The sequence below is a fragment of the Triticum urartu genome, chromosome 7 (genome assembly GCF_003073215.2).
Source record: "Triticum urartu cultivar G1812 chromosome 7, Tu2.1, whole genome shotgun sequence".
Taxonomy (NCBI): Eukaryota; Viridiplantae; Streptophyta; class Magnoliopsida; order Poales; family Poaceae; genus Triticum; species Triticum urartu.
Window position 1 is genome coordinate 308246267 of NC_053028.1, and position 72089 is coordinate 308318355.

The window sequence follows — 72089 nt, forward strand, 5'->3', positions numbered from 1 at the left end:
TGGAGCCCTCCCCACCAAAAGCTTCAGCAGACAGCGAAGCTACTGATCCAGACACTTCTGTTCCTGAGTCTGCTGCAGGTCCTCAATTTGATTACCATGTTGAGCACATGCCTCATGTCCAGAAGCCAGTCCCAAGGCTGCCAAGGTTCCCAGGTCTTGCATCAGCACCTGGCTCCTTTGACATCAATAGCTTCAAGGCAGACAATACGTTCTTCAACAGCTCCAAGAACCCCTATTCAAGGGAAAGGATTTCATCAGATAGGTTCTGGAGCTATCCTCAGCGCAGCTACTATTCAAGCATCCTATACAACCAAGGTCGCATCTTCCCGCACAAGCGCCTTGATGTTGAAGCCATTGCTGGTCTGCCCTGCTTAGAGGAAGCGCTGGATTGCTTCAAGCAAGTGGGTCTGCTGCAGTCTATAACTGATGAAGAGCACTGGAATGAAGAGCTTCTGTTGCAATTCTATGCCACCCTACACATCAAAGGATACAACAGAGATCCGAAGACTTGGGCCCTGGAGTGGATGACCGGCAATGTCCATCATGAAGCCAATGCATTCGATATCATTGAGCTCACCGACCTGCCCACTCCTGGTGAACTCTTCGAGGAAGGCTGTCCACTACACACTGAAGCTCTTGAGAGCATATTCCAGAGGCCTGAACCAAATATGAGTCAGATGCTCTCCATGATGAAGCCATTGCCCCACGATGCTCCTTATCCAATAGAGTTCTTCGTTGAAGACTTTGAGTACCTGCCCAGAACCATCTATCACATTATCCGGCGGACTCTCTGGCCTATTAAAGGGCACTCTCCAAATGCCAAGATCGAGGGTGCAATGAAGACTCTGATATTTTGTATCCTTCATGGCAAATGCTTCAACGCACAGGATTTCTTCATACGCCAACTCGCTGCATCAGGCTCAGATATGTTTGGTTTAAAGTTCTATGCTCCTTGGGTAATGAGACTGATCAAGCTTCACTCTGCGATCTCATATCAGCCCTCAGCCCGCAACCATCGGATCTTCTTGCCAGATGTGGATACCTCTGCTGAAGCTATATATCCTGAGCCTGCCAAGCAACCTTTGAGTCTTCAGAATGCAGAACACCAGAGCTTCACTCAAAACGATGAAGGTGTTGAAGCCATCTCCAGGGTGTATCCTTTGGCTGGCACTACACGTGCGCCACACCCTGCTTCAACTGAAGCCACTGATAGTACAACTGCTTCCAGACCCAAGAAGCGCGCTCGTGTTCTCAATAACCGAGAGCTTCTTGTGGCCCTTCATCAAAAACAAGATAGGCATCACGACTGGCTAAAGCATCAGATGAAAAGCCTCTTGGTGGATGTTAATCGTCTTCGAAATCTTGCCACCAAGAATGCTTTCATCACTCATGAAACCTGTCGTCGTACATGGAAAGGGCTATCAATGATGTGTACTGAAGCTGAACTTGAAGAGGATGGCTTCACTGAGCGATTCAAGTTTGACACCACACCTCCTAGAAGGGCTGTGATGCGCAACACACCATCACTTGAAGACTCTGAGTTTTCTTCATCTGCTGCCACAGTCACTGCCAGAATCATTGATGAAGAAGACGATGCTACATCACCGCCACCTACTTCAGCACCTCCAAGCTCCTCTGCACCGCCAAACACCTCCAACGACCCTGCTGCTCCTGGGAACGAGTAGACACTCTATGTCTTCAAACCTTTTTGGTCCTTGCTGACAAAAGGGGGAGAAGCATATGGGTTGATAGTCTTCAAGCGGGTCCATATGGGCGGGTGCCTTATGTTTTGCTATATTTTGCTTCGTACTTACAACTCTCGTTTTTGCTTCATTTGGTTCTTTGAGTTGTAACACTAAAACTCGATGGTCGTCTGCTACTTGTTTGCCACCCTGTTTGCGAAGATAAATTCCGCATGTGCGAAGATAAATTCTGCACTTATCTCATTCTGCAGACGTCCATTTTCCATTATGCATGTCATTATCTTCATATACTTTCACATGCATAGTGGATTGTCATCATAAGCTGAATTAGATCTCCACAAGTACAACCTGCCATGTGCATTTGCATTCCAAAAGCAAATTAACTTATATGCACATCTTCAGGGGGAGCCCTTGAAACTTATGAAGACAATTCCTTATCCTTTACAATTTCACAGACTATATTCCCCGTTGAAAACTTCAACTAGTTTGTCATCAATCACCAAAAAGGGGGAGATTGTAAGTGCATCTAGTGCCACCCCTAGTTGGTTTTGGAGTATTGACGACAAACCTAGTTGAGGGACTAATGTGTTTGTGAGAATTGCAGGATAACATAGGTAGAAGTCCCTCATTGATTCGGTGTTACTACCAGAGATGACCCCTAAAAATGTATGAAGACATTGAAGCCAAAGGTGGTATATGAAGATATTCACATTGAAGACTATGACAAAAGAAGACACGTTATGAAGCCTATGGAGCTCGAAGACTTAGATCTTTCGTAGTTCTTTTTCTTTTGTGTTGAGTCATAGGAACCACCGTACTGTTAAGTGGGGTCCAGGAGAACCAGTCAGAATGACTGAAGTGATGCCTAAACCAAAAACCTATGCTTTGAGTGAAGACAAGAGAGCGAATCTTGTCCAGAGCCGGACAAGTCAGCTTTGCTTGTAGCCCAAGTAAAGTTGCCATGAGAGTTTGAAATCTGACCGTTGAGACACGTGTCAGTTCCTTAGTGACCCAGGGTCATTTCGGACAAATCAGGTCGGGTTGCCAAGTGGCTATAAATAGCCCACCCCCTACAACCATAAACGGTTGGCTGCTCAGATTTCAGTGCACGGCTTTTGTCGTTTGAGAGCAACCCACCTCGAAGCCTTTGAGAGAAAATTCCTAGCGAGGAGAAAATCCCTAACCACCCAGAGCCAGAGAACATTGGGCATCACTTAAGTCTTCTTGTCTGTGTGATCTGAAGACTTATTACACTTGAGGACTGTGAATCCTCCAGACGGTTAGGCGTCGCGTTCAGAGCATCCAAGAGACATTGTGGATTGCCAGTGAACGAAGTCTGTGAAGGTTTGGGAGTCTACCTTGAAGACTTACCAGAGTGATTGGGCGAGGACTATGTGACCTTAGCTCAAGGAGAATATGGTGATGACTTGGTGTCCTGAGCTGCGTGTTCAGGACTGGGTGTCCGGGACTGTGTGTCCTAAGGTTTAAATACCTAGCCGCTCCAACTAGACGTACAGTTGTCACAGCAACTGGAACTGGTCCAACACATCATTGTCTTCAACGAGTCACCGGTTTCATCTTCACTTCCTTTTTCTTACTGGTACTCATTGTGAAGCCATTGCATGCTTGCTCTATCTTTTGTCTTCACAACGTGAATGTATGATCTGTTTGGCTTCATAACTTCTTCCTACCTGATCCTTATTACACTGCAGCTGTTTGTCTTTGTGCTTTCACTCTATTGAATACTTGACCATGGCTTGCCTAGTGTAATCTAACTTCCGCTGCATAGTAATAGGCAAAATCTTCGCTGTTTGTCTTCATAACTCCCACGTTTTGAAGACTTTCATAAAAATCGCCTATTCACCCCCCCTCTAGTCGATATAATGCACTTTTAGGTGATTCTCATGAAGATTCTAACGGAGGTTCAAGTTTGTCACTCTTCACTCGTTTTCTTCTTCGGTGGGTCCTATTCAAGCTTTGTCGATCATATCCTTTTCCTCGTTTCTAATACCTTCTCATGCTTGTGCACCTCATAATAATTCACTTCTCGCTATTCATTTGTTACGGCGTGCTCAAGCTATCTCAAAAGGCTCGTCTTGTCATTCAAGATCCGTTCAACCTATTTCGAGGTTGTTATCTCATTCTAGCCATTTAATTCAACCAGTGCAATCCTCTCTTTTAAATCATTTCAATGGTGTTTCTTTTGCGTGGGCCCGAACCCACAGGTCTTTTCCCAGGATCTTACCTGACTCTTCTAATTTTTCCGGAGTTATTCTCAAATTCTTTTCTAAAGTTTGACGTAAGAATGATTTATCATTAGTCAAATGTCTTTCTCCAAGATCGGTTAAATTCTTTCATCGTTGGTTCAACCTTTCCATTTTCATCCCGAAGTATCTTAACTATTTGGTGGTGTTTCTCATCGTCATTCTCAGATATTGAAGACCGAAGAAGAGTTTCTCTTTAATCTTGCTCCATTCTCTTCAAGATTCATAGTGCTAGCTTGTTGCCATCCTCTCATAATTATTTTCGATGGTGAGAATCCTTTTCACCCATTAGGAGATATTCAAGGGTATTTTCAGTTCGATTATCCGGAGCCCATCATTTCAGAAGACTTGTTCATTCTCAGCTTTCAGCTCTCGTTCCCCAAATCTAACTGGTGCATCATTCAATATTCTTTAATCAACGCGTGATCTCTTCGTTCTCATGTATCTAAATCCTAGCAAGTATTTTCGTTCATTTGCTAATTCCTCCCGGTGTTTCTTTATCTTCTCTTTGTTCATTTTTAATTCTTACGGTGGTTCGTTCAAGATTTCTCTTCCTTATCAATTCATTCGTGGTTTCAATTCTACCGGTGGTTCGTTGAAGGCCTTCCTCAAGTTTGCGCTATATCTATATTAATCCTTTTTACGAGAATAAGTAGTATGCCAATTCCATTGCTTGTCATCAATTTAAATTGGTGAAGGATAAGCATAATGTAATTCTTATTCTTGTTTCATCCATATGTTAATCTTTTCTTCCGGAGTTTGTTCGTGATGATTAAATTCTTGGTTTCAAGTGCTCGTATTTCTTTCCCAGAGTTCCAAGCTCTAATTATCATGGAGATCCATCTAAATCATTACAAGGTGTCACCTTGTGTTTCCGACTTCCCTTTATTTTCGTTATTCTTTTTTTGTCTACCGGAGTTCTTCATGAAGGTTCTACATGTTGGTTCATCAAGGATTTATATCCCTTCTCCAAGTGTTCATTGAGATTCTTTTCTAAGGAGCTCAAGCATTCTTCATCTTGCTATCCGGAGTGCAATTCTTTCTATCATATCATTGGAGGTGGTATTATGTCATTTTTGATAATTTGAGTTCATGTCTCATGATTCACATGTTGTCAAGAATGAGTTATTTAAATCCATCAATCTCGTCATTGGAGTTATCTTGGCTTATGTTCCACCTAAAGCTTTCCCTAAGGATTGTTGCTATTTATGGAGCCCATATAGGACCCAAGTTCTTCTTTCATCCTTCCGGTGAAATAAGCTTTCTCGTCTCCTTGTTCATACCAATCCAATTCTTTTTCCCGTGAGTGGCAGGTTGTCACCTCATAATTTTGAGATGTATTACATAAGACCATATCAAGCTTATTCTTTTTGTTGTTGGTTTTTCCAACAACTCCGTTCGACCCTTCTCCTAAGGATGCCTTCTCAAGCTCTTTTGTGGCATAAGATGGCATTTTCGTCTCCATTCTTTTATTTCAATTATCTATCTTCTATTCTTTTGTTTCGGAGCCATTGTCATGTTGCTCTTTTCTCTCATCATCTTGGATCGTGTTCTTTTAGTGCTTATCCATTCAACCGGAGTGTTCTGTCCTTTTCGTTGAAGTTATTTTCGCCTTATCAAGCCTTGCATCCCTTCTCAACCAGAGTGCTGCTCAAAGTTATTCTTCCTTGTTCCTCTTTGCTAACGGAGTGTTTTCAGCTTCGTCATCTCCGTTGTATTCTTTTCTTGAAATGGTTTAACCTTTGCAAGGTTCTTTGGTTTCACTCGTTTGTCAAAGGAGCAACTTAGTTTTACCGTTTATCTTCTTCCTCTGTTTTTTTCCCTCCGGTGCCATTCTAGATCTCAGGACGAGATCCTCTCGTAATGGTGGAGTGTTGTGACGCCCCGAGACCGTTGCGCCAGGTGTCTTCCAGTTATTCGCTGTTGTTGCCCTGTCATTTTCTTGCATGTCGCATCTTGTCATGTCATCATCCGCATTGCATCTGCATGTTTTCAAAACTTGAATTCGTCCGAGTTCCCCCAGTTCCATCCGTTGTCCGTTCTGAGCCCAGACACACTCGCACGCGCCCGCGGCACGTCCAAATATTATTTTATAAGTGACCGGAAAATGTTCTCGGAATGGGTTGAAAGTTGGTGTGCGGTCTTATTATACTATAGATAGACCGCCTGTCAAATTTCATCGCATTCGGAGTTCGTTTGACGCCCCAACGGATAACTATAGCGGCATTATAGCCAGTCTAACATCGGACGTTTTCGGTCTCCGGAAACAGTCGCAGGGCCTCCCTCTCTTCTCTTCTCTTAGCTCGAGACCGTCTACATAGCCCACGACCTACCGCCAGGTCCAACCTAACCTCTCTCGTCAGCCCGCGGCCCTCCTCGCGCGCGCGCCCGAAAGTTGTCCCGGACCCGACCCGGGGAGTTGTCACCGTTGGACTCAGATCATCCCCAAACATCTACAAAACGTCTCCGTTTTCTTATTTGGGCTCCCTAGCCTATTTTTCCCGACCATCCGATTACGATCAGAGGGACCGAGGTAGCCCCTAACCTAATCTGTGACGTATATATAGTCCACCCTTAGTCTTTTGGACAAACCCTAAAATCTAGGGACTTTGTCCCGTTGAGCCGCCGCCACCTACCGCATCTACCTCGGGATCCCCTTCTCCTCATTTTTCCTCCACCCACCAACCAGCTCTCTCCACTGCTACTCATCGATCCAAATTTCCCTTGGCCTCCAACCTGCAGACCTTCTACTCGATCCGGATGGGATCGAGGTTGTGCCCCTCGTCCCCGCGCCCCTGTTTCGCTCGATCCGGATCGGGGGCAGACCAACCCCGAGCACCTCGCGCCGCCCGACCATCTTCTCCCCGTCGTCGCCTCCAGCGACCAGGCATCTGGATCCGCCGCCGCCTACCCCAGGTCACGCCGCCCAAGTAGAGCAACACGACTTCCCTTATCTTCTTTTTCTCCTGTGCCCTCCTTCTGCTCTAAGTGCCGCCGCCATTTTTCTTGCAGGAGCCAAGCCCGAGCCTCCCATCGCCAAAAGCCACCATGGCCAGCCGCCGAAGCCAGACTAGATAGACCATGCCGCAGCTCCTCTGCCTCCTTCCTCTCTCTCTCTTTCTCCTTCTCTGTCGCTTCTCTCTCCCTCCGTCCCGCGGCTCACCTTGCCTGTCTCTCTCTATTTCGGTTTCACAGGAACACCGGCGCCATTGAACAAGCACCATCGGGACTCCGCCATGGCCTCCCCTGCTCACCCCGCCGTCCAGATCAGGACGGGAACCGCTGCCCCGCCGCCCTCTCGTTCGGTTCCAGCTGCCTGACCCTGCCGTCGTCAGAGCTCCGAAGCATGACGCCATGGACCTCCCCGTCGCGCCTCCATGCAATGGTCGCCCCTCTCCTCCTCACAGGTCCTGGACACCTGCGCCCTGTCACCGGCGTCCAGCGCCGTCATGGATTCGCGCCAAGGGAACCTCGCCGTGCCCCTCCGTCGTTTCTTCCTCGCCGCCGCACTTCTGTTCCAGCGTCGCTCCTCTGTTTCCGTTCCAGCAGAGACAAGTGCTCGCCCGCCTTCATTGACGACGCGAGGACTTAGCCCGCGGTAGGCCCAGCCTGTTTCCCCTTTACAGCCGGCCTGCCTTGGCCTCTCCCTCCCGATCTGGGCTTGGCCCATGGGTGAGGCCACCCCAATCGCCTCCTCCTTTTTTTCGTACTGCTGGGCTAGTTCAGTTTCGGCCCAGTGCATGTTTTTTTGGTTCTGCGAATTTAGCTATTTTCCAAGGATTTGCAGATTTACAGAAAACCCCCTAGCCTTCATGCATTTAATATCTCACAAACTAAGCATCACATGTAAAAACTATGTATATGAAACTTGCTTAGTTTTTCATCTAGTTTCATAATATGTATTTTTCATCCATGTTTAAAATGTTTAATATGTTGTTTGTTTAAATCTGCTTTAATAACTTGCTAAAATGGTTTAATTCATAACTAAATAACCGTAGCTCCATTTTAAATAAACTTTATATGTAGTTGGGGTAGAAAAATGCCTAGTTTATCACGGTGTAATCACTTTGCATGTTTAACAACCCTAAAATTGTGTTTAGGGTAGAACAGTACCAAACCTAAAATATGCACATGAGGAGTTTCCGGACTTGTTGTTTTGTTGTTCCGGCCTCATTTAAACTTGACTAGATAGGTAGTTTTACTTTGCTTCACCCTCTTGCCATGTTTTAATAACATTTAATATTGTGGGGTACATAAACGAGATCGAACTAAATAACTTGAATGTGGTGTTTCGTCAATATGCAACGGAGTTGCATATTGAGCTCCACTTAATTTGTAGGGTTGTTTGTGCACTTTGCCATGCATGCCTCATTAAACCAGACATGCATCATACTTGTTCGCGCATCGTGCCATGTTTATGTGAAGTTTGTTTACTATGTTGTTTGCTTCTTTCCGGTGTTGCTTCTTCGGGTTAGTTCAGATAATGTCGCGTTTGTGAGGATCCGTTCGACTACGTCCATTTGTCTTCTTCATGGACTCGTTCTTCTTCCTTGCGGGATCTCAGGCAAGATGACCATACCCTCGAAATCACTTCTATCTTTGCTTGCTAGTTGCTCGCTCTTTTGCTATGCCTATGCTGCGATACCTACCACTTGCTTATCATGCCTCCCATATTGTTGAACCAAGCCTCTAACCACCTTGTCCTAGCAAACCGTTGTTTGGCTATGTTACCGCTTTGCTCAGCCCCTCTTATAGCGTTGTTAGTTGCAGGTGAAGATTGGAGCTTGTTCCATGTTGGAACATGGATATTTTGTTGGGATATCACAATATCTCTTATTTAATTAATGCATCTATATACTTGGTAAAGGGTGGAAGGCTCGGCCTTATGCCTGGTGTTTTGTTCCTGTCTTACCGCCCTAGTTTCTGTCATATCGGTGTTATGTTCCCGGATTTTGCGTTCCTCACGCGGTTGGGTTATAATGGGAACCCCTTGACAGTTCGCCTGATAGAGGCTAAGGTGTCCCGATGTTTCGATGAGATGGTGGCTATCATTTTCTGTGGGAGTCGACCTTGACGATCCGACTACGAACGTGCGAGACGTCGCGCCTTAGCAATCGCTAAACCAACTTCCGAGGGTTATTGACCACGCCGGAGCACGATCAACCTGACCACGAGGGTCTGTTTCCTGCGAGCAAACGAAGAACAAGCAAGAAACTGAGATTGCAATCGGGATATTGCGAATATAAGATGAAAGCCTTATTGATCAAGGTGGGGTTCTGTGACGTCTTGGTCTGGTCGTTGGACACAAACGAAGTACGCGAAGTTGCAGCTATGGCGAACTTTTAATCTAAACAAAACCCAAAGTCTAAACGATGCCCTAAGGGCTGTATATATGGAGGAAGAGGGGGGAATTTCGTGGCCCTTGAGGGTGGGGTCCGAGACCAACCCTAACTCTTGTTTCCCCATACATACGGACTCTAAAAATAGCCTATACTTAAGTATTTCGAAATTACATGGGCCTGGCCCATTAATAAGGTGACGCAGCACCTAGAATAGCCTATGGACGAATATTATGAAGTGGCATCTTGTATATTTCATCCAAGGCTTCATGCACTCCTTATGGCGGCTTCAAAGTTCTGAAATCATCACTTGTAACTCCGTTCTTGATCCCCTTGCGCATGCCATCAACTCCATGCGTGTTCTTGCTCCAATGTTCATCCTTCTCCAAGCTAGGCCCTTCATTTGTAAGCAAAACAAATGTATCCAATTTAGGCAGCATCATAATCTCATGAACATTAGAATCATTACCAAGAAACGAAAGTACCTGGTAATTTAATTGGTGTGCGCGAGCTCTAGTAATTGGTCCAGTATATGTAACAGTAGGGGCCGTGGGTGTAACAATGGTATTGATGTCCTCATCATCGCCTTGAATGAAACTCCTCCAGCAAGGCCCAACATTGGTTTTACCATTTGCCACCTAGCCTTTTTCTTTCCATTGAGTCGGCCGGCTCAAGGGTCATCTTATTTTAACCCCCCCCGGCCAGTGCTTCTCTAAGTGTTGGTCCAAACTGAGCGATGTCCGAGGCTACCAGGGGCAACTCTGGGCTGGCTTACCTGACGTCTTGCTCATCCGGTGTGCCCTGAGAACGAGATATGTGCAGCTCCTATCGGGATTTGTCGGCACATCTCGGTGGCTTTGCTGGTCTTGTTTTACCATTGTCGAAATGTCTTGTAACCGAGATTCCGAGCCTGATCGGTTCTTCCCGCTAGAAGGAATATCCTTCGTTGACCGTGAGAGCTTGTGATGGGCTAAGTTGGGACACCCCTGCAGGGATTTGAACTTTCGAAAGCCGTGCCTGCGGTTATGGGCAGATGGGAATTTGTTAATGTCTGGTTGTAGAAAACCTGAAGTCGATCTTAAATAAATTACATCAACCGCGTGGGTAACCGTGATGGTCTCTTTCCGGTGGTGTCCGGGAAGTGAACACGGTGTTGGAGTAATGTTTGACGTAGGTTGTTTTAGGATCACTTCTTGATCATAGTTGTTCGACCGTGCTTTTGCCTTCTCTTCCCGCTCTCTTTTGCGAATATGTTAGCCACCATATATGCTAGTCGCTTGCTGCAGCTCCACCTCATACCTTTACCTTACCCATAAGCTTAAATAGTCTTGATCGCGAGGGTGTGAGATTGCTGAGTCCCCGTGACTCACAAATACTTCCAAAACCAGCTTGCAGGTGCCGTTGAACCGTGCAGGTGACGCAACCAAGCTCAAGGAGGAGCTCGATGAAGACCGTGTTTGTTATGTTGTTCCGTTTTTCAGTTGATCAGTAGTGGAGCCCAGTTGGGACGATCGGGATCTGTGTAGCATTTGGGGTAGTCTTCTTTTATTTTGGTTCAGTAGTCGGACCTTGATTGTATCTGGTTGATGTAATGCTTTATTCATGTAATTGTGTGAAGTGGCGATTGTAAGCCAACTATGTATCTCTTTCCCTTATGTATTACATGGGTTGTGTGAAGATTACCTCACTTGCGACATTGCTTTCAATGCGGTTATGCCTCTAAGTCGTGCTTTGACACGTAGGAGATATAGCCGCATCGAGGGCGTTACATGCTCTCCCTCTTGCTCGTGTTGCTGCTCTGCTCCGATTTAGCTACACTTCAGTCGATTGAATCGACTTTTGGGCCAGTCAATTTTTAGGGGGTGGGGGGCTCACCAAAGTTAAGGAAGAACCACCCAACAGCGGGGAGGGGGGCTTGCTGGAGAGGTACCCCACTATCTATCTTAGGGTTCAGGGTGGGGGGCGGTGATCGCCAACGGTGGGGGCGCGGTGGTGGGGCGGTGGCGTGGGGATCTCCAGAGAAAAGCTCGGCGTGCGGGGGGGGGGGGGGGGGGGGGGGGGGGGGGGGGGGGGGGGGGGGCTAGAGGGCTGGCCGGGGCGGCGACGGACCGGCAGTGGGGAGTTGTTTTGAGGCGGCGGACCAGCAGTGGGGAGTTGTTTCGGGGAGGCGAGGCAATGCGGGGGCCGGCAATTCAGCTGGTGGTGGCTGGCGGCTCAGGGGGTGCAGGTTGAAGATGAACTGCAGGCCCTCCCCAAACTACATGTCAAGTGTCTCTCTGCTACCATTGCGTTCAGTTTTGACAGTAACATTCAGATTCCATAGTAAATTTCAGTTTCGACAGTTAAGTTCATAGTCAACAGTTTTTACCTCATCTGTTGTAGTTAGGTGGTTTTTGGTGATGTAAATTTTACATCTATTTTAGATCATCTATTGGAGATGCTATCAGAATCCCGTTTGAGATTAACGATGTATGGCTTGTGCTGCTTCAACCTTGATGTCTTACGGCTCACCGGAGCTGCTCCAACGACAGAACGATCCATCACAACAGAGCAGTGCCCTGGACACCGTCTAGAGATTCCTCAGATCTTCCCCCACACCTCCGATAGCCACCTCTGCCTCAACTTCTTCAGCGACCAACCCAATGATGTTGAGGTCGACACGGCTACGACAAAGAGGTTGTACACTTGTTGCATCACTTATTACTCTACATTCATGTTGATCCATTAGGGCTATTTTGGTTCAACAGAAAAATATAGCTGCAGGAAATTTTCCTATGGCACTCTACTATTCAATTATTCCTGCATTTTGTTGAAAGGAATGGAGAAAAACATCCACCTGGACCTACTTTTCAAAATCCTATGCATGAAAACAAGACCAAGTGCATTAGTGGCAAAATAACATTCTAACTATACACGCTTTCATATGGTTTCACTTTATTTTGGCCATGTTTCTTTGCATTCCTCTGCTCTTCCAATTTACCGTGAACCAAACACCCAAGTTGACAGAAATCTTGTGTTTACAAATGCTTGTTTGCCCTGTGCATTCCTATCCTATTCTGGTGTTTTTCCTATCGCTGTGTTTTTAGAATCATGCAAGCCAAATGAGCCCTTACAGAATTACTTCAGTTACATGTAGGTGTCGAAGGAAACTTTGTGTGGTTTGTCCTACTCCTGCCGCGACATCGTCCACCTCACCTGAGCTGCTACATTGACAGAAGCATCCACCAAACCAGACATCACGACTCCTGACCGTCTTTCGCCGCCTCAGATCTCCTTTCCTTCCACCGGCACCCACCGCAACGGCATCACCATCATCGACTCAGCAGATGAACCAGAGGAGTACACGAGTCCACTCACACTCTTTTGTTTCTCCTTATGTTATGCATTGCTTGAAATTACCAGCCACTTTATCGTCCTATTCACTTCTTAGACTCCAAGTCAGGTCCAAATTAATGTTCAAACTTGAGTTTAAATTAGTTGTGGGGCACATATCGAGGCAGCAATGAATAGTATCTATTTCTAATATCTAGTTCACGTAGGGTATGCCTATGTTGTTCATCTTGGGTGGGAAACAAATAGTAAAGCAATCATCATCTGTCTTTTTATTAAATTAAAGCAATCATCAGCCTGCTATCAGTATGTTTGGATCCATCCATTGGTTGTTACCATCACTCTAGATTTCTGCATGCTCTCCTTACATAATCTCACCATATTTTTTTGTATGCATGTCAGATATTGTACACAGTTATGCAAAACATGTAGAGAAAAAGAGAAGAGTTTTGCGCGGCAATACAATGTCATGCAGACATCGCTCCATGGTGGGTTCAATGGCAAACCCTCCCCCATCTCCAGATTGTAATCCAGAGGAAGATATCTGTTCTGAGGTGGATTCAGACGCAGCTAACCACTCCTATTTATCCCCAAGGTGTTTTCTCTACCTTTGGCATGATGATGTTAGTCATATCATGCATATGTTGCCTTGAAGTGCTTACTTTTGACATGATATATGTCATCTGCTTAGTTTAGACATGTTCTGTAATGCCACCTGTTTAGTTTCTATATCATATATGTGAATTATGCAGTCTCATGTCTTTTAGACAACCATAATATATGTGAAATATGCAATGCCATCCTGTTTAACCAGGCATCATATATTTAAATGATATCTTGCTCATCCATTTCTTCATTACATTTCCATTTGTCGACAATGTTTGTACATTAAACTACTCTTCCCGTGAATCAGCCATTTGGGGGGAGATGGAAAAATCTGGAGTGAAAATAAGGCCTTTAGAGCAGACAGTGCTACCTGTCGAAGCAAATCTCTTGTTGGGTCCCGATAGCTCCTCAGAGATGGATTCAGAGACAGATGACCAGTCCTATTCCCCCACCGAGGTGTATGCTCTAACTTGGGATTTAACTTGGCACGGTTATACTCCTCATATCATGCATATGGTGTCTTGCATTTCATAGTTTAGACATCATAAACACAATATTCAACACCATGTTCTTACTTCAGACATCATATCGAATGCCCTTTGTTTAGCATATAAATCACATATGTGAATTAAATCATGCGATCCTGATTACTTAGAAAACATGTATGTGAATTATGTCATGCGATCCTGTTTAGTTATTCATCATATCTTTGAATTATGTTATGCTATGCTATCTAGTTTAGATAGACATCATATATGTGAAATTATGTCATGTTATCCATTTTATTTAAACAATATACATGTCAACTATTTCATGCCCTCTTTTTTCCACACTATCTATTGCATCTGTCTCTCATACAATGTATGTACATTCAACTATGTTTCCTGTTTATCAGCCATTTGAATTGGAGCGGGTGATGCCAGTATCTAGCGGAGTAAAAACACGGTCTTTAAATAAAACAATGCTACCTCATGGTGGAGATAGCACCCCGGTTGTACATGCACGAGAACCAGCCCTACCACACATAACCCAGACTCTCGCATATTGTACCCCTACTGCAATGGTCAGAGAACCAGCTTCACCCAATCTAACCCCAACCCTAGCAGATAGTAACCCAGTTCCTGTTGGCACAACATCATCTCCACCACAGAGCTCCCAAACAAGAGCAGTTAGTCTAGTGCCCAAAGGACAAGTACTACCACGGCGAACCCCAACTCCACCAGTTAGTACGCCTATTCCTGTGGAGGAAGCACAACCAGCCTGTCGTAGTTTAGCATCTGTCGCATTTGATGTTGTTAAATCCTATGTGCGTATCTTCCCATCTTGGAAATATTATACTGAAGATGAAGGAAAATGCTAGTTGCAGGTGTTTGTCCAGGAGTTATGTGTAAGTAATTTTATTCATGGCAATTACTTTGCTTTGTCCCATACATTCTACCCCTATGACGGTTATAATACAACAAATTTTCCCAATTTTCTCTATAGAGAAGGACCGATTTGGAAACTCAGGATGAGGTAACCTGTGCTAATACCTCTGCTATCTTCAAGAATTCTTGGTGGCAGTATCGGAATTACCTGAAGAAGACGTACTTCACTGGCAAAGAAACTCATCAAATTCCCTTACGTTCTCCCGAGACACATTTACTGGACGATGACTGGGAACGCCTTGTTCTATACTGGTCCTGAATCAAGAATGTGGTAAGGTCTATGAGCTCATTTTTAAGTACTGTATTCTTGTGTCTTACTGTACTCTGTTCATGTAGAACAAGTGCTTAAACCTGAAGAACAACTACTATAATTTAAGATTCCATTGCTATCGTGCATATTGCTTTGCTCTTGTATCACTGTATTTACTCATACACACTTATTTTCAAATTGAAGGATCCAATCGAAACTCCAATGGCACAACAGGTATGTTCACGCATGTTTCTTTAACATGTTTGCTCTTATCAATAGCTCTGTTGATTTCAATTTCAGTTGTGCATACAGTTGACTTCTCATATCATGCACATTACTAGCATCACAACAGAGCCAATAGTGTTTTTGTACATGTAGATCCGTGGTACCCATCTGAAATCTTGTTGTGCCGTGTAGTTTCCCACGCTTTGTATTCTTTCACTACTGCTTTGTCTTCAACTGATATGATTTGAACCGTGTCTCTATTTTGATTTGGCAAGACAATGAAGTGACCATAGGACATAGATATATGTTTGTTTGATGCTTTTATTATGTACTAGTACTTGGCAATAGAAGACTTGGTAGTTTAATCTTGTCCACCTTACTAATGAACTGGTTCACTGAAATGAGTTTCATATACTAGTACATGCTAAAAGTGTTATGCTGCTTGTTTCTTCTTTTAGAATGCTGACAGAATATTGGGGAAGAGTGACTTATTAAGCAATGGTAAAGGAAGTAATGCAGATAAGGTTCATGATAGTGGGATATCCTTGTTGGTGTCCAACAAAGCTGATAAAACAACTAAGGAGGACTATCTTGAAGACAGTGAGACAACCCCAAAGTCATGTCTAGGTTTAGTGTTCGAGTTACTGGCCACCACCGCTTGCACAAGCTATTCAAAGTCACTGTCTGAATCAGTTCGTGTAGCGACCAGACCTCAAACGGTCCGATCTCTGTGCTTCAGTGTCATCCCTGGATCAGTATTGCTGACACGCACAGTACTTGAAGGATTTATAACAGAGTAGCAATCACACACTTAGTACATCGAATGTCTCAAAAGAGAACTTATTACAATAAATATGGCTTAAGGCCATCTAATAACGATAACAGCGGAAGGCTTGGAAGATAAGTGAGTCCATCAACTCCAACGGCATCACTGAGTATAGAACCACGACCTAAAAGCCCCTTACTCGTCGTCTGAAAAGTTTGCAACATGAATGTTGCAGCCCAAAAATGGGTCAGCACATGGAATATGCTGGCAAAGTAACACATAGAGAGTAATGAAAGAATAAGGCTATACTACATGCATATTTGGCTGGTGGAAAGCTCTATGGTTACAATTTTGCGTAAATCCAATTTTTCCCTACTACAAAGGAATAAGTTTTATTTAACTATCATGGTAGTTGTTAAACATTGAGAGTGTAAACACCCTCTCAGCCCCAATTAAGCATCATATATATATAACCCAACAATATTAATTAGAGTAACATGATGAGATTCACATGATAATCCAAGTACTAGATACTCAAGATGTCCATAACCGGGGACACGGCTAACCATGATTAGTTTATACACTCTACAGTGGTTTGCGCACTTTTCCCCACAAGACTCGATCTCCTCCGTTGGGGTTCTCATACTACATGATGTTTGAGAAACGGATGACCGAGACATAGTCTTTCAGAAGCGCTAGCACCTTACAAACGGCTAGACCATTATGCCTACTTTCCCCTACATATGCTAGTCTACCACTGTAAGAGTTCGCACGACTTAATCAACTATGATAGAGCCCATAGAAGCTTGTGGCTGCACACAGACGTTTCTAGTATGAATGATCCCATGATCCCTTTGAGCCTGGGTGGCGGTTGTTGACGCTCAAAAGTGGCACGTTTATAAAGAGTGGCTTGAAGCTATTTCAAGAGTAATTCAAACTTACTATTGAAAGTCATTATGATATGGCTCTCTTTCAGAAGATCAAGATGAATATGAAGATGATCTAAAATGGAGTTCGGATGCAAAAGTTATGACAACTTCAGAAATGCCCATGTTGACACCAGATTAAAGAATGGCTTAAAACCCAATTAAGATGTCCTCATATGGAAAAATGATCAGCACAAATTGTCTTCGTCTCGTCAAAATGGTCGATTTTGATATAAAAACCGTCCCAATCCGAGTTCGTATGCAAAAGTTAGAGCTATTGGAGTGCAGCCCTGTCACGAGGCGAGATGTGGCGCGCCCCACCAGTCATAGGTCTGATGGGTAGCGCGAGCGAACAGGTGTTCTGCGTGACCGTTTTGGCCTAGAAGATGGCCTCAAATCGAAAAACGTTCAACATGAATGTTGTTCGTCTCGTCGAAACGGTCAAGATTGCTTTTGGGCTCGTTTCCATCCGAGATCGTTTACCACCACAAAAAGGACCCGCAGGTGCATCTAGTTTAAACCGAACAGTTTTGGAAAGCTCAGACAAAACCAATCCGAATTTGACTAGGGTTTTGGACGTGAATCCAAGCCTTTTCCTTGCACGGGAAGTACAACCGCCTCTTATATACCTAAGGGGTGACGGCCGATTGAACAACACGCAATCGATCAAATAATCTACCACTTTTTATCCTTTATCTTTTCTCCCTAACCCTAGTTCTTCTTCTTCCTCGTTCTTCGTCTGTTCTTCTTGTTGCAGGGCGGCGAACCTCGAGGCCCTAGGGGCGATCAGGTCAACCTACGGCAGCACATAGCTGCTGCGCGCCCTGACAGGGTCCTTCCCGGGCGTGTGGTGTTTCGGGTCCTCAAAAGCACCCGCCGGATTGCTTGCGTACCGCGCTTCCGGACGGGTCTCCTTCGACGTGAGCTGCGGTGCATCACCCCCGGCGTCGAGGGTACACGGTGACGTGTTCGTGTGCGAACACACTTTTTGGCGACTCCACTAGGGAAGAAGCTTTGAACGGTCTCCAGCCCATTATTGCTACGAAGAGATCGTCATCAAGTTGTTGCAATCTACAAAGGTAATATGAATACCCAATTCCCCTTTGTAGATGCAAATAATCCATATGTTGTTGCTGGATCACCTAATGAGCATAATGTATCGGCTAGCCCTAGTTTTATCAATCATGCATCTAATTATGCGCAAGGGCCGATGCAAAGCAATATTCATGCTTCAAATTCTTATGATTTTAGCAACGTACAACATATGTATCCAAACTCTCATGCATCGGCAACCCCACAAATACATATACCGACGAACAACATGATGGGTTTGGTTAATCAATTTGAAACACCTCATGTTAAAATTTCCAATAACATACAAGAAAGTGTTTCACCTTTTTATTCATCGGCAACTAATTTGCAATATGTTAATCCAACCTTGCCGATGAATGGGAGAATTGGCCATGCTACTACCAGCTATTCGGCCAGTTACTCTCAACCATCATATGCTACACCTCATTTTAGTAATTTTTCAGCACCGTATGCAACTGTAGATGTTCGTAATTCGGCCCCGCATCTTCATGGTCATAGCCGAATAAGTGAAATTTTTACAGGAACACATGTGCGGTCGTCAAATACTATAGCATATAATGCATACTCTACACAATTCAAGAATTTTGGCAACACTCACAAATCACTGCCGAAAGAATCTGAAAGTATTGCGGAGCAATCCCTTCCAGAAGCGGTTGTGACTGCATTAAAAAAGTGCTTGGCACAAAACAAGATAATTAGTGCTCTTTGCCTTGAACAATATGAAAAGGGGTTGTTTCCTGATTATGCTGCAATAAAGGCTAGAGTTTTGCAGGAAGATGAAACTTCATCAATTGATAGTATTGGTGAGAGAGCATATGGTTATCCAGCAGTGCATACACCTCCACCTAGTACCGTAGCATATTATACACCCCCTACACAATTGCAAAATTTTGGCAACACTAACACTTCATTGCCGAAAGATCCTAAAAGCATTGGGGGGCAAACTAATCTAGAGTGGACTGAAATTGAGAGGGGAGTTAAAGGTTTGCGTGATAGGGTTCAAGTACTTCGCCAAGAGAAAATTGATAGGGAATTAGCTCAAAGAAAAGAATCCTTGCCAATTGATATAACCGGTGAAAATAATGATGATTCGGAAACTAAAAGTTCTTCGGTTGAAAAAGCCGAATCAGGTAGTATATATTCCGAATCCATCAAATCCAAAGAGGCAAACATTGTTGAGAAAGGGCATGTAAAGTATAGCAAGACAGCCATACTTGATTTTTCTGAAGTTAATGGAACCTACTTCCTGCCCTATGAGTTTCGTGCCATAGAAATTGATGAGCTTCAAGAACAAGAACAAGTGGCCGAAGAAAGTTTGGTGGACGAAGTTCTTCAAACTAATGATGCACGAAATCAAGAGAAAGATGATGACAAGGCGCTGGGGAGCTATCCGAAGGCGGAGCAAGATATTCTTCAAGTCACACCACCATCATGCTCTCCCAACATATTAGAAGAGGTATGCCTAGCAATTAATTTACCTATTTTCAGATTTGGTCATGACTTAGTTGTTGATGCATATATTAGAAAAATCTTCATAAGAAATATTGAGAGACCAATGAAGAAGGGTAATTTATCTGTTAGCAATCAGATTGTCACAAAGCATATCGGTCAACATATTGCACCATTCAGAAAGACCGATTGTGAAAAAATATTGCAGCAAAGGCTTTCCCCATTGCTTTATCTAAAGCTCATATCTAATTGGGTAGCTCTTCTTATTTCTTACTTGGCTTACACTTGGTCTCAATTGAGACATGTATGTTCTAGCTATTTTCGTTTCAGAAATTTAAAGCCAAGGTTAAAATCTTCTGAGAAAACCGATGCCAGTATAGTTTCTTATCCAAAGACATCAGAGATAGAGTGCAAAACACAATGCATAGCTGAATGGGGTGATGCAAAATCTGAACCATTCGTTTGCTTAACTCCAAAGCCGTTCTCACAACACGCTCGGCTAGAAAACAAGAAGTATACCTTCAATTCAAGCATGTGTGATCAAATATTTGATTTATTGCTGAAAAATAATTACATTAGAATTCTTGATCACCATGTTAAGCCATCAATCCAAGGATGAATGTATTGTAAGTTGCATGATTCGTCCAAGCACAATTTTGAAGAATGCAACATGTTTCGTCAAATAGTTAAATCGGCCATTGAAAAAGGATGATTGAAGTTTGTTGAAATACCAAGAGATGACCAGTCTATTCCGATTGGTCCCGATGGCAAAAAGTTTTTGCATCGGCTGCTTCAAGCCGATCCATTTAAAGAGAAGGTAAAAACTGCAGGTGATGGGATCAAGCTTTCAAGTAAAGAAGTTGTTGAAGAGCATAATGAGCATAATCTTAAGGGCGAGAATTCCATCGAAGGTACAATGGAGACGCCAAGGACTGGGGGGCAGCAAGAAAATCCAATGATCGATGAAAGCAAACCAAAAGAAAACAAAGGCCGAAATAAGCGCGAGTGTAAGAGATCAAAAATCACCTTCACTGAACTATTGGATAAATATCAAAAGAAGATTGAAGAGAAGAATGCTTATCGGCCAAATCATGCATAGAAACCAAGATCACCCCCAAGGCGCAAATATGAGGATCGGTATTGGCAAAGTGAGAATTTTAATGCAACATATTCGTATCCTTATTTTGGGCCGCCAATACCAATGTCGTGGATGCCTCCCTATGCTCATATAGATCCATATTCCTCATGGGACAGGTATGATACAAGGGCACATTCTCCATCTTATTTTAGACCATCTCACCAATATTATGCAGCTCCAAGAAGATCAACATTTGAACAATCACATGTTAAAGACCGTTTCAATCATAAGGAATCAGTGCAGAGCTCAAGGAAGAAGAAAGAGGTGGTCAAGCAAGTTTACCGTGTTAAAAGAGATGGCTGTAAGAGTGCAACTTCAGATTTGATCTCAAATGAAAAAGAGCCAATTAATGTGTTGACATTGGCTACTAAAGACAATGAGACAAAGCAACCAATTATTGAGAGTCGAAGTGCCAAATCTGAAGAAAAGAAGTTGAGAGTGCACAAGGCCAAAAAGGAATTGCCATTGGTCAAAACAGAATCACAGCCGAGACGCCTGCTCAGCTTATCGTATTGGCAAAAGAAGAAATTACAAAAACCTAGTGCACAAGAACTTGAAGAAAGGAACATGGCATGGGTTCCCAAAGGTAGTGCTCAAAATAAGAATTATGTGCAAGCTTCCATTACAAGAAGTGCGACAAAGGTGAAGAAGGAAAGGAGTGAAAACTGTGAAGGACCAAGCCGAAGGTTTCAACATCTTTGGTCTACACATTATCCATATTCTTCAACTATGCCATTTAACGCCTATGCCATGGAATTCGTCATCAGGTATGATTGGTAACCCTCAATGGGCTTATTTTAATACATGTATGCAATATAATTTCTTACGTCATGAAAGGGTATTACCATGTCACTATACATTTGATTAGCTACATGTTTGTTGCTGATCCAAAGGGCTGAAATACTTGATTTGTCATTTCATTTGTTTATTTCGGCTGTATGTGTTTTGAATGAAGTTTACATGGTAATGGCCGATATTTATCTATCGTCCTAAGAGTATGTCAATACATGGCCGGTGTAGTATTCTAACATGGTCCTTAGTTCGATTAGAGAGCGAGACAAGGTACGTGCTCATGGAAATTTATATGTATGCCTATATTATGATTGAATGGAGTTGGGACATAGTGACCGATGTCATTGAATATATGCTGCATAGGCCAATTCATAGTTACAGAATTGGCTAGTGGGCTTATACTTTGTTTGGATATGATTTGGCTTATGCATCTCTAAGATCTATAAGAGGCCAAATCATAACTGATTTTATTACTAAACATCGGATTAATGACATGCATAATGTTGATATTAGCCTTGTCTTTATAGTACTATGGAGATTATGTTTTGATGGTTCAATTCGTAGCAATGGCCAAAGTGTTGGTGTTGTTTATATATTTCTTTATGGTACTGTTTTTAAGCCCCATGCCTCTTAGAATATTTTTATGCACGATTAATGAAAGCCGAATATGCATTGTTATTTGGATTGAATCTTTTACTTGCTATAGGTGCTATACTTACTGAGGCTTTCGGTGATTCGTTATGAGTAGTGCAACAAATATTCAGGGTTTATCAATGTTTTGACGAATCACTCATAGTTTATCTTGGGGTATGTCTAGATGCAAAATTAACCTTAGTTTTCTTTAAAATTGTTCATATATTTAGACATGACAATTCGAAAGAATTGGCACAACAAACATCCGGCTACTATGTTAATCATGTTGTATTGCATTTCTCTCAATAGCCGATGCTTAGTCTCGTCAATATAGGTAAGGCCGAACCGAAGTCCATAGCTTCGACCACTAATGAAATTTTTAAGCAGGCGAAAGTAAGGATTGGAGAAAGCATTGTTGATTATCTACAAAATCCTAGCAAAAGGGTGAACAATATGGTTCGGAGGATGACCTTGAGATACATATCTATGGTACTTTATCACCAGATTGTTAATGAAGCTGAGAAGGTTTCACCCAAGTTTGCATCAGAAAGTTCACATAAGACATGGTCGATATATACTTATCGTCCTAAGGACATATAAATGGCCGATGGAGTGTTGGCATCATCCTTAGAACAAACTTGGTACAAGTTATTTTTCGGCACGCTAGCTTTGCCGAAAACAGGGGGGCATGTGTTGATGCTCAAAAGTGCCACGTTTATAAAGAGTGGCTTGAAGCTATGTCAAGAGTAATTCGAACTTACTATTGAAAGTCACTATGAGATGGCTCTCTTCGAGAAGATCAAGATGAATATGAAGATGGTCTAAAATGGAGTTCGGATGCAAAAGTTATGACAACTTCAGAAATGCTCATGTTGACACTAGATTAAAGAATGGCTTGAAACGCAATTAAGATGTCCTCATCTGGAAAAATGATCAACACAAATTGTCTTCTTCTCATCAAAACAGTCGTTTTTGATATAAAAATCGTCCCAAACCGAGTTCGTATGCAAAAGTTAGAGCTATCGGAGTGCAGCCCTGTCACGAGACGAGATGTGGCGCGCCCCACCAGACATAGGTCTGATGGGTAGCACGAGCGAATAGGTGTTCTACGTGACCGTTTTGGCCTAGAAGATGTCCACAAATCGAAAAACGTTCAACATGAATGTTGTTCGTCTCATCGAAATGGTCAAGATTGCTTTTGGGCTCGTTTCCATCCGAGATCGTTTACCACCACAAAAAGGACCCGCAGGGTGCAGCCAGTTTGAATCGAACAATTTTGGAAAGTTCAGACAAAACCAATCCGAATTTGACTAGGGTTTTGGACATGAATCCAAGCCTTTTCCTTGCATGGGAAGTCCAGCCGCCTCTTATATACCTAAGGGGTGACGGCCGATTGAACAACACACAATCGATCAAATAATCTACCACTTTTTATCCTTTATCTTTTCTCCCTAACCCTAGTTCTTCTTCTTCCTCGTTCTTCGTCTGTTCTTCTTGTTGCAGGGCGGCGAACCTCGAGGCCCTAGGGGTGATCAGGTCGACCTAGGGCAGCCCATAGCTGCTGCGCGCCCTGATGGGGTCCTTCCCGGGCGTGTGGGGTTTCGGGTCCTCAAAAGCACCCGCCGGATTGCTTGCGTACCGCGCTTCCGGACGGGTCTCCTTCGACATGAGCTGCGGTGCATCACCCCCGGTGTCGAGGGTACACGGTGACATGTTCGTGTGCAAACAGCGGTCCATAAAGAAAAACAGGCAATCGCTGGAATACCCAGGTGCCTCAATCCACCCAGATGTGTGTTTAAGTTGCGACCTTAGATAAACCATTAATTTAACAATCTCACATCTGTCATGGATACACTCACCGAATCCATGTCTACTATCGTAGCATGGCAATATAAGCAACATAGAAGTAACTCCCAAGGATTTGATAATAAAACAGGTAATAGGTTGTCGGGACCCCAATTCTAAGTCACACCGATCTAGCCTGTAACACCTCATATCACTTTGCGGCCTCACGCACGGTATTCCCACGGGTGTCGCTTTACCATGGCCCGGGACCGTTTGCGCCTTTTGGCTCACGTATATGATAGTGTCGCTAGCATCCATATGACAAAGAACCTGGGCCGACATGACTAGTCGTGAACCCAATGTGGCACTAACTTATGGGGACAGGCATACATGAATCAACATCAAGCATGTCGGTCAGCAGCGTGTGAATCCGGGCTGTAGCACTGGGCTAACAGGACTCCAGGAACCCGGGCTGTAGCAGGCTAGGCAGGACTCCGGATGTCACCGCGTGACATTTCCCCGAAGGGACAGACACAGGAACGATGTGATTCACACGTCGGCCAGTCAAGTACTCCGGAGCAGTAGTGCTGGGCTAGGAGGACTCCGGTGAACCGGGCTGTAGCGGACTACTATGGCTCATGGAAGCACAAGACTACATTTCCCCATAAGAGAGGCTACCAAGGATAAACAACTAGGTTGTCGGATCCCACACATACCAAGCATTTCAATCATACACACAATATGCTCGATATGTGTAAATACAACATGGCACCACAACATAACTCTACGACTCAAGTATTTATTCATTAGGCTCCGACGAGCGAGATATTACAAACATGGGTATCATGACCCAACATTCAGAGCATACAAGTCAAAGCACATGCGGAAGCTTAACTTGTCTAAGTACAGACAACTAAAAATGAAGAAGGCTCAGGAGCCTGACTATCTACAAGACCCTCCCAAGGGTACAAGATCGTAGCTGAGGTAACAAGCTAAACGGCGAAGTCCACGCGGAACTACTAGCGAGACTGAAGTCTCTCTGCAAAACATAAAATAAGCAAACGTGAGTACAAATGTACCCAGCAAGACTTACATCAGAACTATCTACATATGCATCGGTATCAACAAAGGGGTGGTGGAGTTGAACTGCAACAAGCCAGCTTTGACTCGATGGCTATCCTGAACTACGACTGCAAGTAACTCTTTTGAGGTGGCACACACGAGTCCACATATTCACCATATCAATACGCCACTATGGATCCGCTCCCGTCTCCATACGAGAACGCCATCCATAGCACTCACGCTTATCTTGTGCATTTTAGAGTATCCACTTTCACTTGTCTATGAACTATGCAAGGGGTCCAAGTTTCCATATCCGAGGAATCCGGCTATTCGAATAGATAATGATAACCCTGCAGGGGTGTACTTCTTCACACACGCTCTCGCCACTTACCACCATGTACACGTAGTGTATCTTGGCAACCTTCAAGCGGAAGCCTGGTAAGGGAGTCGGCCACGACCTGACTAATCACACAAGTCTCTCGTCCAGGTTTATCACCTATTCGGGTTCCATCCGCAAGGAGATCCGGCCGGGGTGTCGCTCACGGCCCCAAACGATGTGTACAGGGTTCCCAAGACCACCATCCGGGTGCCACTTGGTACACCGGGCCACTGTGCCTAGTCTGTCCCAAGCTCACCTGTACCGGGTGCCACTTGGTAGACTACTAACACTACCTACAAACACCAGAAACTAGTTGCAACTCCTTGACAGAGATCGAGTAGATTAATATGTAGAGAGAGCTTGGAGCGCCCGGAGCCCAATGTGTGGTAGTAACTGTTCATGGATCACAAACACAGAACTCAGTTCCTGAGGACGGCTGCAATGAGACAACCCACCATGTACTCCTACATGGCCTCTCACCGCTACCTTTACCAAATTGTGTTCACACACTTAGCTCACACACAGTAGGACATGTTCACCACATTCCAATTCATCCCCGATGAATCGGACCTGACTCAACTCTAAGCAGCAGCAGGCATGGCAAACAAGCATGAATGAGTAGGCACATCAGGGCTCGAACAACTCCTACTCATGCTAGTGGGTTTCATCTATTTACTGTGGCAATTATAGGTCATGCAGAGGAAAGGGGTTCAACTACCGCAGCATGTAACAGTTGAATCGCTGTTGTCCTAATGCAGTAAAAGAGAGCAGGAACGAGACAGTGGGATTGTATCGGAATGAACAAGGGGGTTTTGCTTGCCTGGCACTTCTGAAGATGATATAGCTCTTCATCGGTGTCATCGAACTCATCGCCGAAACATACATCTACCGAGGGGGAACAACCACCGGCAAACAAGAGGGAACACAATCAATGCAATGCAACAATATGATGCATGATCATGACATGGCAATATGATGTGATTTAGCCTAATGCAAGTAGCAACACAATTAAGTGTAGTTGGTTTGAACCCAAGGTTCAAATTCAAACTCCACATAAGGCATTTCAAATGCCATTTATTGATTTGTCCAATTCAGCAGCTATAAGTTGTTCTAACATGCATGCAAATGGTACAGATGGATAGATTGGATTTTTCTGATCAATTTACATATATAATTTATCTTATTTGGAGTTATAGATAATTTTCTATGAATTTTAGAAGTTTTAGCTATTTTCTGAAATTAAATAAATCATTTAGATTTATTTTAAATCCAGAAAAGCTTCATGACGCCAGCATCATGTCATCCTTGCGTCAGCTGGTCAAAGGCCCGGTTACGGTCAAACCTGACGCGCGGGTCCCGCACGTCAGTGGCACAATTTTAGTTAACTAACTAATTAGAGGTTAAATTAGCAACTAACCTAGCTTTGACCAGGGACTGAGCCCACATGTCAATGACTCCAGGGAGTCAAAGGGTGGTCAAACCCGGTTAAAATGACCGGTGGTTAGCCGCTGGCGACGACAGTCGCGGTGGAGCGGCTCAGAAATCGCCCACGGGGTGCCGTTTTGAGCGTGATTTGCTGCTGCAGCTTGCTAGCGCTCGCGCGCATCTAGTGGTGGCTGCGTTTGGGCGAAGGGTGGCCGGAATCGAGCCCAGTGACGAGCTCAGGCAGCGGCGGCTACGGTCATCGTGAAGCAGCGGCTACGGCGTGCAAGCGAGGAGAAGGAAAGGGGGGTTCGGACCGTTTCCTCACAGTGAGCATGATGGGCGGGTCGGTGAGCTTGGGAAGCACCGGAGCGAGCGGAGCAGCGAGGGAGATCTCCGGCGTCCGGCGGTGAAGATGATGAAGATTGCGGTGAAATGGAGCACTACGGCTCGTTTCCTTCGGCGTGGAGACGAGGTGCGCGACGAAGGAGCTTCTCGACATGGCGATGTGGCGAGAGGGGAACGGTGGCTACGCATACGCGCGGCGGCGGCCGGCTGCTGCTCTCGGACGGAGCTCGGGGAGGAGCTGGAGAGGGGGAGAGGGGCCAGAGAAGCAGGAGGAGGACAGAGGGGCTCCAGGGCATCTCCAAGCGCGAGATCAGGGAGAAGGATGGGCCTCCAGCGCGAAGCAGGAGGTGGCCGTAGATGCGCGTGCGGGCCACACGCCTCTGCCAGTAGGCAGAGGTAGACGACGGGGTGAGGGGGTTTGCGTTGGTGGGCTGGGCCAGAACGGAAGCTGGGCCGGCTCTGCTATAGGTGAGCGCCAGGTAAGTTTCCCTGCTCTGTTTTATTTCTGTTCTGTTTTCCTTTATTAATTCATTTTGCCACTGTTTTGTACTCCAAACAAATTGAAAACAGTGACAACATTCCTCTGAATATTTTATATTGCACAATGGAATTATCCAAAGGCACATAAATTATTTCAGAGTTATCTGAAATTATATTCCATATATTAAGAATATAAAACCAAATCCAAATACAATATTGATTTAAATTCAATGCCCAAAATAATTCCTTAAAAATGTTCATTATTTTTGGTTTGGAACAAAGCCCTTGCCAAAAATACCAAATATCAATAAGGATCAATTTGGTTTCATTGAATGCAAATTTTAGTTGAACCTAGTTGATTCAAGTGGTGCTAGGGTTTGAACATCCCCATTTCAAGATTTCAATTAAGGTTAGACATGATGCATAGATGCTTGTGCAACTATTTGCAAACAAATTCTAGGGCTGTGACAACTCACCCCTACTAAACAAGAATCTCGGCCCGTGATTCAAGACGTGAGGTAAGAAGGAAGGGGGTCACAAAACTATCACAGTCTTCTCGATCCAACTGCCCTTCCCGAGGATGTTGATTCATTGCGTCATCTTGATCTTGACGTCTTTGCTTTTGGGATCTTCATCCAACATGATGACGGCAGAAAGAAATTCTACAGGAATCGATCTCCACGAAGATCGAGCACTCAAGATCAACTCATGGAGTCAGATATAAAACATCTCTTGAGCTGAGGCATGAAACACACATCAGGGGTGATGGAAAGAAACGGATGATAAAGGTTCAATTTGGTAGGCAACAATTCCACGCTTAAGTAGGATGGTGCATGGTTTCGAAGTAGCAAGGAGATAATTGCCATGATCCCGTAATGGGGCACCTTGGGAAAAGTGACTCGTTGTATTGTTCCCTTAACTGGCAAAAAGAATTACTTTTGATCCATAGATCATTGAAACTCTTCATACCAGCTTAAGGCAATTTATAATTGATCGTTCGAAAGAGCTCGAAGAAATGGCATACTCGGACTAGGATGGATGATGTGGACTACCTTGTTGAAGACAACGCAATGGATGATTTCTGCTTATCATCGGAGACAGATGGGACCCATGGTAAGTCCACTTTTGAGGATGATCCTGAACAACAACTACTGAGATGCAAGCTGGGAACAAAATGCAAATGTTGGGAATGATCCTGGTAACTAGGGAAGAACTCAATAGTCGAGAGTGTTTCCAACGTTCCAATGGTTATAGAATCATCGAAAAAAACTGAGAGCACAAGGATCCCTAAGGAACAACTTCAGGAATAAGTCATGCGAAATCCTCATGGGAGGTGACCAAACGGCTTAATCGGGATACTACAACAACAGTGCTTCCAGCTAGGTGTGTCCACTGCACTGGAACCTATATCATAGTTCTTGGAAGAAATTTCAACCATCATATCTGCCTGAGATTCAAATCTAGTTGGTAACAGGATAATTTAGACAATGTGTCTGGAAGGAAAGTTTGCAACACAAACCGACAAGATGATGTTGCAAGATTCTCGGGAAATGAACTACGATAGTAAGCTCCAAAACATGAGTTGGTTCTGCTACAAACCTGTGAACACGCTGTCCAAGACAAGAATGACCACGCAGTAGTCTTATAATAAAACACTACCGAGTTCAGGTTGGGAACCATCATCGAGGATAACGGAATCTTGTACAAATCCGTCTGGTACCTTCAGGACTAGCACTTAGAACTTATTATCCTTGAACAATCAATCAGTGGCTTGGTGTGCTAGGAACACATATGGAGTGGAGGTAATTAATCTACCAAACCATAGAATACTTCACACGAATGCATGACTGACTTGGGATGATTCCAAAGGAAGCGAAAACAAGCTCTCTCGAATTCACAGCGACAACTTGCATCGATTGCACGTGAACTTAGAGGAAGTCACTACTTTCATCCAAACATATACTTCATGAACGGGGCATGAAGAAAATGCTTACACAAGTTTCCAACAGTAGATGGATGTTCAACATGAATCATGCGGGAGACAAAATGCTGCTGATGGGCTCAACAGCAACTCATCGGAATTTCCATATCACTGGACTTCCACCATTATGTGAACATGGTGATAGTATTGGTCAGACCAAAAGATGTAATGGTGTATGCTCGAGGAATCAACCACGAGTAAGACAACATTACGAATATCGTTGGTTCTAACTTGATTTGACGATAGCCCACACTCAAATCAAGGTTTGGACAAGACGATATGTTCAACAACTGATCATGGGGATCAGTTGATGAAGATATCATCTTTCTTCAACACACACACAAACACAAGGATATCCCTTTGGAACGAACTAAGTTAGGCAAGCTTTTATCTTCCAACTCTCCAAGTTGTTGTTTAGCTTAACCGACTAGCTCAGGGGTATCCCACATAGATTCTTGGAGAATGGGTGGTTTGGAGGAAAACCAACATGATCAAGGACTCAACATAGCGGTCAGGTGACAACCTGGTAATACTTCCGAGAAGATATTCAGAACATCACGAACCACCGATATGTTACTAAGCTCGAGAACAATCTTGCTTTTCAGAGCAAGACGATATGATCAAATAAGCAAGGGATTGAATAATCCTCACACATTGATCGAGGAGTGCACCAGAAATAAGGACCAGGTAGCACGATCAATCTTAGGATGATGATTCAATAACCAGCACGCTAAGAATGAGAGTATTGTCCATTAACTACCAAGCAACAGGGTTGCTAGGAGTATTGATGTCACACATCACGATTCACTTGCCGGCATTCCGGTTGCGACAACACGACACCGAGGAATGAATAATGATGGCGAGAAGTATCACTACGTCAAGAATTCATAAGAGAAGGTGCAATTCTCATGAAGTTCCTGACATAAAGTGGGTAATACTTCAGGGTAGAACAGACCAAAAGCTTGATTGCATTTGATCTGCAGAATACAACTGCTTTGACCCAATCCTAGAAATGGTTGAGGTACTGGAGCTTGTTTCTCCTAGTCATTCTGAATAGGATGGCTTGACGGACCACAAGAATAATAGGCATCGATGGACACGAATGCACACATAGATGAAGGTCGGAATATAATTGAAGGGGGACAACTCAAAGGAACATATAACTTTCTGAGTTGTGGATGCATAGATTAGTATGTCGAACGAGTTCAACATATTTCTTCCGAATAACCCATGCAGAAAGGTAGAACTGGCAGAATCACAATTATGAATGGAGAACTCCTCAAGAGTACTCTGATTGTGATCTTTTGGTTCAAATAACTTCTGCCATATTGGCTCATGGTATTGGAGGAACGATATACCACATACCTCGAGGGCTATCACAAGGTTACTAATATCTTAAGGGAACTAGCAAATACTATCAACATGAAGTAGGGTGAATCTCGGGTTCAAAACCCAGGAGTAGAATACCTACTAACTAAATAACATCACGAGATGCTTTCGAGAATGGTGGCCAGAATCATCACACTGGGAACACCAAACATGGCTAGATTACTAACTCTAAGATACCCTAGTGTCATAATAACAACTCCAACATATATGTCGAGGCAATAGAGTACCTCAACTCACCGATTAGTGTGCTTAATCTGGCCCAAAATACAACGGGAACATGGAGGAAAGATTTGCAAGTGCATCAGACTATTTAGAAACCTGGAATGACTCGGACAGCATAACAGCTGTAAATGCTCAAAATGATTTGAGACATCCTGCAAAAATGGTGGCATAACCACTCAACATCACAATATCAAGGTTCTGAGGCCAGCTATGAACATATGGAAGTAGTAGGAACTGAACTGAGGCTTAAATCCATCAATCCTATAAGTCTCTATCATAGTAACTCGTCATCCTGATAGATAGATGAGAAGGCCTAGTTCTTAATCCCCGTAGAAAGGAAGAGGATGACTCAGATCAGAAGGCCATAGGGTAAAGGAGTAAAAAGAGCCTTACATTCCCTTCCACAATCAATTCCATTATATAACTAAAGCATTTCTAGACTCGACTTTGACCAGTATGGCTTGGTAATCCTACAGGCAGTCAGGCACTGATACCAAAGCTCTCGGGACCCCGATTCTAAGTCACACCTATCTAGCCTGTAACACCTCATATCACTTTGCGGCCTCACGCACGGTATTCCCACGGGTGTCGCCTTACCATGGCCCGGGACCGTTTGCACATTTTGGATCACGTATATGATAGTGTCGCTAGCATCCATATGACAGAGAACCCGGGTCGACATGACTAGTTGTGAACCCAAAGTGGCACTAATTACGGGGACATGCATACATGAATCAACATCGAGCATGTCGGTCAACAGCGTGTGAATCCGGGCTGTAGCACTGGGCTAACAGGACTCTGGGAACCCGGGCTGTAGCAGGCTAGGCAGGACTCCAGATGTCACCGCGTGACATTTCCCCGAAGGGACAGACACATGAACGAAGTGATTCACACGCCGGCCAGTCAAGTACTCCAGAGCAGTAGTGCTGGGCTAGCAGGACTCCGGTGAACTGGGCTGTAGCGGACTACTATGGCTCATGGAAGCACAAGACTACATTTCCCCATAAGAGAGGCTACCAAGGATAAACAACTAGGTTGTCGGATCCCACACATACCAAGCATTTCAATCATACACACAATATGCTCGATATGTGTAAATACAACATGGCACCACAACATAACTCTACGACTCAAGTATTTATTCATTAGGCTCCGAGGAGCGAGATATTACAAACATGGGTCTCATGACCCAACATTCAGAGCATACAAGTCAAAGCACATGCGGAAGCTTAACTTGTCTGAGTACAGACAACTAAAAATGAAGAAGGCTTAGGAGCCTGACTATCTACAAGACCCTCCCAAGGGTACAAGATCGTAGCAGAGGTAACAAGCTAAACGGCGAAGTCCAGTGGAACTACTAGCGAGACTGAAGTCTCTCTGCAAAACATAAAATAAGCAAACGTGAGTACAAATGTACCCAGCAAGACTTACAGCAGAACTATCTACATATGCATCGGTATTAACAAAGGGGTGGTGGAGTTTAACTGCAGCAAGCCAGCTCTGACTCGGTGGCTATCCTGAACTACGAATGCAAGTAACTCTTTTGAGGTGGCGCACATGAGTCCACATATTCACCATATCAATACTCCACTATGGATCCGCTCCCGTCTCCATACGAGAACGCCATCCATAGCACTCACGCTTATCTTGCGCATTTTAGAGTATCCACTTTCACTTGTCTATGAACTATGCAAGGGGTCCAAGTTCCCATATCCGAGGAATCCGGCTATTCGAATAGATAATGATAACCCTGCAGGGGTGTACTTCTTCACACACGCCTTGCCACTTACCACCATGTACACGTCGTGTATCTCGGCAACCTTCAAGCGGAAGCCTGGTGAGGGAGTCGGCCACGACCTGACTAATCACACAAGTCTCTCGTCCAGGTTTATCGCCTATTCTGGTTCCATCCGCAAGGAGATCCGGCCGGGGTGTCGCTCACGGCCCCAAACGATGTGTACAGGGTTCCCAAGCCCACCATCTGGGTGCCACTTGGTACACCGGGCCACTGTGCCTAGTCTGTCCCAAGCCCACCTGTACGGGGTGCCACTTGGTAGACTACTAACACTACCTACTAACACTACCTACAAACACCAGAAACTAGTTGCAACTCCTAGACAGAGATCGAGATGATTAATAAGTCGAGAGAGCTTGGAGCTCCCAGAGCCCAATGTGTGGTAGTAACTGTTCATGGATCACAAACACAAAACTCAGTTCCTGAGGACGGCTACAATGAGACAACCCACCATGTACTCCTACATGGCCTCTCACCGCTACCTTTACCAAATCGTGTTCACACACTTAGCTCACACACAGTAGGACATGTTCACCACATTCCAATTCATCCCCGATGAATCGGACCTGACTCAACTCTAAGCAGTAGCAGGCATGACAAACAAGAATGAATGAGTAGGCACATCAGGGCTCAAACAACTCTTACTCATGCTAGTGGGTTTCATCTATTTACCGTGGCAATTACAGGTCATGGAGAGGAAAGGGGTTCAACTACCGCAGGATGTAACAGTTGAATCGCTGTTGTCCTAAGGCAGTAAAAGAGAGCAGGAGCGAGACAGTGGGATTGTATCGGAATGAACAAGGGGGTTTTGCTTGCCTGGCACTTCTAAAGATGATATAGCTCTTCATCGGTGTCATCGAACTCATCGCCGAAACATACACCTACCGAGGGGGAACAACCACCGGCAAACAAGAGGGAACACAATCAATGCAATGCAACAATATGATGCATGATCATGACATGGCAATATGATGTGATTTGGCCTAATGCAAGTAGCAACACAATTAAGTGTAGTTGGTTTGAACCCAAGGTTCAAATTCAAACTCCACATAAGGCATTTCAAATGCCATTTATTGATTTGTCCAATTCAGTAGCTATAAGTTGTTCTAACATGCATGGAAATGGTACACATGGATAGATTGGATTTTTCTGATGAATTTACATATATAATTTATCTTATTTGGAGTTATAGATAATTTTCTATGAATTTTAGAAGTTTTAGCTATTTTCTGAAATTAAATAAATCATTTAGATTTATTTTAAATCCAGAAAAGCTTCATGACGTCAGCATCGCGTCATCCTTGCGTCAGCTGGTCAAAGGCCCGGTGTAGGGTCAAACCTGACGCGCGGGTCCCGCACGTCAGTGGCATAGTTTTAGTTAACTAACTAATTAGAAGTTAAATTAGCAACTAACCTAGATTTGACCAGGGACTGGGCCCACATGTCAATGACTCCAGGGAGTCAAAGGGTGGTCAAACCCGATCAAAACGATCGGCGGTTAGCCGCCGGCGATGACAGTCGCGACGGAGGGGCTCGGAAATCGCCCACGGGGCGCCGTTTTGAGCGTGGTTTGCTGCTGCAGCTTGCTAGCACTCGCGCGCATCTAGTGGTGGCTGCGTTTGGGCAAAGGGTGGCCGGAATCGAGCCCGGCGACGAGCTCAGGCAGCGGCGGATACGGTCATCGGCGAAGCTGCGGCTACGGCGTGCAAGCGAGGAGAAGGAAAGGGGGGTTCGAACCGTGGCCTCACAGTGAGCACGATGGGCGGGTCGGCGAGCTTGGGGAAGCACCGAAGTGAGCGGAGCGGCGAGGGAGATCTCCGGCGTTCGGTGGTGAAGATGACGAAGATGGCGGCGAAACGGAGCACTCCGGCTCGTTTCCTTCGGCGTGGAGACGAGGTGCGCTACGAAGGAGCTTCTGGACATGGCGATGCGGCGAGAGGGGAACTGTGGCTACGCGTACGCGCGACGGCGGCCGGCTGCTACTCTCGGACGGAGCTCGGGGAGGAGCTGGAGAGGGGGAGAGGGGCCAGAGAAGCAGGAGGAGGACAGAGGGGCTCAAGGGCATCTCCAAGCGCGGGATCAGGGAGAAGGATGGGCCTCCAGCGCGAAGCAGGAGGTGGCCGTAGCTGCGCGTGCGCGCGACAAGCCTCTGCCAGTAGGCAGAGGTAGACGACGGGGTGAGGGGGTTTGTGGTGGTGGGCTGGGCCAGAACGGAAGCTGGGCCGGCTCTGCTCCAGGTGAGCGCCAGGTAAGTTTCCCTGCTCTGTTTTATTTCTGTTCTGTTTTCCTTTATTAATTCATTTTGCCACTGTCTTGTACTTCAAACAAATTGAAAACATTGACAACATTCCTCTGAATATTTTATATTGCACAATGGAATTATCCAAAGGCACATAAATTATTTCAGAGTTATCTGAACTTATATTCCATATATTAAGAATATAAAACCAAATCCAAATACAATATTTATTTAAATTCAATGCCCAAAATAATTCCTTAAAAATGTTCATTATTTTTGGTTTGGAACAAAGCACTTGCCAAAAATACCAAATATCAATAAGGATCATTTTGGTTTCACTGAATGCAAATTTTAGTTGAACCTAGTTGATTCAAGTGGTGCTAGGGTTTGAACATCCCCATTTCAAGATTTCAATTAAAGTTAGACATGATGCATGGATGCTTGTGCAACTATTTGCAAACAAATTCTAGGGCTGTGACATAGGTACTACCTCATCTACTTCCCAACCCACAATTTAATTAGATCCTAATCATGCAATGTTTGAGGATTGATCTAATGCAATGAAAATTGGGTAGTAGGAGGTATGGTCAAAGTGTTACTTGCCTTGCTGATGATCCGTGAAACCTAGCGATTCGAAGTAGCAAGCGGCGCACTCCGGGTACTCTATTGCAAACAAACAAGCATACAATAAGTACTCATCTAATGCACGGGTAAAACTCAAATAAGAGATCTAACCAGAAAGTTCAACTTAAGAACTCCGGTTTGCAAAAAGAATCAAATTGAACGAAGCAACGAAAGTCAAACGGCAAAAGAAACATGCTTTGTTTACTAATCTGGATCTAAGTCAAATTTTACAGAGGCAAAAACTTGTTTGAGTTGGTTAAACGGAAAGAGGGTTTCGAGACGACACTCCAGGCGCTTGAATCGCCTGATTCCGATAAATGAGCAAAAATTTATACTAGAACGAAAGTCGGATCTGAAATCACGATCAGAAATAATCGCGGGGAATCCGAGAAAAAGAAAAACAACGAACAGATTAACGAACGAACGTTTGTTTTCTGTAACTAAACGATGAACGCGTCCGTTAAAACGAACGAACGAGCGAACGCTCGCTAAATAAACTAAACCAGAAAAAAAACCGATCTATCTAAAAACGAATCTAAAAAGCTGATCTAAAACCGACGAAAACCAAACGGTTTTCTAGGAAAAACCGGCGGCGGCAGGGGGGTCAACCTCGGCGGAGGCGGCGGTGGGCGGCGGCGTCGGCATCGGCGGCACGGGGCGGTGGTGCGGCGGGGCGGCGGCGGCGGCCTAGGGTTAGGGTTCCGGTGCGGGGCGGCAGCTTGGGCTAACGGGCTCGGGGTCGGCGCTATATAAAGGCCCGGCCGGAAGAGTCCGGGCCGAAACCGGCTCTAAGTCGGTTGCGTTTTTTATAAATAATTACGCGCAGAAAAAAAAAGAAATACTAAACGGAATCCAAAAATACCGAAATAAATTTTCCCCGGCTTCTAAAATCAAGCCGAACAGGATGGACATTTATTTGGGGCCTAAATGCAATTTTGAGAAACGCTCATTTTTCCTAAATTCAAATAAAATAGCAAATAACTCCAAAATAAAATCTTATTTGATTTTATTATTAAATCCTCAACATTTATTTATTTTGGGAAAAGTCATTTTATTCCCTCTCTCATATTTTTGTAATAGAAATAATTGAAGATAAAAGAAATAAAATCACATGATCCTGTTTTCAAAATTTGAGAAAACTCATTATGAAAATCATGAAATCCCGAACTCTCTCCGAGGGTCCTTGAGTTGCATAGAATTTCTAGGATCAAGCCAGAAGCAAATAAATATGATATGCATTGATGATCTAATGTATAACATACCAAATTGAAAATTTGGGATGTTACAAACCTACCCCCCTTAAGATGAATCTCGCCCTCGAGATTCGGGTTGGCTAGAAAATAGGTGAGTGTGGTCCTTCAGCAAATCTTCCTCTCGTTCCCAGGTGGCTTCATCCTCAGTGTGGTGGCTCCACTGAAATTTGCGAAACTTGATAACCTTGCTGCGGGTGACTCGGCTGGCATACTCAAGAATCTTGACTGGTTTCTCCTCATAGGTCAAATCACTGTCCAACTGAATCGCTTCCAGCGGCACTGTATCTCTCAGCGGTATATCAGCCATCTCTGCGTGGCACTTCTTCAACTGGGAAACGTCAAATACATCGTGAACTCCTGACAATCCTTCGGGCAATTCCAACTTGTAGGATACTTCTCCCATACGCTCCAAAACCTTGTATGGTCCTACAAAACGTGGCACTAACTTCCCTTTAACACCAAAGTGCTTAACTCCTCGAAGTGGAGATACTCGAAGATAAACCCGGTCTCCGACTTCATAAACTGTCCCCTTGCGTTTAGAATCCACGTAGCTCTTTTGCCTGGACTGGGCTACCTTGAGCCTATCGCGAATCAATTTCACCTTCTGTTCAGACTCCTTAATTAAATCTGGTCCAAACAACTGGCGGTCTCCAACTTCATCCCATGACAATGGGGTCCTGCACCTCCTTCCGTACAAGGCTTCGAAAGGGGCCATCTTCAAACTGGATTGATAACTGTTGTTGTAGGAGAACTCTGCGTATGGCAAATTCTCGTCCCAACTAGATCCGTAATCTAGCGCGCAAGCTCTCAGCATATCCTCCAAAATCTGATTGACTCTCTCGGTCTGTCCATCTGTCTGTGGATGAAAAGCTGTGCTGAACTCTAGCCTAGTACCCAAGGTTTCGTGCAACTGATTCCAAAACTTTGAGGTAAACTGGGTTCCTCTATCTGATACAATACTCCTTGGAACTCCATGCAGACATACAATCCTGGTCATGTATATCTTTGCCAACTTAGCACTGGTGTAGGTAGTCTTCACTGGGATGAAATGAGCTACCTTTGTCAAACGATCGACTACAACCCAAATCGAGTCATAGCCTGAACGAGTTCTGGGCAATCCCGTAATAAAATCCATGCCTAGCTTATCCCACTTCCATTCAGGTATCGGCAATGGCTGTAACAACCCTGCTGGCTTCTGATGCTCTGCCTTTACTCTCTGACATACGTCACAAATTGCTACATACTCCGCAATATCCTTCTTCATTCCGGTCCACCATAAAGTATCTTTCAAATCCAAATACATCTTGGTATTTCCTGGGTGAATCGAATATGGTGAATCATGGGCCTCTTGCAGAATTAACTTCCTGATCTCCGGGTCATTGGGCACATAAACACGGTCTTCAAACCATAGGGTATCGTGCTCATCCTCACGAAATCCTTTAACTTTTCCTTTGCCCATCTTCTCCTTTATAGAGGCAATCTCCTTGTCAGTATTCTGAGCTTCTCTGATCTTATCCATCAAAGTAGACTGAATCTCCAATGCTGCTACATATCCTCTCGGAACTATCTCCAAACATAGCTCAAGAAGGTCCTCAGCTAACTCCTTCGGTAAATCTCCCGTCATTAGTGTGTTGACATGGCTCTTACGGCTCAATGCATCAGCTACTGCGTTAGCCTTTCCGGGATGATAATGCAATCTCATATCATAATCCTTGATGAGCTCCAACCATCTCCTCTACCTGATATTCAGCTCCTTCTGCGTGAAAATGTACTTCAAACTCTTGTGATCCGTGTACACTTCACAATAGTTTCCAATGAGAAAATGTCTCCAAGCCTTTAATGCATGCACTACGGCTGCTAAATCCAAATCATGCGTGGCATAATTCAACTCATGAGGCTTAAGCTGTCGTGAGGCATATGAAACAACTCTTCCCTCCTGCATAAGCACCGCTCCAAGTCCTCGACGTGAAGCGTCGCAATACACCTCATAATCCTTGTTCTGATCCGACAAAATCAACACTGGTGATGTAACCAAACGTTTCTTCAACTCCTGGAAACTGGCCTCACATTCCTCAGTCCATATGAACTTGGTATCCTTTTTCAACAACTCCGTCATAGGCTTCGCAATCTTCGAGAAATTTTCAATGAATCTCCGGTAGTATCCTGCGAGTCCCAGAAAACTCCGGATTTATCCAACTGTCGTTGGGGCTTCCCAATTTGTCACAGTGTCAACCTTGGTGGGATCTACTGCTATACCTTCTCCGTATATAATGTGTCCGAGGAATCCAACTTCCTTCAACCAAAACTCACATTTGCTAAACTTGGCATATAACTGATGTTCTCTGAGCTTCCCAAGTACCAAACGCAAATGCTCCTTATGCTCTTCTTCATTCTTTGAGTAAACCAGAATATCATCAATGAACACTAGGACGAACTTATCCAAAAACTCCATAAACACCTTGTTCATCATGTTCATAAAATAGGCAGGTGCGTTAGTCAGACCAAATGACATAATGTTATACTCGTACAGCCCATACCTGGTGGTAAAAGCCGTCTTAGGTATATCCTGTTCTCAAATCTTCAACTGATGGTATCCCGATCGCAGATCGATCTTGGAAAATACCTTGGCTCCTTGCAATCGACCAAATAGATCATTGATCATCAGTAGTGGGTACTTGTTCTTGATTGTTACTTCATTCAATCCTCGATAATCGACAACCATCCTTAATGATCCATCCTTTTTCTCCACTAGAAGTACTTGCGATCCCCAAGGGAAGAACTTGGGCGAATATAGCCTTTATCTAGTAACTCCTTAATCTGCTTCTTAATCTCCTCCAAATCCTTTGCGGGCATCCTGTATGGTCTCTTAGATATTGGCCCTGTGCCTGGCAAAAGCTCAATCAAAAACTCAATGTCTCTATCCGGTGGCATGGCTGGCAACTCGTCTGGAAATACATTAGGAAAATCCTTTACCACCGGTACTTCCTCCTGTACAACTCCTGTTAGGGAGTTTACTTGAGTCCTCTTCGGCACATGTCGGGATGCATACTTGATCCTTCTTCCTTCTGGGGTGGTAAGCAAAATTGACTTACTGGCACAATCGATGTTTCCTCCATACATCGACAGCCAATCCATACCCAGAATTACATCCAATCCCTGCGATTCCAAAATGATCAAATCCAAGGGAAACACATGCCTACCTATACTCAATGGCACTTGAAAACACCCTCGGCTGGCCATATACTCCGCTCCTGGTGAGCGTACTAGCATAGGTGTTCTAAGAACCTTGGTGGGCAGGTTATACTTATCCACAAATCCCCGTGAGATGTATGAATGCGATGCACCAGTATCAAAAAGAACGATTGAAGTAAAAGACTTAACCAAAAACTTACCGATTACTGCATCCGGTTGTTCTTCAACCTCCTCCACATTTACGTGGTTCACCTATCCCCTGTTGAAAGGGTTCGACTTCTTCCCAGAGCTTCCATTGCCATTTCCATTCTGGGATTCAGGACATTCATTGGCATAATGTCCAGTCTTCTGACACTTACAGTAAGTGACTTGGCTCAGGTCTCTCTTGGCTGGTGTTGATGGGTTGGTATGGTTCTGGCCGTTGCTTCCTCCATTCCCATTACCATTTTAGGGCCATTATGATTATGCGAACTTCCTCCCCCATGGGTATGCTGAAAATGTCCTCTTGGTTTAGGGGTAAAACGCGGCTTCTGTTGAGCTCCAGAATTGTACTTCCCTTGTCCATACTTTCTTTTGCGGTTCTCAATCTGCTGCTGCTTCCCTTCAATCATAAGAGCACGATCTACCAACTCTTGGTAGTTGTTGAAGCTTGCTACCATGAACTGCATGCTCAACTCATCATTCAGTCCTTCCAGAAACTTCTCCTTCTTAGCTGCATCCGTAGCAACGTCATCTGGGGCATAACTTGCTAGCTTACTAAATTCATCCACATACTGGCCAACTGTCTGTCCTCCTTGGCGCAAGTTGCGAAACTCACGCTTCTTCATGGCCATAGCTCCTGCTGAAACATGAGCAGTACATAAAGCCTGCTGAAACTGGTCCCACGTGACAGTGTCGATAGGGTAAGTGCCTATGAAATTTTCCCACCATGATGCTGCGGGTCCATCCAACTGATGTGCGGCAAATTTCACCTTTTCCGCATCTGTGCATCCTGCCGTGGTCAACTCCCTTGCTGTCTTGCGGAGCCAATCATCTGCTAATATAGGCTCGGTGCTACTGGAGAACACCGGCGGATTCAGCCTAAGAAAACGGGTTAAGTGATCAACAGGTGGTGGTGGTGGGTTGTTGTTGTTGTTCCCCTGATACTGATTCTGGACTAGCAACTGCATCCACGTATTCTGCTGCTGGATCAACTAAGTGAGCTCCGATGGGAAAGTAAATCCGGGGTTACGTCTCGGAGGCATCTGATGGGTTTAGAAAAGATGAGATTTAAGAATAGAGAGAGGTCTAGAGAGAAAACACTACCCATATGCACATGAGGCAAATGCACACAAAATCACTTCATTCAATCAAACAAGGGCATACAATCGGTCTAACTATCGCAAAAGTGCTCGGACTACTATACTTACATGGTGGAATACTACTACTGATGGGGTGGTCTACTAGAAATATTCTTCGGTTGCAGACTCCATGATATCTGCTCTAGCTTCATCAACATAGTCATCATCGCTATCATCTGGGTCCGAGTCGGTGTCGTCGATGATGATGTAGTCTTCCAGGCGAATCTCCTTGGGTTCTTCGTCTTCTTCTACTGGTGTAGGGTCTCCCATGAATATTCCTATCTTCTTGATCAGGTCGTCATTCTTCTCCACTAATACTTTGATTTCCTCCATATAATCTTCACGTGTGGCCTTGAGTTCTTCCTCCAGTTCCGTGATTCTTGTCCTCACCTTCTTCAGATCTATCATGTCTGCGCACATCTGGTTCTCCTGACGTCGAATGTGCGGGTTTAACACCTAGATGAAAGTTGCGATTGATCTATCCTTCTTGGTGCTGATCATCTCCCAGTGCTCACTCGACGCCCACAAATATGGTAGATAGTATCCTTGAGATCATTGCGGTAAACTTCTCCAATATGTCCCATGGCGATGTGAGCTGCCATGCTCTTTCCTAGACTCCATGTTGGTGCATCAAAGGAAAACTCTATGGGCTCAGTGACTGGCATGAACGTCCTTCCCGGAACTTGAACTTGAATCATCCAGCGCTCCTCTTTAGGTAAAGTGGCGTTGTAGGTTCAGGTGAAGCTTGGTACTCCGATGTTCAGGTACCTAGTGACTTCCTTCAAGTGACGTCCAAAGGGTGTATCTTCATCCGGTTGCGTGAACTTGTTCCTTGCATCCGCCATCCTAAAAGAGTAGAAAAGATGAGGAGTCAGAATGAGAAGAGTGAGTAGTGATCTAGGGCTTTAGCTTAGTGGTCGTGTCCTACAGTCAGCGTGTGCTCTGGTACCATCTTGTAGCAACCAGACCTCAAACGGTCCGATCTCTGTGCTTCAGTGTCATCCCTGTATCAGTAATGCTAACACGCATAGTACTTGAAGGATTTATAACATAGCAATCACACACTTAGTACATCGAATGTCTCAAAAGAGAACTTATTATAATAAATATGGCTTAAGGCCATCTAATAACGATAACAGCGGAAGGCTTGGAAGATAAGTGAGTCCATCAACTCCAACGGCATCACTGAGTATAGAACCATGACCTAAAAGCACCTTACTTGTCGTCTGAAAAGTCTGCAACATGAACGTTGCAGCCCGAAACGGGTCAGCACATGGAATATGCTGGCAAAGTAACACATAGAGAGTAATGAAACAATAAGGCTATACTACATGCATATTTGGCTGGTGGAAAGCTCTATGGTTACAGTTTTGCGTAAAGCCAATTTTTCCCTATTGCAAAGGAATAATTTTTATTTAACTATCATGGTAGTTGTTAAACATTGAGAGTGTAGATACCCTCTCAATCCCAATTAAGCATCATATATATATAACCCAACAATATTAATTAGAGTAACATCATGAGATTCACATGATAATCCATGTACTAGATACTCAAGATGTCCATAACCGGGGACACGACTAACCATGATTAGTTTATAACTCTACAGAGGTTTGCGCACTTTTCCCCACAAGACTCGATCTCCTCCATTGGGGTTCTCGCACTACATGATGTTTGAGAAACGGATGACCGAGACATAGTCTTTCAGAAGCGCTAGCACCTTACGAACGGGTAGACCGTTACACCTACTTTCCCCTACATCTGCTAGTCTACCATTGTAAGAGTTCGCATGACTTAATCAACTATGATAGAGCCCATAATAGCTTGTGGCTGCACACGAAAGTTTCTAGTATGAATGATCTCATGATCCCTTTGAGCCTGGGTGACGGTCCACAAAGAAAAACAGGCAATCGCTGGAATATCCGGGTGCCTCAATCCACCCAGATGTGTGTTTAAGTTGCCACCTTAGATAAACCATTAATTTAACAATCTCACATCTGTCATGGATACACTCACCCAATCCACGTCTACTAGCATAGCATGGCAATATAAGCAACGTAGAAGTAACTCCCAAGGGTTTGATAATAAAACAGGTAATAGGTACTACCTCATCTACTCCCCAACCCACAATTTAATTAGATCCTAATCAGGCAATGTTTGAGGATTGATCTAATGCAATAAAAACTGGGTAGTAGGAGGTATGATCAAAGTGTTACTTGCCTTGCCGATGATCCGTGAAACCTAGCGATTCGAAGTAGCAAGCGGCGCACTCCGGGTACTCTATCGCAAATAGACAAGCATACAATAAGTACTCACTAATGCACGGGTAAAACTCAAATAAGTGATCTAACCAGAAAGTTCAACTTAAGAACTCCGGTTTGCAAAAAGAATCAAATCGAACGAAGCAACGAAAGTCAAACGGCGAAAGAAAGAAGCTTCCTTTACTAATTTGGATCTAAGTCAAATTTTACAGAGGCAAAAACTTGTTTGAGTTGGTTAAACGGAAAGAGGGTTTCGAGACGAAACTCCCGGCGCTTGAATCGCCTGATTCGATAAACGAGCGAAAAGTTATACTAGAATGAAAATCGGATCTGAAATCACGATCAGAAATAATCGCGGGAAATCCGAGAAAAAGAAAAACGACGAACAAAACTACTAGGGAAAAGCTTATACACAGGATCTTACCAGTAGCGAGTTTTAAAATAAGGCGCTGCTGCAATGTAGCAATAGCGCGCTCCGTCAATACGCGCTGCTGAAATAGACATATCAGCAGCGCGCCTCCTCTAAGCCGCGCTACTGCTATAATTCCCACGACCCCGCCGCGAAGCTAGTTCTAGCAGCAGCGCGTTTACTAGGACCGCGCTACTGATAGGTAGTTCAGCAGTAGCGCCTTTGCCTTTAGAGCGCTACTGCTAAAACTAGCTATTCCCCCCCCCCACGCACGCTCCTCTCCGCGATCCACACTCACACACTTAGACTCACTCCCCCTCAACCCCCCCCGTCGCCTACCCCTCTTCCCTCTGTGCCGCCGTCAACTCCTCCTCCTCGCTGGACTCGGTACCGCCCTCCTCCTCCGTCCTCCCTCGACTCGCTGCCGGCCGGCCCCTCCTCGCTCTGCATTCCTCCTCCGTCCTACTCTCTTCTCCCTCCTCGAGTCGCCCCTCCTTCTCCCTCCTCCCTCCTACATTTTGATTTAGTAGGCTAGTTCATATGCAACATTTTGATTTAGTTGATTTAGTAGGCTAGTTGATTTAGTTGATTTAGAACATTTTGATTTAGTAGGTTTAGTAGGCTAGTTGATTTAGTTGATTTAGAACGTTTTGATTTAGTTGATTTAGTAGGCTAGTTGATTTAGTATGCACCATTTTATTGTTATTTTTTCTGTACATGGATATGTAGATGTTTTTGTTTTTTTGTAATAAGTTATTTTTTGGCAAAATGTAGGTGCCAATTTAGTTAAAATCACATGCTACTGTTTTTCTTTCCTGTGAAGTGGATCGTTAATCCTTTGCTCATATTGCTTTAGGAAAATGGCGCCGCCACCACCACCACTATGTCGACTGTGCAAGTCAAGGTGCGCCAGCAGCCTTGCAACTTGCAAGCTGTTCGGCATCTACTTCCAGCCGAGTTTTCGTCATGTGGCGGTAAGAAATTAGATGAAATGTAACAACTATTTTATTTTTAGTGTTGACATTACTGCATTGTGTCATTTTGCTTTTTTTTACACAGATCGTCCCATGCAATGTGAGGTTGAAATTCAACAAGCTGACAGGAGACACTATGACATTTGAGGCTCCTAGGGGGCGTACACTATGGAGGTCGAGAAAGGAAGCAATATGTTGCAGATTGGAGGAGATGGATGGGCCCGTTTCGTCGCCCACACGCGTCTTACTGGTGGTGAGTTGATTAGGTTCTCCTTCAGAGCAGAAAGACCCAAGCTGGCTATCATTTATCTCAACCTGGTGGAAGATGATGAAGATAACGAAGATGATGAAGATGACGAAGATGATGAAGATGATGAGAACCCACTTCATGAAGCCATCGTAGCTCAAAGAATGAGGCTGAGCGAGGAGGAGGTGCGCAACCTATGGGACATAATTCCGCCACGTGATGACTTTGTCGGGGTGCCATTCGTGACCCGCCTGACAAGTACCATGGTCGATCAGCATGAAATGGTATGTTATACTGACTGTAGTAAGTTGATGATATATATATATGCTTTATTGTTATACTTACAAATGCAAATTATCCGATGATATGCTTAGTGTAGAGTCCAATGATATGCTATGTGGAATCTAGTCGATGATATGCTATGTGGAATCTAGTAGATAATCCATATATACTTATTAGTAGAATTCATGATTAAATAGTACAAATGCATAGTACTCTGTCTTTTGATAGTGTAGAAATATAGACTTAATAGAAATATATTTGTAAGAGTATGTGTGAAGCTATTTATTAATTGATATGTTTTTCTTATTCAGAAATTGCCAAAGAACCTATCTGCGAGTTGTGGTATCAAGCCTGATGAAGAAGGCTTAGCTGGACTACGCCTTACCGCAAGGGGCTCTGTCACCACCTGTACTTACCACATGGACACAGACGACGGCCGCACACACTTAAACTCGGTTGGGTGGAAGAGATTCCTCGTTGGCAAGAATCTTCGTGTTGGACAGGCCATCCTAATTACTATCAGGAACACCCGCCGCCCAGGCTTGAGGATGATGATCGTCGTCAATATCATCTAGAACTACATATGTGTGTGTGTGGCTATATCATCTAGAACTACATATGATGATTGTCGTCGATATCATGTAAAACTACATATGATGATCGTCGTCGATATCATCTAAAACTACATATGATGATTGTCGTCGATATCACCTAGTACTGCTTGAGGATGCATGTTGAGTATATATGAAATTGTTATCTAGTACTCCCTCCATTTCAAATTACTCGTCGTGGTTTTAGTTCAAATTTGAACTAAAACCACGACGAGTAATTTGGAACCGAGGGAATACTACCTAGTATCTATAATGCTTTATGGCTTTATGAAATTGATATCTAGTAGTACCTAGTATCTCGAAATGGTAGTTTATTGAAGCTGAAACGGGGTTGAAATGATGAAAGATATAGCAGTAGCGCGGGGCTAGGAAATCGCTGTAGCTAACTAATAGTAGCGCGTTCTGTAAAAGCGCTGCTGCTATAGTCAATAGTAGTAGCGCGGGTACATACAGCGCTACTACTAAGAGTTAGCTGTAGCGCCTTATTGGTAGCGCGGCCACCCGCACTGCTGATAGCCTAAAAACCCGCGCTACTACTAGGGTTTTCCTTAGTAGTGAGATTAACGAACGAACGTTCGTTTTCTGTAACTAAACGATGAACATGTCCGTTAAAACGAACGTACGAGCGAACGCTCGCTAAATAAACTAAACCGGAAAAAACCGATTTATCTAAAAAACGGATCTAAAAAAACAGATCGAAAACCGGCGAAAACCGAATGGTTTTCTAGGAAAAACCGGCGGCGGCGGCGGCGCGGGGCGGTGGTGCGGCGGGGCGGTGGTGCGATAAGACAACGGCGTGGCGCGGCGTGGCGGCGGGGCGGTGGCGTGCGGCAGCGGCGGGAGCCTAGGGTTAGGGTTCCGGTGCGGGGCGGCGGCTTGGGCTAACAGACTCGGGGTCGGCGCTATATAAAGGCCCGGCCGGAAGAGTCCGGGCCGAAACCGGCTCTAAGTCGGTTGCGTTTTCTTTAATAAATAATTATGGGCAGAAAAAAAAAGAAATACTAAACGGACTCCAAAAATCCCGAAATAAATTTTCTCCGGCTTGTAAAATCAAGCCGAACAGGATGAACATTTATTTGGGGCCTAAATGCAATTTTGAAAAACACGCATTTTTCCTAAATTCAAATAAAATAGCAAATAACTCCAAAATAAAATCTTATTTGATTTTATTATTAAATCCTCAATATTTCTTTATTTTGGGAAAGTCATTTTATGCCATCTCTCATAATTTTTTAATAGAAATAATTGAAGATAAAATAAATAAAATCACATGATCCTGTTTTCAAAATTTGAGAAAATTCAAATATGAAAATCATGAAATCCCCAACTCTCTCTGAGGGTCCTTAAGTTGCGTAGAATTTCTAGGATCAAGCCAGAAGCAAATAAAAATATGATATGCATTGATGATCTAATGTATAACATACCAAATTGAAAATTTGGGATGTTACAGTTCGGTTTCTTGAGTCTCAACTACAAGCTGAAAGACATCGATCAGCTATGCTGCGACAAGAAGCGGAAGGACTACGGAAATCCCTGGAGCATTCATATGCATACTTTCTGGTGCAACAGAAAGCGTTGGAGGATTTTAGCGCCAAACAGGACAAAGATAATAAGCTTGCTAAGCTTATTGCCAGCATGGTGGATACCTAGGATAACATTTCTTGAGATCTTCTGAAGTTGTTTCAGTTATGCTCTTGTTTTGTTGCTGTGTTTATTTTGATAACGCTATGAAAACAGCCCAATAGGTTAACGGGCCACAAACGGGCCCAATGTAACCACGGGCTGAATTTGGCCCACAAACGGAACAGGCCAGTAACGGATCGTAACTAACCGAATTCTAGAAGTGAGCCCACGAATAAACGGGCCCTTAGAAGGCCAAAAGTTAACACGGGCTGGAAAAGGCTGATGGAATAATGGGTATAAAGCGATACACTGTTCATTATGGGCCAGTTTCATCTCGGGCCTTTATTGGGACCAGAGTTACGAAGGGCCTCATATGGGCCGAAAGACATCATGGGACATACATGGGCCGAAAGTAACAACGGGCTGGAATCATATTGGATGGCCCAGATGAAGCTACTGGGCTTAATTCCGATAGGCCATTACGGGCTAGGTGTTAGCAGGCCGTAAATGGGCGATATACAAACAGGCCGTTAACAGGCTTTCCATGGGCCGGCCCGTTACCTTTTGACCAAGTCAACCGGGCAGGCCTTTTCACTGGAATCGGCCTCTGTTGGGCCATGCCACATGTCGACGTATCATAGGCACCTCCTGTCCAATGAGTGACATCTGTCCCAATGGCGAGCCAGCACGTGTTTCCTCTAGCCAATGAGAATTTTACACGTGGAAAATCCCCATTGGTCCGGGCTGTTAACGGGTTATCAGATAAAAACCCAGACCCAATAGCTTAACGGCGACCTGTAATGGTGGATGCCACGTGTCGGTCACCCTTGACGAAAACACTTCTATGACGCGGATTTATCGTCATGGAAGTGGACACTTCCATGATGATAATTTTGGTAATGTCATGGAACACTTTGATACGTCTCCAATGTATCTATAATTTTTGATTGCTCCATGCTATATTATCTACTGTTTTGGACATTATTGGGCTTTATTATCCACTTTTATATTATTTTTGGGACTAACCTATTAACCGGAGGCCCAGCCCAGAATTGCTGTTTTTTTGCCTGTTTTAGGGTTTCGAAGAAAAGAAATATCAAACGGAGTCCAGACGGAATGAAACCTTCGGGAACGTGATTTTCTCACCGAATACAACCGAGGAGACTTGGACCCTACGTCAAGCCAATCAACAGGAGGCCACGAGGTAGGGGGGCGCGCCTGCCCCCCCAGGCGCGCCCTCCACCCTAGTGGGACCCCTGTTGCTCCACCGACGTACTTCTTCCTCCTATATATACCCACGTACCCCCAAACGATCAGATACGGAGCCAAAACCCTAATTCCACCGCCGTAACTTTCTGTATCCACGAGATCCCATCTTGGGGCCTGTTCCAGAGCCCCGCCGGAGGGGGCATCGATCACGGAGGGCTTCTACATCAACACCATAGCCTCTCCGATGAAGTGTGAGTAGTTTACTTCATACCTACGGGTACATAGTTAGTAGCTAGATGGCATCTTCTCTCTTTTTGGATCTCAATACGATGTTCTCCCCCTCTCTTGTGGAGATCTATTCAATGTAATCGTCTTTTTGCGGTGTGTTTGTTGAGACCGATGAATTGTGGGTTTATGATCAATTCTATCTATGAATAATATTTGAATATTCTTTGAATTCTTTTATGTATGATTGGTTATCTTTGCAAGTCTCTTCGAATATCAGTTTGGTTTGGCGTACTAGATTGATCTTTCTTGCAATGGGAGAAGTGCTTAGCTTTGGGTTCAATCTTGCGGTGTCCTTTCCCGGTGACAGTAAGGGCAGCAACGCACGTATTGTATTGTTGCCATCAAGGATAACGAAAAGGGGTTTTCTTCATCTTGCATGAGTCTATCCCTGTACATCATGTCATCTTGCTTAAGGCATTACTCTATTTTAACTTAATACTCTAGATGCATGCTAGATAGCGGTCGATGAGTGGAGTAATAGTAGTAGATGCAGGCAGGAGTTAGTCTACTTGTCTCGGACGTGATGCCTATATACTTGATCATACCTAGATATTCTCATAACTATGCTCAATTCTGTCAATTGCTCAACAGTAATTTGTTCACCCACCATAGAATACTTATGCTCTCGAGAGAAGCCACTAGTGAAACCTATGGCCCCCGGGTCTATCTTTATCATATCAATCTCCTACTACTTAGTTATTTACTTTGCTATTTTACTTTTCCTTTATTTTACTTTGCATCTTTATCATAAAAATACCAAAAATATTATCTTATCATATCTATCAGATCTCACTCTCGTAAGTGGCCCTATAGGGATTGACAACCCCTATTTGCGTTGGTTGCAAGGATTTATTTGTTTTGTGCAGGTACGAGGGACTTGCATGTAGCCTCCTACTGGATTGATACCTTGGTTCTCAAAAACTAAGGGAAATACTTACGCTACTTTGCTGCATCATCCCTTCCTCTTTGGGGAAAACCAACGCAATGCTAAAAGATGTAGCAAGAAGGATTTCTGGCGCAGTTGCGGGGACGTCTACGCAAAATTCAACATACCAAGTACCCATCACATACCCTTATCTCCCGCATTACATTATTTGCCATTTGCATCTCATTTTCCTCTCCCCCCAATTCACCCTTGCCGTTTTATTCACCCCCTCTCTCTCTATCCTCCCTCTCTTTCTCTATTTGCCCTTTTTCTCCGCTTGCTTTTTGTTTGCTTGTGTGTTAGTTTGCTTGTTTGTCGCGATGGCTCAAGATAATACTAAATTGTGTGACTTCACCAATACCAACAAAAATGATTTTATTAGCACTCCAATTGCTCCTCTTACCGATGCTGAATCTTGTGAAATTAATACTACTTTGCTGAATCTTGTCATGAAAGATCCGTTCTCCGGCCTTCCTAGTGAAGATGCCGCTACCCATCTAAATAGCTTCATTGATTTATGTGAAATGCAAAATAAGAAAGATGTGGATAATGATATTGTTAAATTGAAGCTATTTCCTTTGTCGCTTAGAGATCGTGCTAAAGCTTGGTTTTCGTCTTTGCCTAAAAATAGTATTGATTCATGGAACAAGTGCAAAGATGCTTTTATCTCTAAGTATTTTCCTCCTGCTAAGATCATCTCTCTTAGATACGATATTATGAATTTTAAGCAACTTGATCATGAACATGTTGCACAAGCTTGGGAGAGAATGAAATTAATGATACGTAATTGCCCTACTCATGGTTTAAATTTATGGATGATTATACAAAAATTTTATGCCGGATTGAACTTTGCTTCTAGAAATCTTTTGGATTTGGCCGCGGGAGGCACTTCTATGGAAATCACTTTAGAGAAGCTACTAAACTCCTAGATAATATTATGGTTAATTATTCTCAATGGCATACTGAAAGATCTACTAATAAAAAGGTGCATGCGATAGAATAAATTAATGTGTTGAGTGGAAAGATGGATGAACTTATGAAATTATTTGCTAATAAGAGTGTTTCTTCCGATCCTAATGATATGCCCTTGTCTACTTTCATTGAGAATAATAATGAAACTATGGATGTGAATTTTGTTGGTAGGAACAATTTTGGTAACAACGCGTATAGAGGAAATTTCAACCCTAGGCCTTATCCTAGTAATTCCTCTAATAATTATGGTAATTCCTACAACAATTCTTATGTAAATTATAATAAGATGCCCTCTGATTTTGATTCTAATATTAAAGAATTTATTACATCGCAAAAGAATTTTAATGCTATGATTGAAGAAAAATTGCTTAAGATTGATGATTTGGCTAGGAACGTTGATAGAATTGCTCTTGATGTTGATTCTTTGAAACTTAGATCTATTCGACCTAAGCATGATATCAATGAGTCTCTCAAAGCCATGAGGATTTCCATTGATGAGTGCAAAGAAAGAACCGCTTGGATGCGTGCTAAGAAAGATGCCTTTATAAAAGCGTGTTCTTCTAGTACATATGAAAATAATGATGAAGATCTAAAAGTTATTGATGTGTCCCCTATTAAATCTTTGTTTTGCAATATGAATATTGATAATGATGGGACTGAATATGATCCACCTTTACCTAGAAGGCATTCCAAGAATTCTGAATCTTTTGATCTTGATGCTAAATTTGATAAAAGTGGGATTGAAGAAATTAAAACCCTAGATGTTGCTAAACCCACTATTATGGATTTCAAGTAATTTAACTATGAAAATTGCTCTTTGATTGATTGTATTTCCTTGTTGCAATCCGTGCTAAATTCTCCTCATGCTTATAGTCAAAATAAAGCGTTTACTAAACATATCGTTGATGCGTTGATGCAATCTTATGAAGAAAAACTTGAATTGGAAGTTTATATCCCTAGAAAACTTTATGATGAGTGGGAACCAACTATTAAAATTAAAATTAAAAATCATGAACGCTATGCTTTATGTGATTTGGGTGCTAGGTATTCCACGATTCCAAAGACTTTGTGTGATTTGTTAGGTTTCCGTGATTTTGATGATTGCTCTCTAAACTTGCACCTTGCGGATTCCACTATTAAGAAACCTATGGGAAGAATTAATAATTTTCTTATTGTTGCAAATAGGAATTATGTTCCCATAGATTTTATTGTTCTTGAGATAGATTGCAATCCTTCATGTCCTATTATTCTTGGTAGACCTTTCCTTAGAACGATTGGTGCAATTATTGATATGAAGGAAGGAAATATTAGATTCCAATTTCCATTAAGGAAAGGCATGGAACACTTTCCTAGAAAGAAAATTAAATTACCTTATTAATCTATTATGAGAGCCACTTATGGATAGCATACCAAAGATGGCAATACCTAGATCTATTCTTGCTTGTTATGCCTAGCTAGGGGCGTTAAACGATAGCGCTTGTTGGGAGGCAACCCAATTTTATTTTTATTCCTTGCTTTTTTCTCCTGCTTAGTAATAAATAAATTATTTAGCCTCTGTTTTGGTTGTGTTTTTTGTGTTTAATTAGTGTTTGTGCCAAGTAGAACCGTTGGGAAGACTTGGGGAAAGTCTTGTTGAACTTGCTGTAAAAAACAGAAACTTTAGCGCTCACAAGAACTGCTGTCCTTTTTATTTGGAAATTGATATTTAGTTAATTCTTTTTTCAGATGATTAATAGATAAATTACTCACGTCCAGCAATTTATTTTAGAATTTTTGGGGTTCCAGATCTTGCGCTAGCTACAGATTACTACAGACTGTTTTTTTGAAAGATTCTGTTTTGCGTGTGTTGTTTGCTTATTTTGATAAATCTATGGCTAGTGAAATAGTTTATAAACCATACAAAAGTTGGAATACAGTAGGTATAACACCCATATATATAAATAATGAGTTAATTACAGTACCTTGAAGTGGTCTTTTGTTTTCTTTCGCTAACGGAGCTCACGAGTTTTCTACTTTTAGTTTTGTGTTGTGAAGTTTTCAAGTTTTGGGTAAAGATTTCATGGATTATGGAACAAGGAGTGGCAAGAGCCTCAGCTTGGGGATGCCCATGGCACCCCCAATATAATATAAGGACACCTAAAAGCCAAAGCTTGGGGATGCCTCGTGAGGCATCCCCTCTTTCGTCTACTTCTATCGGTAACTTTACTTGGAGTTTTATTTTTATTTACCACATGATATGTGTTTTTCTTGGAGCGTCTTGTATGATTTGAGTCTTTGCTTATTAGTTTACCACAATCATCCTTGCTGTACACACCTTTTGAGAGAGCCATACATGATTTGGAATTTGTTAGAATACTCTATGTTCTTCGCTTATATCTTTTGAGTTATATAATTTTGCTCTAGTGCTTCACTTATATCTTTTAGAGCACGGTGGTGTATTTGTTTTATAGAAACTATTGATCTCTCATGTGGATGGAGACTATGATGGAGACTATGATTCCCCCACAAGTTGGGATGAGACTCCGGACGAAAAATAAAAAAAGAGAAAAAAAGAGGCCATAAAAAAAGAGAAAAGGCCCAAATAAAAAATGGGAGAAAAAGAGAGAAGGGACAATGGTACTATCCTTTTACCACACTTGTGCTTCAAAGTAGCACCATGATCTTCATAGTAGAGAGTCTCTCATGTTACACTTTCATATACTAGTGGGAATTTTTCATTATAGAACTTGGCTTGTATATTCCAATGATGGGCTTCCTCAAAATTGCTCTACGTCTTCATGAGCAAGCAAGTTGGATGCACACCCACTTAGTTCTTTGTGAGCTTTCATATACTTATAGCTCTAGTGCATCCGTTGCATGGCAATCCCTACTCACTCACATTGATATCTATTGATTGGCATCTCCATAGCCCGTTGATACGCCTAGTTGATGTGAGACTATCTTTCCCTTTTTGTCTTCTCCACAACCACCACTCTATTCCACCTATAGTGATATCTCCATGGCTCACGCTCATGTATTGCGTGAAGATTGAAAAAGTTTTGAGAATGCCAAAAGTATGAAACAATTTCTTGGCTTGTCATCGGGGTTGTGCATGATTTAAATATTTTGTGTGGTGAAGATAGAGCATGGCCAGACTATACGATTTTGTTGGGATAACCTTCTTTAGCCATGTTATTTTGAGAAGACATAATTGCTTTGTTAGTATGCTTGAAGTATTATTATTTTTATGTCAATATGAAATTTTGTATTGAATCTTTTGGATCTGAATATTCATACCACAATTAAGAAGAATTACATTAAAATTATGCCAAGTAGCACTCCGCATCAAAAATTCTGTTTTTATCATTTACCTACTCGAGGATGAGCAGGAATTGAGCTTGGGGATCCTTGATACGTCTCCAACGTATCTATAATTTTTGATTGCTCCATGCTATATTATCTACTATTTTGGACATTATTGGGCTTTATTATCCACTTTTATATTATTTTTGGGACTAACCTATTAACCGGAGGCCCAGCCCAGAATTGCTGTTTTTTGCCTGTTTTAGGGTTTCGAAGAAAAGAAATATCAAACGGAGTCCAAACGGAATGAAACTTTCAGGAACGTGATTTTCTCACCGAATACAACTCAGGAGACTTGGACCCTACGTCAAGCCAATCAATAGGAGGCCACGAGGTAGGGGGGCGCGCCTGCCCCCCCAGGCGCGCCCTCCACCCTAGTGGGACCCCTGTTGCTCCACCGACGTACTTCTTCCTCCTATATATACCCACGTACCCCCAAATGATCAGATACGGAGCCAAAACCCTAATTCCACCGCCGTAACTTTCTGTATCCACGAGATCCCATCTTGGGGCCTGTTCCGGAGCCCCGCCGGAGGGGGCATCGATCACGGAGGGCTTCTACATCAACACCATAGCCTCTCCGATGAAGTGTGAGTAGTTTACTTCATACCTACGGGTCCATAGTTAGTAGCTAGATGGCATCTTCTCTCTTTTTGGATCTCAATACGATGTTCTCCCCCTCTCTTGTGGAGATCTATTCAATGTAATCATCTTTTTGCGGTGTGTTTGTTGAGATCGATGAATTGTGGGTTTATGATCAATTCTATCTATGAATAATATTTGAATATTCTTTGAATTCTTTTATGTATGATTGGTTATCTTTGCAAGTCTCTTCGAATATCAGTTTGGTTTGGCGTACTAGATTGATCTTTCTTGCAATGGGAGAAGTGCTTAGCTTTGGGTTCAATCTTGCGGAGTCCTTTCCCGGTGACAGTAAGGGCAGCAAGGCACGTATTGTATTGTTGCCATCGAGGATAACAAGATGGGGTTTTCTTCATATTGCATGAGTCTATCCCTCTACATCATGTCATCTTGCTTAAGGCGTTACTCTGTTTTAACTTAATACTCTAGATGCATGCTGGATAGCGGTCGATGAGTGGAGTAATAGTAGTAGATGCAGGCAGGAGTCAGTCTACTTGTCTCGGACGTGATGCCTATATACATGATCATACCTAGATATTCTCATAACTATGCTCAATTCTGTCAATTGCTCAACAGTAATTTGTTCACCCATCGTAGAATACTTCTGCTCTCGAGAGAAGCCACTAGTGAAACCTATGGCCCCTGGGTCTATCTTTATCATATCAATCTCCTACTACTTAGTTATTTACTTTGCTATTTTACTTTCCTTTATTTTACTTTGCATCTTTATCATAAAAATACCAAAAATATTATCTTATCATCCATCAGATCTCACTCTCGTAAGTGGCCCTATAGGGATTAACAACCCCTATTTGCGTTGGTTGCGAGGATTTATTTGTTTTGTGCAAGTACGAGGGACTTGCGTGTAGCCTTCTACTGGATTGATACCTTGGTTCTCAAAAACTGAGGGAAATACTTACGCTACTTTGCTGCATCATCCCTTCCTCTTCGGGGCAGTGCTAAAAGAGGTAGCACACTTCTACGACAGCACAGGTATGACTATCTTGATTCTGTCATAAAATCATCATGGATGTACATGCATGACAGAAAACGTGACCTACTGTGACAAACACATATCATCACGGAAGTGTATTTTTTTGTAGTGTTATCATACTATGCACGCATTACGGAGGTAGTATCGATCATATACTAGTATGATGCATATATATGATACTAGCTAGTCTATGATACACTAGATACCTCACTAAGAGCATGGTTAATAATACAGCCAAATGTCGGCTATAAGGAGTTGCCATGTCATATACAGATAGCCTCTTAGTCGGCATGTACAATAATCAGTTTTAAATATGTACTAGTTTATCAATAGTTGGCCCACCTTACATCCTCACAAAGTGTCTTGGGTCTCGTGTTATAGCTCGCTACTAACCAATAGCTCGCTTCTCTTCTGTCTCCTATTATCTTTCCTCCAACAAAGCGCATATATATTATTCTATTCCTTATAGCCTGCTTATGTCACTCTATTGTACTTGTGTTAAATGCATAGTATCATAGAGTAGTATCATGTAGTACTTTATTTATTGTCATGCATGACACATAGTAGCATAGCATTTATTATGATATGGTTTCATGATATGATACTTAACCCTCTCTTTCTTCATTTAATTCTATGACAGCTCATCAAAATTGCCTAGTTGGCATGCATGATATTACCTATGATATCCCCTTACTATCAGCCTAGCAAAGAAGGTGTATAGATCATTTATGCGTCGCTTTGTAAGTTTCCATCTGTTTGTTCGAGAAGCGGGGAGAAGTTTCAAGCATTCCGGCCGCGAGGTGCGGCTTCTAGCGTAGGCCTAGTTGGTATTTTAATTACAGGAAATTCTGATGGAGTCCAGACATCATCAAAATCAATGTGTGCCCGTGGCGTGCTCTCACGCCCCCGTAGAAAAAATTGGTGAAGTTTGGCACAAGTTTTGATGACCGCACCTTCCAAACCAGAGCATCTCACATGAAGGGTGATGGTCTCCAAAAGGAGACGTGACAATTCAAACTCTTGTGGCCAGTGAGTTCATCGTTTGGCTTCATAAAAATTTCCACGATACGCAATCACCATTATACCACGGGTTTGATTTTCTGGCGCATTCTAGGTATCATTAGCTATATTTAAGACATTTTTTGAGTTTACGTGCATTTTGTGCGTAAAAATAAAATTACAACCGGAACTGCATGTGCTGTCGAAAGGGATGAGGATCGTCATTCAATCTGGGAGCATCCAACTATGCAGACATATGATCCGTGGGGTTTGGGTTCTGGCTAATCAGAAGAACGACTCAGATCGTGGGCGGGGTTTGGTCGGCACACGACTTTCATCAATGAACCGTGTGCTATACGCAAACTAGATTGCATATTTTTGTTCACACATACTGTAGTGAGATCAATTGAGTGTGCTACCTCTATGATATAATAATAATGATAACAAAAAACAGTTCATATTCATTACCTGAGCTGACAGCATATCAAGGTGAACATATTAATGGTTCTTACATCAACAAAAACCAGGCATAACTCACAAATTCAATACAGGCGAAAGTTCTAAATTGAACGAATTAAGTTGCAGGGTAGGCATAAAGACTAGTCTTATGGCTTATTTCCCATGTACATGGGGGAACTGGGATCATTACGTTGACCCCGAATGAACTTGGGTTTTTTTTGATAATTTTACACTTCTCTATTACACGGGTGCGTGATCCCTTGGCTGGCAACTCATAAAATTCATAGTACTTGTCCTCATCGGTAACATTGTCGACACCTAGTACCCTTCTCTTCCCATGCATCACTACATAGCAGTTCTTATGCATGGGGTCTTCCATAAAGAAAATCTGGGTAGCATCGCTAGCAAGAATGAACGGGTTCAGGTGATATGTCATCGTTGCCCTGTTAACACATGTCTTCCTATAATCATGAACCTCTACATGACCAAGAGGGATCCATGTGGACCTGAATAATGCCACCTTCACTTTCACATAGTCAAGCTCCCAAATCTCTTTGATGGTTCCATAGTATACCCTCTCATCAGCTTCATCCACATTCATGCATTCTATTCGAATAGAGCTGTTCCGATATGAGGTCTTCTCATCACGTTCCTCAGTGTAGAACGTGTATCCATTTATGTCATATGCTTGATATGTCAACACCGTAGGTGATCACTTTTGTGCCAACCATGTAGCAATGTCATTGATGGATCCTTGTGCCAAATGATTCTTCAGCCATTCGGCGTAGTTCTTAGTGTGCTCCTTCATCATCTCCACATCTAATGAGGGCACCATTGGTAAGAAGCTTTGGCGTATATCCGCCAAGTGTTCTTCAGCATAAGCGCTGAGAACTGAGCTGTTAAGCAGTACCGTCAAATGGGCTTTCTCTGCCAATTCTCTGGGTGCAGCCATTTGCGTGCCAGCAAGGACAGGCTTACCTTTCAGCCTTCCCTCGTGGTGAGAGAGGGGCAAATCTATAGGTCTTTGTTTCATGTATTCGGTGCAAAACTCAACCACCTCCTCCACGGTATAACCTTGTAGGATGCTTGCCTCTGTATGGTTTTGGTTTTGACAAAAGTGCTTCAGTATTCCCATGAACCGCTCGAAGGGATACATGTTGTGAAGAAACACAGGACCACAATACTTTATCTCATCGACAAGGTCCACAGTGAGATGGGCCATGACATCAAAGAATGATGGTGGGAAAAACATCTCTAGGTTGGACAATATTCTTGCAATATCATCTTTCATTTGATCGAACTCTTCAGGATTTACAACTTTCTGCCATAGTTGGTTGAAGAAATCACAGAGCTCAATGAGTGTGTTTCTTATATCTTTGTGCATCAGATTCCCGATGGCCACTGGGAGGATTTGTGTCAACATCACATGGCAATCATGTGACTTCATGTGTCCCAACTTCATTTTACCTGAGGTCACATCCACAAGACTTCTGATGTTTGTGCAGTAGGAAGAGGGTGTCTTAACTAACAACAAATAGGTGAAGAACTGTGTTGCTTCTTTTGTACTGAAATTGTAACTCTGGTGAGCTTTAATGAATTTGTCATCATCTTCTGCTTCACTCTTGCATTTTGATTGACCAACAAGCATATCGAGCCATGAACCGTCACCATACTTTCTTTTACCTTTAATCTTGAGCAGAGTACCAAGGATGCTTTCACATACTCTACATGCATGACATCAATTTAGTGACGTACACGTAGAATCTCCCAGTAAGGTAATTTCCAGAACACCGATTTCTTCTTAAACACTTGACCCTTGGGTGTTTGTTTCAACGTCAAAGGGTGGTTCTTGCCAAGCACAACATTAAATTTTTTAGCCATGTTGTGGACCACCTCCCCATCATAGGGTCTTGGGCCCACACTTGCCTCTGCCGTACCATCAAATTCGGCTTTCATCTTTCGGTATGGGTGATTTTTCCCAAAGAACCTACGATGACGCAAATACATGGTTTTGTGCGACTTCGGAAGTCTTCTGCTAGCTGTCCTATCCATGCATGTGACACACCCTACATCTCCCTTTGTTTTCTGCCCCAATGTGTTGCCTAATGGTATCATATCTTGAATGGTGTGCACCAGCATCGCATGTAGATCGAAAATCTCCTTTCTGTAAGCATCATAATGTTTTACAGCAGGTGCATCTATCCACACTATCAATAGTTCTTCTATTAGTAGCTGGAAGTAAATGTCGATGTCATTTCCAGGTTGCTTCGGGTCTTGGATAATCATTGACATCGTAATGTATTTTTTCTTCATACACAACCAAGGAGCTAGGTTATATATGCACAGAAGCACCGGCCATGTGCTGTGATTGGTCCTCATATCGCCCAAAGGATTCATCCCGTCAGTACACTCCCCGAGACTTATACTTCTAGGATCCTTGGCAAAGTCTTCAAACTTGTTGTCGATTAATTCCCAGTGAGCCCCATCTTTCGGGTGCCTCATGTACTTATCCGCAATTCTCTCATCATGATGCCACCGCAACCACTTTGCCTCTCTAGGTTTGCAAACTAACGCCTCAACCTTGGAATTAAAGGAAAGTACCAAACAACCTTGAACGGAATTCCTGTCTTGATCTCGTCATCCAATTTGTACTTATCCTTTGCTCTCTTGTGCTTGCATCGTGCATGCTTGCATGCGGGACATGCACGCAAATCTTTGTACTCACCATGGTACAATATACAATCATTCACACAAGTGTGTATCTTCTTTACTTCAAGTTCCAATGGGCAAACAATTTTCTTCGCTTCATTCGTGCTTTTGGGGAACACATTATCTTCCGGAAGAATTTCTTTGAAAAGACCGAACATCTCTGTGAAGCCCTTGTTTGATAGACCATTTGCTGCTTTAAATCTGAGAAGGGCCAGGGTGGCACTCAAGTTGGAATATTTCTTTTTGCAACCTGGATACAATTCTTTCTTGGAGTCTGCATCAATGGTTGGAAGATGCTTGTACCCAATCATGTCGTTTTTTGGGCCCTCGAAATCTGCAATCATAGGAGCAAAATCTGGCATATCAAGATCATCGTCATCTACGTCGACGTCTTGGTTTTCCAGTGGGTGTTTCGTCTTTCCAGTGTTCCATTGGTAGCTTGACGCCTCTGCCATGATGTTAGATTCAACATCCATGTGACACTGATCGGGATTTGGCATCTCGCAACCCTGGGTATCTTCATCCATGACCTCCTCTCCACCGTGTCTGCTCCAATGTGTATATCCATCCATGAATCCCCTAGAGACTAAGTGCAACTAGACATCTGCAACTTCATGTGACTCTGTATTGGCACAATCAGTACATGGACACATGATGTAATCCGCATCATGATGTAGGGTGGAACCCTAAGTGGCCGATCTTTCACGAAAGGAGCGGATCCCGCGATGAACACGAAGAACATGAGGGGAATCACGAGGGGAAACACAAGGGGAAACACGAGAGAATCACTCAAACAACAAGAACGGTCACACATATGCTAGATCCTCGAAACACAAAGAGATACACGGTCCAAATCCAACAAGGGACAATACAAAGGGTAGCCAGTTCTTCTCCATGAGGAGGTCTTGAATCCACAAGGGGATCTTCCCATAAAGGGGTCTTGAATCCAAGGCGGATCTTCTCTGAAGAGGGGCCGCGGTCTCTCTCAAGGAGTAGATCCGATATGGATGAGCGAAGCTCTATCTCACAAATGAGCTAACACAACTCTAACCCTCAACTGGTGGAGGTGGAGGAGTATATATAGTCTAGGTCCATGAAGTGGTAAGTGAGGATACATGGGCCTCGGTCATTACTCTACGCCAGACAAGCGTCGGTCGTCCGACATGTTTCGGACGTCCGGTGGCTCGCTAGGGTCCGGTCGTCCGGTACTTGTCGGACGTCCGGCGTTCTGGCTTGGGATAGCCATCGTCGAATTTCTGGATGTTGTCGGTCATCCGGTGGCTGATGGTCGTCGGACGTCCGGCCTTGGTTGGTCATCCGACTGTTGTAGCTTTCATCGGCTGTTCCATCTGGCTGGTGGGGACTCCAGGCGTCAGACGTCCGGTGATTGTCGGACGTCCGAGAGCTGATGCTTCCTGGTAGCTCTTCCTCTTGTTCCGTGCGCTTGGTGTCCTCGCTGTCTTGTCCATGGTCTTCCTCTTTGTTCTTGATCATGCATAGCACATATATTTGAAGTAGTAGCCATGTCTCATATGTGGAAAGTGATGGTTCGGAGAGGAGCGTGTTCACCTTGTGTCCAATGACGTATAGTCGAGGTCTCATCGTATGTCCTCTTGGGGCATGGGGAGTAGTCGTAGTGTACATGGGGGTGATCGTAGGATGCCCCGCATCATCTCCCCCCCTTGGGAAAGATCCGACCTCGGATCGTGATCCTCATCACCATGGAAACGGTTGTCAAGGACGGACTTGTAGTTGGACGAAGTGGAAGTCATGGCACAATCCAAGTACTCCAAGGTGTCGCCGGAGGATTATACATGCAAAAATAGCAAACACAAACAACACTCGTAAATACAATGGTTAGCACACACAAAGGGTCCATCATGTAAGAATGAGTCCGTTCGGCAAGATTGTTCATGACAAAGCGCATGAAGCTTATGAAGATGATATAGAAGGATATGCAAAGCATTCATGGTAGCAAAAGCATTCATTGTGCACACAAATGTATTGTGAATATGATCAATGCAACCATGGTTCAAAATGATGTCATAATTGGATGGTTTATCAAAAGCATGAACATGGTAATGGGTGCTCAAAATAAGTATGTGATCATGCAATTGATGATGGGCAATATGATCATGATGTATGAATATGCCATCAAGGTAGATCACAACAAATTTGCTAAGAAAATCCACAAGCTCATATATCATGGATGACATGGAAATACAAGATGCAACAATGCAATCATAATGTGTGTCAATCCATGCATAAGATGCAAATTTGTCATGTGTATGATATGTCCATCGAGCATGACATGTGTGAGCACAATCAACAAATATGGAGGTGTTGGTGTACCAATGCTCGATCTCGTGGCATGAGTGGATGTTCGAAGGTGCATCCAATGAGTCCGAGCGCTCCTCAATGTGAAGGTCCATAGAGCCAATCTCCCATGTTGCTCCTCCGGTCACGAGATGTATCATGTAGACAACAAGAAGGAGACAACAATGAAAGAGTGACCCATCCAATATGCGTAATTGAGGATGGCTCAAAGGGAAGGAGTTCACCTTTAGGAGATTCTCGCAAATGTTGGTGTTGCACATCGTGTATGCCTTCACATGACAAAATTTTCTCGTGACGGTATCGCCTTGTGAATCCTTCAAAATGAAAGAACATGACAAACACTCAGAAAAACAAATGAGGTTAGCGGAAGTGCAAAACCTATCATTCGTGTGGTAAAATACCCAACAAGTGTATGCATCGTACTCATCATAAGAATGGACAAGGGAGCATTTCATAGTATGGAGGCATAAGATGCGAGAACAACCAAATACAATAGGCTCAATCAAGCAAGCATGCATCACAAGTAAAGTTTCCAAGTCTCCACGATCAATAAGCATAGATGGAACAATTGGAGGCAAGCGACAATGAACAAAATATATCATGTGAGAGGCATGAACATATACGCCATCAACCCAAGAAAGCAAGTAATAATGGGACATGGGTGATGCGACAAAGCAAGCAATCATATGAATCAAGGCAAGCAAGCTAGTAGTGCGAAGATGCAATGTACTAGAAGGAATCATGTCAAGTATGTCATGTGTGCAAATGGTAGTCATGAATAATGCACAAGACATATCACAAGCATGAAGGCAAGATATGAGCAAAATATCATCAATGTATTGGCGAGAGGGCATATGTAAATAGCAATGGGACATCATGACTCTCCCAACACAACAAGCATCAATAGCATGAGGCACATGATAAACATGGCAATAGAAACAAGGATCTCCACCAAGCATGCAAATACACATAGGAGTATCATAATGGTGAATCATCGGTAAATGCATGCAAGGATCACAATTGCATGTCAAAGTCATAGAAAAAAGCATAGCATGCAAAGTAAACACAATATAATGGGCATAAGGTGACAAGTGATATATAGCCCATAGTCGTGTGAGAGCCAAGTAGAAGAGATGCGCGTAGTCGTTGCACGAAGAGAGTGGTGGGAATGATAGTTCACGGGATCCCAAGTCATCTTTGGTCTCAGGAGCTCGTTTCGTCAACTCTTGGGATTGAGAGGTTGAGGAGTATACATGAGTACCTATACAAAACAAAGACAAAGGGAAAATTGTGTGTGCATGGTATATGTACACATCATCCATCATGATATGCACGTGCTTGTGTTGGTTAAGACAAAATATCCAATGCTCAAATAAATGAGATGCGGATATAGAAACATGCCATCCATCATGATATGTTTGTTGTTATGTATAGCATAATGGAGACTCAAATTGTGTAATGCATCATGGGAAATATCTAGAGCATTGTTATGCATGGGATGCATATGGTGCAAGCAATTATGGGAATCATGCAATGTATGGAATGCATCATAATCTCCTAATATGTATGAGGAAACTATGGGGGTCTCCTCATGATCATTAATGGAAACATCACACGGAGAATTTTGAAAACATCCAAAATAAAGCATATTTGGAACAATGCGATCATGGCATGGTATATTAGATGAATTGCGCAAATCATGTAAAGGAAGCATGGCAATATCATAACATGAAAAACAAAAGCCAATGACCATCATCTCGCCATCTATGCCATAAGTGCAAATGGGATTTATTTTAATGGGGCATGCATAGTTACTATGTTGAGATTGAAATGATGCAATATGAGAGATCTCACTCATAGCATATGCCAAGTTTAAAGGATTATCAAACATGATGTGACCAATAGAATTTTCACATGATATCCTATGAAGCATAGCATCACAACTAGGAAAATCAACATGCTCATCATCATATTCATCATAAATTGGTAAGTCATGACATGAAGAATTCGCACTATCATGAAGCATGGGAATAGGTGGATCAACATCATGCAAGCAATCATTGGTGAGATAGTCCACTAGTGGGACAAGATAAGCACCATCACCTATGTCACGTTTGGAGCATCGCTTATGTGTTGTAGGTGAGGTGTCAAAGAACAAGTCGTGATCATCTTCATCTTGATGGAACCATGTGGGGGTGCATCGTCTACCACCATGGCCATCGTTGTCTCCATTGGAGGTATGGACTCGTCGAGGATAGCCGAATCATCATGTAGGAGACCTAGCACCAAAGAAGTAAACACACTCGGAGTAGAGGTTAAGTCGTTAGAAATCAGAGTGGCCTCACATGCCGTGTCAACTACCTCACTCACTAAGTGTTGTGGCGCACTCACTCCCTCTTGGATTCTCTCATTCATATGGTTGGTGGAGTCACGCATCTCACCTATGGGGTGGTGGCTCTCCTCACATGGCAATTGGGTCATCTCATGATATGTGGGGGTCGGAGAGATGTAGGTGCAAACGTCTCCATGCTCAATCATGTCGTAGTCGTAGCCGTGGATGAAGGCCGAAGATGGCACATCATCACTCTCCTCTAAGACCAAAGATAAGGTCTCATGTGCGGTCTCATAGCGTGACTCGGAGTATAAGTCCAATATGGGCGCCGTCTTCATGTTGTTGAAGAGGTTCGTGCTCGTCGCCGTGGTCGAAGGGGATGGCCCTTGCTCGACCTTCTTCCTTGAGGGGCTTCCGAAGATGGAAGTGTCACCCTCACGTGTAGGTGGTCGCCTTGGACTTGATGAAGTCGTTGTAGGCGTACTCGTGGGAAGTTGGCGAACATGTCGTACGTCCAAAGGCTAAGATGCCTTGATAGCACTTGGCAAAGATGCCGAAGTGGTTGTTGTAGCCGTAGCTCCATCTTGGTGGTGCTCGTCTCGCAGTCTTCTCTTATGCTCATGAAGGTTGGCCTTGGCGTGAAGTAGGGCTTGTTGGGACTTGTGCATTTGTGCTTGGCAAGCATCTTCATGATGATGGTGTCGTTGTCGTGCTTGAGCTCATAGTAGATGTCATTCGTCGTCATCGTGCACATGTTGCTTGGAGGTTACTTGCCCTTCATGACGATGTGTATCACGAACGTGATGGTGGTCACCATGGATATGTGGACGTGGATGACTTGCGCTTGTATCGCTTGGGCGCTCCGAAGATGATCGACTTGCTCGCTGCCGCCTTGAAGATGACGAAGGGGAGGTAGACTTGATCAAGGCCCGAATCTCCTCAATCCTTGCATCTTGCTCCTCCATTTGTGCGGAAATCTTGTTGTCGATGTAGTCCCTTTTCCTCGTTTCGGATGAATTAGTTATGGCTGAAACAAAATTGTCAGTTTTTACAGGTTACGAACGTCCGTGAAGGGACGGATGTCCGGTTGCTGGACGTACGGTCGGGTCAGAAATCCATAAATTCTACTCAGGTTAGGGGGCTCCGGTCGTCCCGTAAGTTGCGGACGTCCGGTCGTTCCTGGGGCTCTGGACGTCCATAAAATGCCGGCCGTCCGGTGGGTCGGGGTCAACGCGAGATGCGAGTTTCGGGACGCAATTTTAGGCGGAATTTGGGGATTTTGGGGTCAAAATTGAAGAGTTTAGTGGATGGAAAGATGGGGAAACTTGGGGAGATGTTAGATCCACTTGAAACCAAGAAAATCCATGGATCAAATCCAACAAAACTTCGTCAAACCAACAAATCACAAAACAATTTGGGGCTATTTTGGTGGGGATTTTCGAAATTGGGGAAGAACACAACAAAATCAGGCTAGAAAACAACAAGGGGAGGCTCCGAAATCGTGATCAATGTGGCTCATGATAACAAGATGATGTAGGGTGGAACCTTAAGTGGCCGATATTTCACGAAAGGAGCGGAACCCGCGATGCACACGAAGAACACGAGGGGAATCACGAGGGGAAACACAAGGGGAAACACGAGAGAATCACTCAAACCAACAAGGACGATCACACATATGCTAGATCCTCGAAACACAAAGAGATGCATGATCCAAATCCAACAAGGGATGATACAAAGTGTAGCCGGTTCTTCTCCATGAGGAGGTCTTGAATCCAAAAGGTTATCTTCTCGTAAAGGGGTCTTGAATCCAAGGTGGATCTTCTCCGAAGAGGGGCCGCGGTCTCTCTCAAGGAGTAGATCTGATATGGATGAGCGAAGCTCTATCTCACAAATGAGCTAACACAACGCTAACCCTCAAATGCTGGAGGTGGAGGAGTATATATAGTCTAGGGCCACGAAGGGGTAAGTGAGGATACATGGGCCTCGGCCCGTTACTCCGCGTGCAGATACGCGTCGGTCGTTCGACCGGTACCGGACGTCCGGTGGCTCGCTAGGGTCTGGTCGTCCGGTACTTGTCGGACATCCGGCGTTTTGGCTCGGGATAGCCATCGTTGAATTTCTAGACGTTGTCGGTCGTCCGGTGGCTGATGGTCGTCGGACGTCCGGCCTTGGTTGGTCGTCCGGCTACTATAGCTTTCATTGGCTATTCCATCTGGCTGGTGGGGACTCCAGGCGTCGGACGTCCGGTGACTGTCAGACATCTGGGAGCTGATGCTTCCTGGCAACTCTTCCTCTTGTTTCGTGTGCTTGGTGTCCTCGCCGTCTTGTCCATGGTCTTCCTCTTTGTTCCTGATCATGCATAGCACATATATTTGAGGTAGTAGCCATGTCTCATATGTGGAAAGTGATGGTTCGGAGAGGGGTTCGGAGAGGAGCGAGTTCACCTTTCGTCCAATGACGTATAGTCGAGGTCTCATCGTATGTCCTCTTGGGGCACGGGGAGTAGTCGTAGTGTACATGGGGATGATCGTAGGATGCTTCCCATCAGATCACCAATTCTCCTCTTTGTACTTTCATCCAAATTCATGAACTCTGTCACGCCACTAATAAAATCTGCGGTTTTCCCATTCTCCATCCATCGAGATCGTTCCATCTACACCACACGAATGGTAATTAAAAATAAAACAACAACATTAATAAACCGATTAACTGCTGCCCAAAGATGCGTGCATAAATCACAAGGTTTTATTTTCATAATTACTGAGAGCGCTCCATATTATTATCCAAACATGCAATGTCAAAAATTAATGGCCAGTCAATTTACACGCAGAGTACTAGTACAACACTACCCTTAGGAGTTGAATACCTTAATTAAGCCACTCACAAAAAGAATACCTTAAGTAATTAGCCGTGCGGCGACCTCCACCCAGCAGACAGAGAAGCGCGATCTGGCGGCACGCCGAGACAGTAGGGTCGAGGAGCAAAGCTTAGTGCAGCTGCCGCATGAAGTTTGACCTCCACTATCCCACTATCGACCGCGATGGATGTGCTTGAATCACGCCGCCGCTGACCTCGATTGTTGAGCTCCCCCTATCAGCCACTGCAGACCAAGGATTGACCTCCTATGATGCCATCACTGCCCACTGACCGAGGATTGACCTCTTCTCCGGGTGCCGCTGCCTAGGCCGCCGCCACCATCTCTATATGCAGAGCGACAGTTTTTTTACGGATATCCGCAGAGCGGCTGTTACATGGTATCACAGTAACTCAATTATATGGGCAGGGTAGTACATCACATACGGTTATGTAACGGCAACCATGTCTAACCTATGTTGTCTTCTCACACGGTTTGGTGCGGAAATCGTGTGTAACGTTGTAATACCTAACACACACGACATATATAAATAGTGTGTCGTATACAACATATAGTGCCATAAGTAGTTCCCGACCGTTAACTTATCCCCACCATTTCCCCATTTTGCCCAAATCCCTACATAGCCTCCAAATTCCCTCGCATGGTGCTGACATTGGGGGAATGCAGACGAGTGGTGTAGATGGTTTTGGTGCGGCTGCTCCTACTCGTATCGTCGCCATGACGGCGGCCGCCGCCGAGCACTTGCCTAAGGTCATCAGAAGGCAGGTGTACTATAGATCCGAATCATCCTGTCAGCTTCCAATCTATCCCGATCTTATATCTCCTTGCTAAATCCGTCCTAAATGACCCCCCCAGGAAAGCGATCTGCTGCCGGATCCGGAGCATGACTCCAGACTCCCGCAAAACGAGTTCGACTCCGAGTTTTGCGCCACCGAGAAGTACCAAAAGCTGAGTTGTGTGCACGGGCACACTCTTGCTCGACGTGTATGCATGGAGGGATTCGACATTGGCAGGCGGTTTCTCAGTTGCCCCTTAGAGGTTAGTGCTAAGTTCATCATTTTACTTCAGTTAATGCCACCGCTCATCCCGAATACTATTTAACATTGGCAGGGATATGAGGCTTGTGCCTTTGTTAACTGGCTGGATGAAGAATGGCATGGTAGGGCCCAGAGTGTTATCACCAAGATCGCAGAAGATAACATAAAGCTGAAGAAGAAACTGGCTGATCTGGAATGTACAATCAGTACGATGAAGCAAGAAAGAATCAATCACGGACAACAGATGAAAGCAAGAGACAGGCAGGAACTAGCATGTGTAGTTGTGGTTGTCGCATTAGCCATGTTCTATGCGCTGTTTGCAATGATGATTAGGGGTTTTGTTTGACACTATTGCTAAAGCACATCTAGATGTGCTCTAAGTAATGCACATCTAGGTCCTATGCCATTGATGTTGCACGAAGATTCGTGCAAATATTTTCCTTCGTCTTTTCTTCTTTTCCTTTGTAGTTTGATTATTACTGGCTTTATCAATAAGAAGAGCTCAATGTATTTCTTTCCAACTGTCCTACTCTGTTCGTACCGGTACCGGTGCATAATCCCAAAACTTGTTCCTTCTTTCTGTCCTGAAAAAATAAACCAGCCAATAGGAGTCCCGCGCAACCCCTTGAATTTGGAGCGACTAGGTACAAATAATTGCGGTTGATTATATCAGCGGTTAGATAATACGTCAATCCCCGCTTCAATTGGCATTTCCTCTTCTTTGCATACCACGCTTAAGTGTCCACCATCTTCATCGTCCCCGGCAGGCCGCGCTACACACCAGCACACACTCTGCAGCCATGTCGGGCGACAGCGAGGATGATAGTTCGGTCAGTAGTCTGGCGCCCGATGATAGGTCAACATCAGAATCATCCCGTTCGTCTTCTGTGAGTCCTGCGTCGAGCCCAGACCTTGATTATATCTTTATCATGGAAGGGACGCCGCCTCCGGAGTCGTCAGACGACAACCAGATGGACGAGGAGCCGTCGGAGGATGGAGAAGAGGACAACAATGATGATGAGGAATGGTCGAACGAGGAGGAGGAAGGCAGCAATAACGATGACGACGGCAGCGGCGATGAAAAGCCAACCGTCCGCAGCAAGAAGCGTCCTCGCCAAGACGATGTCGCGGGGCCATCCAACAACAGCAAGAAGAAGAAGAAGGACTTAATTAAGCAGGCTTTACATATCTCTGTTTCCGTTCGCTCATATTAATTTGTTATCTCTGTTTATCATGTCAATCTCATCGCAGACGGTTAGTAATACATATTCGACAGAGATCTTCTACATTATCGCCCACATGTTGGTTTGTTGAACTGTGTTCCCTGATGAGCACACAATTCACAAAAAAGACCGTATGGGCTGTCTATAATGATCGCACACAATTCTGATTACCGACCTGTTTGCCGGGTATCACACACATCTTGTTACGCCGAATCATTTGTGTTCACCTCGATCATCGCAAATAGTTAATTGGAGCGAACTATATGCCGTATATCGCACACACATTGATATGGCTTGCCGTTTCTATTGTTCTGTTTAATCGCAAACAATTCGTGTGGATCAACCGTATGCCTAGCATCGCACACTCAACTAAAATATGAATCGTGTTTGATGTGCCCGCCATCGCAAATGTATTGCACCTTTTTTGACGGCTATTTTACACCACCGTTTGCAATTATTGCTCCGCACATAGTTTCGTCGAAGGGTCTCTAAACGTAGTGTCGCGTTAGCAGCATCCTACAGTAGTGTACAAAATCCATAGATGTTCGGGGTCGCGTCCACAGGGTGTTTGAGGGTCGACGGTAGTGGAACTTGACGCATCACCATGTGTAGTCGTACTCGGTGTCATATGTAGTCGAACTTGAGGTGGTCTTGGTGTTCCGGGTCTCGCAGTGTAGTCGAACTTGGTGACCTTGACGACCCGACATGGTAGTCGGCGAGATATTCGGTCACGGTAGTCCCCCGAGTTGGAGTTTCGTGTACAGAACTTGACGGTTGTAGGAGATCTTGGGGAGGAAGGGGCTCGGTAAATGCCAAGGTCATAGAGGGGCTGGCCATGGCATCAAGCAGGGGTTCTGAGGTAGTGAAGGTGGCCCACGGCGAGGTGCAGTAGGACGGAGCTCGACGGAGCAAGGGCCAAGGGGCGCTTGGTTGCAGGGCTGTAACGACCAAACCTCGAACGATCTGGGTCTCTGTGCTCACTGTTCTAGTCCCTGGATTGAACTCGCTAGCACACACAATATAGATGAATACCAGAATAGCAAGTGCATCATTTATTACAACGCATGATCCAGAATGTACAAAATAAAACAATTTGCATAGCACTTGGCTAGCTTTATTCAATCAAATAGTGGAAAGTAGCAGAAAATAATGATGAGTCCCATCATAGCCCACTGGCGATGCCGAGTGCAGACTCGCGACCCTAACGGTACCTTACTCTTCGTCAGAATATCCTGCAACATGAGACATTGCAGCCATATAGGTCAATACTTTTAATGTATTGGCAAGTTACTCATGAGTAATAATAAAGCAGAACTACAAGTATATGCATAGTATATCAAAAGGAAGGCTTGAGGGTTTATTTTGCGGAAAGCTAATTTTGTCCTCATAACTACCTAATGGTCATATTTTAATGTAGTTCTTTTATTACTACAATTATATTTCATTGAAGGTAGAAGAATTAGTGACAATAGCATTATTGCTCAAGAGATTTCTCACTCTTTTCCTTTTCGTTCTTGGAATCACCTTGCTTTCATGCTTAAAATTGATCTTGCTAAGGCTTTCAATCGTTTAGAATGGAGCTTCATTGTTTCAGCTCTTGCACGTAAAGGATTGCATGCTCATTTCATAAATTTGATTTATGAGTCCTTCTTCTCCTACTTTTTCTGTGGTCATTAATGGTAGGCCTTCTCATAAATTCAAAAGTTCTAGGGGTATTCGTCAAGGTTGTCCTATGTCCCCTTATTTGTTTGTTATTGACATTAATGAATTATCTCTTGCTCTTAACGAAGCTTTAGCTGCTCATAGTCTTCAGGGTATTTTGCTTGGACCAAATTGCCCCCGATTCACTCTCTTTTGTTTGCAGATGATTTGTTGGTATGTGGTCAAG